The sequence below is a fragment of the Musca autumnalis genome, unplaced genomic scaffold, assembly GCF_047663935.1.
Source record: "Musca autumnalis isolate F117 unplaced genomic scaffold, ASM4766393v1 scaffold_5, whole genome shotgun sequence".
In the NCBI taxonomy this organism is placed as follows: domain Eukaryota; kingdom Metazoa; phylum Arthropoda; class Insecta; order Diptera; family Muscidae; genus Musca; species Musca autumnalis.
In genome coordinates this window covers 104769182-104841270 of record NW_027412088.1, presented here as the reverse complement: position 1 = coordinate 104841270, position 72089 = coordinate 104769182, and the positions used below count along the sequence as shown (strand labels likewise).

General features: G+C 34.7%; 2 protein-coding genes across 2 annotated transcripts in view; both read right to left on the bottom strand.

The window, feature by feature from the left end:
- Cpr49Ag (Cuticular protein 49Ag) overlaps window positions 1-990 on the bottom strand; it is a 4649-nt gene extending 3659 nt beyond the window's left edge. The window contains exon 1 of the mRNA XM_073992189.1: window positions 623-990. Coding sequence (XP_073848290.1) covers window positions 623-786 — 164 coding nt within the window. The 5' untranslated portion in view covers window positions 787-990. The remainder of the gene's footprint in view (window positions 1-622) is intronic.
- Window positions 991-31062: 30072 nt separating this feature from the next.
- On the bottom strand, window positions 31063-39350 carry Cpr49Af (Cuticular protein 49Af). Its single transcript, XM_073954957.1, has 2 exons — window positions 39191-39350; window positions 31063-31510 (listed from the first exon to the last, which is right to left on the bottom strand). The coding sequence occupies exons 1-2, from the start codon at window positions 39304-39306 to the stop codon at window positions 31234-31236; spliced, it is 393 nt and encodes a 130-aa protein (XP_073811058.1). The 5' UTR covers window positions 39307-39350; the 3' UTR covers window positions 31063-31233.
- Between the last annotated feature and the right edge of the window lie 32739 nt (window positions 39351-72089).

The following is a 72089-nucleotide window of genomic DNA, read 5'->3' as shown; positions in this document are numbered from 1 at the left end:
ACATTGGTTATATTTAAATTTGTTTATGTTTAAATTTTGTTTGACATCCTGAGAACGGGCTTTTCTAAGAGCCTGAGAACGGAATTTTCACTTCATATGTTCTGAATATAAGGGATGCCTCCATTTATTAAGTAGATACCAATTGTAGATTATTGGCCATTTAGTAGATACTATAATTAATTTTGGAGGATTTTATTTTTTCTGATGTAGAAATATCTATATATTGATAATTTTTTTTAATTCGCTATTTAAAACTATATTTTTTAATGTTTCCAAATAATGAGGAACTAGTCCTAATTAAATTCTTTTTTTGTTTCAGATTTTTATAACATTGTACTTATAAAAAGTCTCTATATCAGAGGAATTGATTTCTTTTAAATCCTACGTCGGAACTTTCAATTAACACTTTTAGAATTTTTCTTTGAATCCCCAGAATGTTTCCCGTTTGAAGTTTTTAGAAACTGAGATGGGTAATTCCCTAAAGTACATCTAAAAAAATCAGCCCCAAAATTGTGAATTTGCAAATTAACTCAAATTTTTAAAAACACATATCTAAACACTTTATAAAAATAACTGACTTATTTTATATATGGTCCTTCGATCAAGAGATCTATGCACATACCTGCTGTTGAAACTTCCATCGGGATTATTGACATCGACTTGTTTGATAATTGTCGCTGGAGTTGTTGATGTGGTGCCGATTTCAGCCTGTTGTTCTTGAGCGGGACGGGCCAAGACAATGGCGAACAATAAAGCGGAAAGAACAACAACGGTGAACTTGTACATTTTGAAATATATTTTTTGTTTATATTTTGCGTTTAATTATCACTTTAATTAAAACAGAAATGAATTAAATTCAATCCTTAATTGGCGTTTAAAGCAGTTAATAAAATCACTTGTTAATCCAGATATGTTTTTGTAGGTCTAGGTTAATCCTTTTGAAAACGCTTAGGCAAGTGGAATTCTTAGTGGCTTGTTAAATGTGCTGTGTTGACAATGTGATACTGATGATGTTCCGTTGGCGGACAACACATTTTATACTGAAACGCACTACTCGGAAGCCCAAAATACTGAAACTCGTGTAAATGGAGAATCACAAATTTTACTACAACAAAAAAGTACATGAAAGCGAGCAAAACTACAAAGTAGAAACAGAATAAGAAAGAGTAAAGTTTTGTGATTATGATTCGCTCAAATAGAAGTTAAGTCAGATGGTACCTAAGTACATGCGCACATACATATGTATGTACATGTATAATGTACCAATGAAGCATACTCACTTTACACTACTGTCTCTATCTCGGCCATCAGCCAACCAACACCAAGAGCAGTAAGCGATCAGCACAAAGACGCCCGCATACCTCCGTCATAGCTACCCACCCTATTGCTACCCCACGATTATTCATCCGAACACCATTCATTCATTCAAGGGAAGACACTTGATGGGCGCACTAGATAGCACGCAAAAACCAACAGCAAACGTTACCAAAGTTTAACATTAACAACCATAATAATAATTCTCTTGTTGTTGTCGTACTGTTGTTGTTTCCTTTGAGGTCTAAATTGAGAAAAGTTACTCGAAACATGTGCAAAACTCCAAATTTTTTATCATTTCATATTGGAGGACGATTTACTGGCGTTGTGGTGAATGTTGTTGTTGCTGCTGCTGATCTCTTCTGTTGGTGGCTGTGATACTCAAGTGTTGCGCTTTTGTTGCTGTTGTTGTTACACTTGTTGTTGATGACTAAAACGCCACTATCGACGGAGGCCAGCAACCATCATTTGCCAGTGTCACAAGTGAAGCGTGCTTTGCCGGCACTAAATGTGAAATATTTATGATGCCGGTTTGGGAAAAAGAGTCAACATCGTCATCTCATCTCCGAATTAGGACGTGTCGGTTGCACAGAGGTTGTTGGTTGGATTGCCGCTTCTTAGAATTTGATTTGGTTGACGGATATTTGAGATTGTGTTTCGAGTTTTTTGTTTGTTTCATTTGAAGTCATCAAAATTTGTATCGTATTCAGGGGTTTTTAGTTAATATTATTGGTAACCAGAAATTTTAAGAAATGACAATAAAAAACTTTTTTAATACAAAATCAACACACCTGATTTTGGTAACAAAATATAACTTTTAGAGATATTTGGGATAATTTCGACGAAATTGAAATTATGATACTTAAAGAATCCATTAACACTGTTGCCTTTACTTTTCAAGGAGGTACTAAGAAAGGGGCCTGATCTACGGTTACATGACAAAGTTATGAATTTATCATATTTCCACTTTAATGTTAAGTGTATTCTGATCCCAGGAGACATCACCTGGAAAGCAAAAATTAAGCTCCGCTGTAAGTATTTAGCTAACATTTGCTATGCAAAACATTAATCTATAAGAGTTATAAGAAATTTAAGTTGAGACTTAGGGTGAAGTGGGTTACTCCCTTGGATAAACTTACCTACTTACTTAGGTGTCCCTCTACAGAACATTTGTCCTATAAGCCGAACTAAAAAAAAACACTTCCACTCCTCTCTGCTTGTTGCTTTTCGTTCCTAGAGTGGAATGTAGTGATTTCATACCCTGCACCATAGGAGGTATATTACGTTTGTTTTTCCATTTGTAACGCATTGAAATAATCATTAGCGAATATATACATAAATATTATTGATTAGGATAAAATTCTGAGTTGATCTAGCCATGTTTGTCACTCTATCATACACAATTTTTGAGCTAGAACGCTATATTTTGGCACCCGAGTATCTTTTTTCCATAGTAAGGTCAAGTTCGAAGTTGGCCTATATCGACCCATGTTTTGCTTTAGCCCCCCATATAACGGTACCTCCAGATTTTCGGTATTGTGAGGATTTTAGCTAATATTTTTAACCGAACTAGCCGTAATTTGCCATTTGGGATTCATTGTAGTCACTTCTCCACTAAAAATTGTCAACATAAGATACATGCGCCCCCAACGATACCTCCCGTTTTTCCGTATTTTGAGAATTTTGCCGAACCAGCTATAATTTGACAATTAAGATTATCAGTGGTTACAAAACTTCTCTACCCGATCTTCGGTAGTTTCAGGATGTTAGTTAACATTTTTAACCGAACTAGCTGTAATTTGAGGTTTCCTGTAGTCACGAAACCTCTCCACCTCCTCTTCCCAGCGTCAGAAATAGCTATCCAGTTGCCGATCAACAGCATGGGTTCCGTAAGCAGCATAGCACGACAACAGCACCGCACACCATCTCCACACATATTAGTCGAGGACTCAACAAGAGCAAGCCGTGTGATAGAACAGTGGTGGTGGACTTATAAAAAGCCTTCGATACTGTCAAACACTCTACGCTGTTTGAGGACATCAAGCAGACAACCCTCCGGCCGAGTTTTAAACGTTGGATACTCAATTAAATGTGTGGATGAAAGGCGTACGTGGACAAGAAGTCCAATCTCTGTAGAGTAAAACGGGGATTTCCCCAAAGTGGGATGATATCTACGGAACTGTTTACGCTCTACTGCTCCTATATTCCACCCTCTCCAGACGGCATTGGGATCGTAATGTATGCGGATGATTATACGATCTTGGTGTTAGGTACCTTCCCTGATGTCATTTGTGAAATGCTTAACTCCTATTTGACAAATCTTACCACATTTATCCAAGCGAGAATTTGCAAGTATCCGCCACAAAATCTACGGTCACTTTTCACCACATGGACGGCAGAGAATTCCGACCACAAACTTCCCCAAAATTCTAGGGGTCACATTCGACAGTATGTTCATGTCATCCGCGCATGTCACATCTATCTGCGACAAGTTAGCCGGCAGTACTTGGAGTGCAGATAAAGAAACCTTGTTGAGCACATATAGCGCGATTGGTCGGCCAATATGGTCCACGAATATAAGTGTAACGCATAGGAAAAATTCAAATGTGTCAGAATGCCGCCCTGAGAACTGTCATCTACATGATGAGACAAAGATGCTTTCGTTGCAGTACTTTCTCGGATGTTACCGTGAGAGCCAACCTGATCACTATATGGTGGATATGACCCCCCACCCTAAATCAACAAGCCTATCATCCAGGATTAAATAGCCTTCACACAGATGCAGTCGCAGATGTCATAAACAATGAATGAATGCGGTCCTCTGAGAAACCAGCATGCGGTACAGGCCCGCACGACACACTGTACCTTTTCAAGTGCCCTGCCAAACCTACTCGACGAACTCCAGTAGATCTGTGGTTACATCCTATCGAAGCAGCCATATTCCTAGATATAGGCCTAGAGCCAGATTAAGCAGAAAATGAAAGTAACATAAATAAAAACACAGTTACAACAACAACATAAATTCATGTATAGCCCCATGTAACAGTATCTCCTGATTTTAGGTGTTTTGAAAAGTTTAGGTACATTTGTTGTTTAGGTACATCAGTGGACACAAAACTTCTCCAACAAAAATTGATATAGGCTCGATGTAGAGGTACCGCCGATTGAAGACATTTTTAAGTACATTTTCTGACCTAATTTAGGCATTTGGTCATAAAATATTTCCACCTTAAAAGAAATAATAAATAATAAAATTTCGGCCCGGCCGATCTTAACGATTTTTTACTTTTAGGATTTCGTCATTGTATAGCCGATACTGCTTGTGGTTCATACGACGTCGATATTCACCGACCATACATATTGCCCCGTAGATGTTTCGAAGAATTTTTCTCTCAACCCTGCCAGCAATTGGAAGTGAGTTTCGCACTCCCTCGCCTAAGAGGTCACTCCAGAGACACGCCAAGGAAGATCATTGGCGAATTGCACAAACAATTTCTATAACCTTATTGTGATTACGTTTTATCGCGTATGCCGACACTTCAGAGTGACTTCTGAGTGATTTCCAAGGCGATTGTTTACATTTATTTAATGATTCAACACATTTGAACAAATATAGAACATTTTCTATCTGATGATTATATGAGGCGGTGGTGCAGTTGTAAGCATACTCGCTTTGCACTCTGTTCGCTTCCCAAGTAAGGCAAAAAAAAAAACAACATCACATTTTTAAAATGACAAAATTAATGTAGAATAATTTCTCTAAAAGAGAAGAAAAATAAAAAAATAAATAAAAATAAAAAAATAAATAAAAATTAAATAAAAATAAAAATCAATTGCAAAAAATAATTTCTAGAACTATCGCGGAAATGATCTTCTTGAAGTGTCGCTGGAGTGACTTCCAAGACGACACGCCGGCGTGGTTCATTTCTTCACAACGGAGGTCACTTCAGGGTGACTTCTGCGACAATCGCCGCGAATGTTTTCATCGCCCTGGGCGACACGCCTATGTCACTTCCGCGATAGTTTTTGCTCGCAGGGAAGTACACAAAGCCTGCGTTATCAGCTTGCGGTACCAGGCTTTAGAACCATACATTAAGACTGATAGTATCAGTGCTTTGTAAAGTGTTATTTTTGTTTGACCATATGTGGCTTTGTTTTTAAACTGCTTACATAATATAAAGTAGCATATGTTGGCCAATACAATTCTTCTTATTTTACAACTGATATTTGTTGAGTTTATGGCAGTGACTCAAAATATAGTTAACATCTTCCATTGTTGATCCGAGCTCTGTGGATGCATTGAGCGTCGATACCATCAACATAGTCTTTTCGCGGTTTACTGCCAGACTCATTTCAGCAGATTAGTTCTAGGTTTTTTAAGGTATGAGTTACTCCTTTTTATACCCTCAGCATTTATGCTAACGAGGGTATATCCACTTTCACACGGGCAAAATGTGCCTCATCGAAATAACGGTTTTAGACCCCATGTATGTTTGGACGAAATCCGTTTCAGACAATTTGGAGTCGATTTAGCAATGTCCGTCCGTCTGGCTGGCTGGCTGGTGCGCACGATAACTCTCGAACAGATGAGCCATTTTGGTCCAAAATTTGGCTTTGGTAATATTTTGTCCAAACTCAGTTTAAGTTCGTAGATGGGCCATATCGGTCCACTTCTTTAGCTACCACCCCCACAAAAGTTCGAAAATGTTCGGAAAATTTGTGCGCACGACAACTCTTGAAGGGAACAACCTATTTGGTCCATAACTTGCACATCGTGATAATTCTACCAGGCATAGATAAGGTTTCAATATGGACTCCGAAGAAGTGGACCGTTACACTTCTTCGGGTACCTCCCACACAAAATTTGGGAAAAGTTCAGCTTAGGTCCTGCTCTCTTATAGTTTTGATTTTTGTTGTTACAACTTGTATTCGCATTACGAAGGTACAAGTTTCATCAGGGGCAAGTCCATACTTCCTGAGAAAATAGCCAGAAAGTTGTAAAAATTCCCTATAGCACAATGTGTAGTGGATGGAGCGCACGATAACTCTCGAACGGATGTGCCAATTCGGTCTAAAATTTGGCCATCGTAATATTTTGTCTGAACTTAGTTTAAGTCCGAAGATGAGCCATATCGGTCCATTCCTTTGGGTACCTCTCCCACAAAAGTTCGTAAATAACTCCTAAAGGCAGTAACGGATTTGTTCCATACATTGCACATCGTAATATTTCTACGAGACATCGATCGTGCTTAAATATGGACTATAAACTCCTTCAGGTACCTTCCGCACAAAATTTCGAAAAATGCAGTTTAAAGCCTGCTTTCAAATCGCTTTTATCTTTGATGTAACAACTTGTACTCGCTGCCCCCATGACGGCGGTGCAAGTTTTTTAAGGGCAAGTCCATATTTCCTGACAAAATAGCCCGAAAGCTGTAAAAATCCCTACATCACTATGTGTACGATAAACGAACGGATCAGCCGATTCCGTCCAAAATTTGGGCTTCGTAATATTTAGTCCAAACTAAGTTTAAGTTTGAAGATTGGCACTGGTGGTGCGCACTTTCCGATACCTCTCCCCAAAAATGTCACCAAAGTAGAATGCGCTATATCTGCTGAACGGAGCAACTGTCCAAACCTTGGATATCCTAATATTTTGTCCCAATGTAGTTTTACTTCAGAAATCGGTCTTCTCCTTAGGGTACCTCCCCCACAAAAGTTTAAAATTTTTTTGTTTAAGCGCGGTTTAGTATATGTTCAACGAACCTTTGGAAAATTATACCGATGTTATTCTTTGTGGTCCTGTTTAAGCGATTTTATGTTTTTCGTGGGCAAGTTCATGCTTCCTGACATCGTGACCCAAATCCTCTAAGTTATACACTGACCAACTGAAATGACTGGTGGGCACAATATCTATCAAGAGGAATGAATATCAAAATAAGGTCCACTTCCAAAATAGAGCGACATAGATACCTTAAAGTACATCCTCCTCAACACCAAATATATTTTTTATCGCAAATTTCAAAAAGTGCTACAAAATCCGTAATCCGTAGATTCAATAGATGGGTGTTTCAATTCACACAGGCTGAGGGCATATCTCTGTCGGCAAAGCCGACTGATACTTTTTTACTTGTTTACGTATGGACGCATGATGCCCATGTCGTCAGCTTAAACAAGCAACATGTGGAATCTCCTCATAATGTTTTGCATCTCGCATAACCTTTTCAAGCACAATCTTTGAGATATAGATATAGCTTTCATATATACACGGAGGAGAAAAGACCTCTCTAACATATGTCCCAAAACATATTTTACAGCAAACATATTTTTTGTTTGCAATTAGTCCCAAGAATAAGATAGAGTCCTGCAAACAAATATATGTTTGGGTGCAAACAAATTATATTTTTGGGTGCAAACAAATTATATGTTTGGGTGTAAACAAATTATGGTAACATGGGGCGGCTGTGCCACTGATGCGGCTTTGCCTTGAAAACTACAAATGCTACAAAAAACCCGTTAAAAGGAATATTGTGAGTTTAGCGAAGTTCTATCATATCCCAAGATATGATTGAGGATGCAAGCAGTTTTGTGTTTTTCAGGGTATTGCGAAAAATGTTCATGGAAGGTATATTTTGTTATATCTTATTTGTATGTGGTGATATCCAAAATACATTTTATACCGTTAAAAGACAACTTCTAAAGAAGTTGGGGGTGGGGTGGGTCAAAGTGAGAAATTTGTCGGGTTTAACTTATATTGTTTATGTTATAGATATACCACACTATAATGTGAAGTCAAATTTAAATATTATGCTAAACGTATCGTATTGATGTAATATTATATCTTTTGTATCTATATTCAACATACCAACTTCAATTGAATGCTAGGATCTGTTTCTTTTTGTCGATTTTAGTACAATTTTTGATTATTGAATAGATAAAACGTCCCTTTATTGTAAAATTTTGATATTTAAGGAAGAAGTGTGGTAAATGAAGTTTTAGAGTCCCTTGGCGTAGGCATCCAACAAAAACGTGGCACACCCTCCCCATGTTACCATATATGTTCGGGTGCAAACAAATTATAGTTTGGGTGTAAACAAATATTTGTTTGGGTACAAACAAATACAAACCCAAAACCACAAAAAACCAAACACATGCAACACATGCAAAAACTGAATGAAATAATTTATAAAAAGTCACACTGTTAAAAAAAATATATAGAAACATCCTTAAACGCTTCTCCTTAGTTGTGAAATAAAACACATTTTTTTCAAAGTTGAAATCATCAGCGGGAAATCAGCATCTGGCATCGTCTCTCCAACCATAAATATGTTCTAACATAAAAAATACATATGTTACATAATGTTGCCAACATATATTTGCTTGGACACAAACAAATTATGTTTCCGTTCCGTTGATGCGTGAGTGCAAATAAAGCTAATGTTGAAGAATTTTGCTTTTATCTGTATTGTAGCAAGTCATTTATTCACTGGCGTGAAGCTGGAGACAAGATGTTTTAATCTCTGACCAACTACAAATTCCCATCCAAACTCCTGCTTTGTGTCATGACAGCTATAATACAGTGCGTCACCTTTAGGTGTTGTTTGTGACGCCTTTCCCAATCCATCGTATTTCCTGTATGGCAGTTATATCGGTCCAGTACTTTTCAAATACATCTGGGAGTGCGTAAACCGCACCTTCTCTATAAAGACTGATTCGTCAACTTTAGAGGGGTTTGATTTTATTTTCCTTTGTTTTTTTCATTGTAGGATGCTTTTTTCTAGGGTTGGATGAATAACCCGACGCCCAAACCCAAGCTTTTATCGTTGTTATGGGTGAACGAGCGGCACATGTAAGCTCATTATCTATAACGGGTGTTAAAAGCAGCTTCCCAGATAACACCACGGGCGGTCAGTGTCCACTTGTAATGTAAGGGTGGGATAAAATAAGTCCTGGTATTTTCCATGTTAAAGCCGGTCAGGACCTTTGCGTGGTATCTTTTATCCCCGGCGGTCCTGGGCTTTTCCATTTTAAAGCCGGCCAGGGCCATTGCGTGGTAACTTTTATCACCTAAGGTATACATATATAGAAATAAACTTTAGGGGAGTGACATAGAATTTGATTTTACTAAACTTTTATAAATAGATGGCATTAGGATAAAGGCAGGGAACGGGAACAATTATCAATCCTAAACATCATCAATTGTGGAAAAATCCGACAAATTGCGTTAGAGAAAGGACATATTACAGTCGACTCCGCTTTACTGAAATGACAAAAAAGCATGTTCGTTTCAGTTATCCGAAGTTTGCGCTTAAGCGGAGTTCGGATAACCGAATTTTTTTTTTGGATAAGTGAAAATAAATAAAAAGGTAAATATATAAATTAAAGGAATCAAAATGATAACAAATTTAATTCGTTATGAAAATAGTATTATTCGATCTTTCGCAGAATATTCGAATCCTTTGCTATATACTTGGAAGAGTTTTGTCTAGGAACTCTTTAGCTTCGCCTGTATCAGCAGAACTTTTCCACCATCAAAATTTATGAAATAAATATTGTCTCCCATCTACCACCTTTTGAGCCAACCATTCGATGGTTTAAAATCCACATTGGTCTTCTTTTTCAACATCATTGGCTTACTGCAACAAAAAAGGCCCAGTTTCTGTTTTAATTGAAGCTTTGTCAACACATTTCGGTTTTCATCCTCTACATTGGTGATCATTTATTTGTTCTAATTAGACATAATGCCGCGGGAAAACACTTAAAATATTTATAAATTTATTTTCTAGGAAACCCCGACCTTGTTCTATAATTTGCTTCTATATTAACCTGACGCATTTCAATTTATTGAAATAATTTGAACAATGCATTCTTTTGATTTGTTTCTTTATATTGAAATATTGGTGTGTTTGTTTACTCAACAATTTGTACAATTCCAGCAACTTCTTATAATCGACTAATGTCTTTTGCATTGTACTGTAGAGTAAACGAACAACATCCAGTAACAATTCGTAAAATTTGTGAGTAAAAGAACGCTAGATTACATTATCAATTTGTTGAAAAATATTTTTTTTATTTCAGTAAAGCGGAGTGATTTCAATGGCAAGTGCATTAATTGACTTTAATGGCATTCAAGTTATCCGATATTTGCAGTTATGCGGATTTCACTAATGCGGAGTAAATAGTGAGAAAATGACCTAAAAATCTAACGGTTCTGGAACTCGATTTCATTTATCCGATATTTAACAGTAAAAGCGGAGTCGACTGTACATAAATCTACTAATAAATTGGTTCGACAGTGGACCCGCAGAAATGAGGAAGAAAAATACATATTTTTGAAATGTAAACAATAAAGCCCATAAAATTTTGCTATTAAAACCAAAACGACGAGCCAGCAAAGTTGACCCGGGTCTGCTAAAACAGTAATTGAATACAGACTATTTTCACCCATTGTTCATTAAATCTATTCAATAAGATAATTTTTTGTTTGCATATCTTTTTAAAAATTTTAAATATCAAGTTTTTTAACATCCATTTTTAATTTTTTATAATTTGCATGATATATGTTGCCACATGCTGAGCGTAACGACGAGTCTGCTAATATAAACACTTTCGATTTTAAATAGTTATCATTGAAATTTATTTTCCATACTAGAATATACCGAAATTAACTCAAAAGCTTTGCAATTGTGCTGAAAATCCAATGTCATATCAGAACATTTCACAAGAACCTCAACACATGCTAAAAAACAGAGTTTTCAAATATTTATTTATGATTTGCATTTCATAACAATTATCATCATTAGTTGGTAGTAACGAATGTGTGTTTTGCTCGACAAACACACGACAGGGGCAGACCAAAAGGTACCATCCCAAGCATGACTTGTTGCCTTCTGGCGAAATCAATCTAAATTAGAATCTTTACTCATCGCAGCATCCAATTAGCACTTCGGACCATCATTAGTAGAGTTTGGTAGCAACACATGATGTTAACAACAAAAGTATCAATGGTCGAATTTGTGGAATGTTTTTTCTTTGGTGATGAACTATAAGTTCAATAACAAAACCTTAATTTGATAAACATATGATAATGAAAATGCATTTAGAAAATACATGTTGTTTGAATGCTGTTTCGGTTGTGTCAGTGAATGTTAATAAAATTACATAATCCAGAGCATACGCATGAAGTGAATATGGATCGACAATTTGCAGAGGTGTTTGAGTGAAGTGTCCCACGTCCACTACATGAAATGGGTTTTCGGGGGTTTCAAGACTTATTTCTGGGATTTTTTGGGGATTTTTAGCTTTTCTGGAAGGAAAGATTATATTTGAATTGTACATTTTTGGGTACCTGGACATAACTCCCAAAATGATTTTGGGCATTATATCCGCATTGTTTCACGGACATAACTACAAAAAAGGAAAAACAAACGCGGACATAATTTCCAACTATTTTTCGGTATTTTCGAGGTTAATCACATTGTTTAACGAACTTGCTGAAATTTGGCATTTAGTCTTATTCATAAACGAAAGGAAACTAATTGTTCCATTTTACTTCAATACAACTCGTCGTGGAGGGTATAACGTAACGCCGCGCCGTTCTTACTTGTTTTGCTTCATTTCGAAATTTTTTTATTGTTTTCTTTTGATCTGGAAAAGAACTATTATAAATTTAACAAAGAACCATTTTAAATTGTACATTTGAGTTTTTCCAGACTACGGTATTCGACGCAAACGTTTCTTATTAAAAGTTCTCAATATATGCCCGTAATTTCTACGCGTAGTTATCTATGTGTTCATAGATATCCCCCGTGTAAGCAAAATTTCAATCCATAGGTAACGTTACCGGGTCGTTAACGGCCGTGTTACTTACACTAATAGCCCGTTTCCACGGTACGTCGTTCGTTCTCTATTCGTTGTTCGACCCATAACTACGAATAAATTACTTATTTCCCCACACAAAATTCTATGAACGAACGACGATTTTTCTACGTTGTTCGATTAGAAATACTCTCTGAACGACGAATAGGTATGTCCCATCCCTAACAAATGAGAGAATTTATCGAAAAAAATAATTATGACATGTCTAAATTCAAAATTGAAAAATTTGTTGAAAACACAAAAATTTTTAGAAAAAAGGAAAAAGATTAATGGAAATTAATGGACTAAACATTTTATATAGATGCAGAAGAAAGATGGTTGTGTTTCCTTCTTAATTCCACACACATTTCTTGTACATTAGTTCAAAATCGCGTAAAAAATCAGAAACAAACAGGAAACAAATACCTGAAAGTCTGTATACACAAATATTGTTTTGACATGTCTCTCTCTCTTCAATTTTAGAAATAGAAACATATAAAAATATATTGAAAATACAAAATTATTCAGAATTTATGAAAAAATGAATGAAATGTGTGTAGTTAAATATAGAAGATATATTTGAAGGAAAGTCTATTGATTTTCCTATTCATTTAATGTATATTTTATGTGTTTTCGGTTCAAATTTTCGTGAAAACAAGGAAACAAAAATTAAGGAAATTTTGTATGTGTTTCTGTTAATTACGAATGGTGTCGTGGAAACGGGTTAATTCGTGTACGTCGTTCGACAGGCGAACAACGTAATTGAAACGCTCGTGTGAACATGACATAAGGATTTTGCCTGGTTGATCGTTGCCAATGTGTTAAAATTTGTAAAACACTTATATGTGACAATGTTTTTACGAAATCATGAATGAAAATCACCAATTTTACCACATGTTTTCAAAATTTACACGAAATCCAAACACGTAGGTAAAGATAGCTACCTACCCGGATACCTAGGGCTAGAAATTACGGGCAATAGACGTGTGAATTTAATTTGTTTGTTAACTTAAGAGAAATAATTGAACAAAATTAAAAGAGCCATTTTTAAATCGTTTGCATATTTTTACAAAAAAAAAATGTGATTTCATAAATAGTGAAAATATTTTTGGTAAAAAATTGCGCGATTTTTTTCAAAAATATTTTCGCCTTCGGCGCTTTTCGCATCTTCTGGCTATGAAAACCTTTGGCCACACTTTTTTCTTCTAAAAAGAAGTAATTGGGTGCCAAGTCAGGGATGGATAACCCATCAATTCCTCGAATTTCTCCGAAGACTTCAGGCAAACGAATTGGGGCGTACCACTTAGAATTGAACGTGCTATGTTGCTCAAGCGGAATAGTCGCCACATGGCCAGTGTTGACTAAGACACAGGCGACCATTTGCTTTGAAGTGTTTCTTCAACAAACAACTTTCGTTGGATTTGGCTCGTCTTCGCAAACCCACACACCTAAATAATGAATTTAACTAAAACAAGTAAAAAAGTAAGTCCGACCGAGCTAACTATTTTTTTCTGTTACGAAAGTACCAATGCCAATAACGTTGGGCGGAGAAGTATTTTGATCCCAAATACCTAATTTTAGCTAATTCGGTCAGATAAAAATTTGAACAGTTATATCTATACCACAACGTGGTTGTATGTCCACAATTGTTGATTGAGAACTTTTTAACCACTGGGAACCATAAATGCCAAATGACGTCCAAATATCTTAAATCGGTCGTAGGCCTATGTTCACAACTTTTGGCGGAGACGTTTTTGGATCACTACAAATCCTTAATGTTAAATTATACACAATTAATCAGATAAAATCTGAACAATGCCTGTAATCGGGCTATACGAAAACGTGAACCTATGTCCACAATTCTTAATGGTGAAGTTTGTTGGCACTGGGAACGCTGAATTAAAATTACACCCCATTTAGGCCGATAATGTAGATAACAACTTACAAATACCTGAAATCGTGGACATATGTCTAAAATTTTTGACGGATAAGTTTTTATACCCTATACCACAATGTGGAAAAGGGTATTATAAGTTTGTTTTGGTAAAAATTCATGTAACACCGCGAAATATTCGTCGGAGACCCCCAATGTGGTATACCAATCTTCATATCTCGACGAGATAAAGCGATTTTGAGATGTGTGTCTGTCCGTCCGTCCGTCCGTCCGTCCGTCCGTCTGTCCATTATAAATTGTAAACACGCTCCAGGCCGTAATTATGGACCGATCGTCACGAAATTTTGTATGGAGGTCGGGTTCAGATCAGAATAGATCCCTATTCTTATTGGCGATAATCGAGAAATATTAAGCGGGTGAAATGGGCCAAAAACTAAATTTTTATCCGATTTTGTAGCGGCTCTGTATGTCGCAATTATAGTCCGATCGCCTCGAAATTTTAAATAATGTAAGATTATATGACAAAGAAGAAGCTTGCAATTTGAGATGGTGATCGGATGATGTTTAGAGGGTTAAATGGACCACAACTTTTGTGTGAAAATTGTGAAAATTTTTAATATACCGGTAATATCTTTATTCCTGGACCACACATTCCGCCCATATAAATAATATTTGGAAGGACAACTCTTGCCCTTTCAATTAATGCCAATAATGTTGATTTATGTAGTCAGATAACAGAGTTACAGCCTAATATATCGAGTGCTTTGCTTGTAATGTAATCAAAATCATACTAGAGGTCGCAATTATAGATCAATAGTCACGAAATTTTGCACGAGGTAGGGGCTTAAGTCGAAGAAGATGCCTACAATTTTTGATGATGTCCTGATATTATTTAGCGGGTGCAATGGACCATTACTTTTGTATGCTAAATAAAAACATTTTATTTTTGGTCCATATTTGAATCCCTGGAGGCCATATACCGGCAAAGTCGCCTATATATGAACAATTAACTACCGATCTTTCCTCTGATGAAAATTGCAATAATATGTGTGCTTGGTAACGGACCTACTACCTAAGATATAATGAGTTTTGTGAAGATAACCACATCTTCCTCCCTACAAATTTCCTCTATCATGACAGACAAATTCCCAGTTCTTACAAATTGCGTGGAACCTGTCCAATTGTTCAAAATTTAAAGATGTAGCAGAAATTGCTAAACAACGCCAATTTTCAAATTTAAGAATATTTCTTAAAATGTACTGTATATAATTGTTCCACAAACATCCCAGTAGGGACAAGGGAGCCTTCTCTCATATCAATCAGAGCACCCCTATTAATATCAGCTCAATGATATGTCGACAGCGGAATTTTATGCAACACCTATTTTTGTAAAACTTGCATATTTTTGGCTTCTAATTAAATTCCAATCGAAATATATCTATCACATATGCAAAAATATGCGAAATGTATAAATTATGCATATGCAAATATTATTTTTGCATATGGAAAATTTCTGTATTTCACATATTTTCGTGTGCTACATATATTTCAATAATATCTTCTAAAATATTTATGTGTACATTTTTCTGTTTGAAATTCACTTCAGAAAAGTCAATAAAATAGAGAAATCTCTAACCAGAGCCACAATCCTCAAAATGTCGAAAATGGTGAGCTTTCGTTGTATGGGAGCTATATGAACGCTTAGACCTATACCGACAAATTTCAGATGGAAAGTTGAATACCCCCAATGAAGACTTAATACCAAATTTTAGCCAATTCGGAGGGATATTGAGACCATAACCTTCAAAGTACAGAAAATCGGTAGGTTCTGGTTATGGGAGCTATATGAAGACGTGGACATATAACGACAAATTTCAGGTGGAAAGTTTTTTTACTTCCAACGAAGACTGAATACAAAATGTCAGCCACTTCAGTTTGATATTGAGGCCACAACCTTCAAAATACCGGGTATCGGGAGATACGGTTCTATGGGAGCTATATGAAGACCTGGACCTATACCGATCAATTTCAGGTCGAAAATTGTGATGAACGAATACTTAATACAAACTTTCAGCCAATTCGATGGGATACTTATGGCACAAAGTCTTGCATATGGTTTAGCATATATGTCAAAATATGCAAAAAATTAGGTCCAGTCCGTTCTAAAATTACTTATTGGTGCCACCATAGTACAATTGTTTCCACACCCGCCTTGCACGCTGAAGGTCGGGCGTTTGATTCCCGGCCAGCAAACATCAAATTTCCAACGATGGCAAAATACCCCTCAGTAAAGTTGGCGACATTTTCTGAGTATTTCAACCATGTACTCAACTACAGGTGGTGTTTTAAGACATGCCTTTCGGACTCGGCGATAAACAGTAGGCCCCATACTATTGCTGTAATATGAATCGTGGTACACGCCCTGTCCCTTCTGTGATGTTTGTGGAACAATTATTATATTGTTATTTAAACTTAATGTGATAAGGTTGCAGACTCCAAAAATGTATTTCTTACAATGAGCTTATTTGTCCAAAAGAAACTTTGATTTGCTGAAAGCTAACACGCAGGGTAGTGGTGTAGGGTATCGTATGGTCGGCCCTGTCCGACTATAGCCTTTGCTTACTTGTTTTGACTACTTTGAATCCTGTATTCCAAATTAAGCTAATTCTGATGGACAATGTAGATAAAATCTTCCGAATTGCTGAACTTGGGTGGTGCCGTTAAATGAGGGCTATACCAAAATATGGGTAAATGAAGGCTGCACGATAACTATCTGGCCTAACACTATCTGGCTTATTGCGAATATTTACTATCAAAAATAGTTTTTTTGTTTTCCTAAGTAGTCTCCAGCATGATTTATACAGTTTTTCATGAGCTCAAACCAATTGTTGAAACACTTTTTCCACTCTGATTGAGACACCTCCAAAACATGATTTTTGAATGCTTTTACAACATCTTATGGCGAAGAAATTCGTTGACTACGCCTTTTTTGATATGCTGAAATCAAATGAAGTCATGAAGGCTGTACGGCTGACGACCCATCAATTCCACGTTTTGTCCGGACAAACGGGCGCAGGTTTGAATCGATGTGTGAGAGCTTGGATTGTCGTGCTTCTACATGCACAATGTCCGTCGGATTTGGTTTGCTTTCGCTTTCGAAGACCGAAACGGTCGATTCCTATTTTGTTTCGGGTTCCTAAGATTCCAAGATTCATTGTCTGTGATGATCATATAAACGTTGGTTGAAGCACCGCGATCGTATTTATTCACAAGAGTCTTTTCGAGCAACTTTCAAATTGTGCGGTATCTAACGAGAAAAAAACATTTTTGCGCTATGTGTTCATGCAATATCAAATGTTAGTTGGTGGAAGAAATGCCCATGGATGCCTCTATTTCACGGTATATAGCATGGCGATCTTGCATTATCCGTTCACGCACGGCTTAATTTTTTTTCTGACACAACGGCCGATATTGAGCGGCCTTCACAACCATTGTTTTTTGGGGACTGTCGGCCCCGATTTAAATCATTAAAACTGTTTTTCATAGTGCTATAGGATGACCCTTTACCGACATAGAAAGATTTAAATTGATCGATGCATTCTTTCCGTGATTATCCACAAGTATTTTTTTGCAAAGTGATTTTTTCAAGCCACTGTAAACAACACAACACTTGATCGTATGACGTGTAGGCTAAAAACTGTCAAACTTTCCAAAAATATTTCAAATGGCGCCTGGGAACAGGCGGTGTTGCCTAGGCCAGAAAGATTTCTTGCAGCCCTCGTATGTCAACAATTTTTGGTAGACAAGTTTTTTGATCACTAGGAACCCTAATAGTAGTTATTTTAAATTCAGTTTTGGAACAGAAAGAAACAGCGGGGGCCAAACCTGGTAATTACGGTGCTTGAGGTTTGTTTTTGGCATATGCGTGTGCGTTATCATGGTGTTAAGCCCATGATTGTTTTTTTTTTTTTTCAAAATTAAGTGCGTTTTTGCGAATTGTCAAACGGCGCATAACTTCAAGATCGTTTTCCTTACTGACCGTACGAACTTGTGGCAAGAATTCACGATGCACCACGCTATTGCAGTGGAAGAAAACAGTGAGCGAAACCGGCTCCGCAAAAAATGGCCCTAGGAAATATGGACCCAAAACGCATTGTGAAAAATGGCCCAAAATTTACGGTAAAACTGTATAATGAATTTTGACCCCAATATAAGTCGAACAATTTTACCCCAAAATAATGCAATATTTCCCCAACAATAAACTGAAAATTTGCCCCAACTTTGGGGTAATTTTGCCTGGGAAGGTAACATAAAGAGAAGATCGATATCGACCATTTTAGAAGTTAAACTAAATTTGGACAAAATATTAGGATAAATTTGGTTGCCCCGTTCAAGGGATATCGTGCATACCATTTTACTGAAATTTTTTAAATATTGGAGGGAAGTACAGGAATTTGCTGCCAATCTTCGAACTGAAACTCAGTTTAGACATTTTTTGGGCTGTTTTCTCAAGAAGTATGGACATGCCCCTGAAAAAGCATTTACCGTCGTAATTGAGGCAGCGAATGCAAGTTGCTTCAACAGAAATCAAAGTGATTCGGGAGCAGGTCTTAAAGTGAATTTATCCGAATTTTGAGTGAGAGGTACCCGAATGAGTGGCCAAAAATATACTCCGTATTGAAACCTGATATACATTTGGCAGATGTATTAGGATGTGTAAAGTATGGACCAAATCGGTCACTCCCTTCAAGAGTTATCGTGCGCACAATTTTTGCGAACATTTTTGAACTTTTGTGAGGGAGGTATCGGAAGGAGTGGACCGATATAACCCATATTCGAACTAAACTACAAAACTAACTACATTGGGACAAAATATTAGGAGATCCTAGGTTTGGACAGTTGCTCCGTTCAGCAGATATAGCGCATACTACTTTAGTGACATTTTTGGGGAGAGGTACCGGAACGTGCGCACCGACAGTGCCAATCTTCAAACTTAAATTTAGTTTGGACAAAATATTACGAAAGCCAAATTTTGAACCGAATCGGTTGATCCGTTCGAGAGTTATTGTGCGCTCCAGCCAGCCAGACAGACAGACGGACGGACATTGCTAAATCCACTTCAAATTGTCTAAAACGCATTTCGTCCAAACATACTTGGGGTTTAAACCAGTAAAAATAATAAAATTTTTAGCGTGAAATTCCTTCATTTTATTAAAAGTACAATTTTTCCTTCGCCTTATTATTTTATTTTAAAGCAGATATTATGAATTGTTTGATATCGATTTTTATTTTTAATACCTGTAAAAGAGCATTGGTGAGATTGTTTTAAAAATAGCGCGATTTTTAAAACAATCTCAACAGTGCTCCATTAAGAACTCCAAATGTCAAGTTAAAGCCAATTCGGGCCAAAATGAAAATAAAATCCTCAAAATACTTGAAAGCGGGTGGTAGCACTATATGGACCCTTATTGGATTTGGATTCATAGCAGACACCAAAGCAAGTTAAAAAATAAATAAAAAACATTGTAAAAATCGAAGAGCATACCAAAATACAATTAACCTTTTTATCTGCGAAATGCAAAATGACAAATCAAAATGGCTGATATTACAAACATGTATAACAGACATGTGTACCAACATAACAGAAATAAATGCGAAAATCGAACTCAAATTTCATCAAAATTGGACATACATAGCGAGATTGGTGTACCAAAAGCCTAAAATCTGGCGGAATGTAAATCGCGCTATATCCAAATCTGATATAATTTGGGTAACTTACTTCTAGTTTGATTCGGTGAGATTGTCCAAATTGCATCAAATTGGGACAGAATTTGGGTGCACCAAATACATGAAATCAGGCGAACATACTTGTGTAAGAGGGAGCAATATCCAGATTTATCCTAATATTGTACAGGCTAATATTTTTTTCAAAACTCAGATCAAGTTCAACAATTAAACAGAAGATCAACGTTTTTTGCTGGCAGACATTCTCGTTTAAATGGAAGGTGCTTACGCCTGCGAAGTTTTTGCGGATTCTGAAACTACAACGTTCATAGATGAGAAAAAACACAAAACAAAAAAAAAAAAAAATTGCCGGGACGCTTTTGACCTTTTTGCCCTCTTTAAGGGTTTTTTAGGTTTTCACGATTTTGCTTGGAAACCGCAATTCCTATCGAAAATTTCCTACAAGAGTGACTTTTATAATATCTTCGTAGATTTCACCGTTATTGAGATATAGAAGTTCCAATTAGAACAATGGATTGACTGTATCGCCTCCTTATATTACAATGTTATACGCAGTGCACCTTATCTAACTTTCAATGAAACCGCTTACACCAGGGAAGTTTCTGCGGATTCTGAAATAGCAATGTTTATAGATGAGAAAAATCCAAAAACATGAAAAAATCGCCTGATGGATTTTTTAATAAATCGCGATCAAAGTTCACATTTTTAGTTTTTTTTAGGTTTTCACGATTTTGATTGGAAACCGCAAGTCCTTTTGAAATGGGACTAAAGAAAATGTTGTTTTTGTACAAGATTGGTTGATTGATATTTTCCTAGATATACCATTTTTGAAATATAGAGGTTCAGATCAAACTTTCGGATTTTTTTCTTATGTCTTCAGGATTTAGCTTTAAAACTGCATATCCTTTCGAAATGTGACTGAAGAATATGTTGTAGCTGTAAAAATTCTCTACGAGATTGGCTTTCGTAATTTTTTCTAGGTTGTACCATTTTTGAGATATACACCTTTAAGTTGGGAAATTTCAGTCATGACATTGTTTTATAAGGATGCGATGCAGTCAATCCATTGTCCTAATTTGAACTTCTATATCTCAATAACGGTAAAAACTACGAAGATATCATAAAGGTCAATCCTGTAGAGAATTTGCATAATTACAATATTTTCTTTAGTCCCATTTCGATAGGACTTGCGGTTTCCAAGCAAAATCGTGAAAACCTAAAAAAACTCTAAAAATGTCAACCTGAATCGCGATTTATTTAAAAAGCGCTCCGGCGATTTGTTTTGTTTTTGATTTTTCTCATCTATGAACATTGTAGTTTCAGAATCCGCAAAAACTTCCCAGGTGTAAGCACCTTCCATTTAAATTTGGTTCAAGAGCACCGTGCAAAACGTTGATTTTGTATAAACAAATATTAAGAGATAGGAAATTTTGTTCCTTTTCCAAGTCTTCGCTCTGTTAAGAGGTGGGAGTCAGAAACTTGTGACAGCATTCTTTGATTTCACAAAATTCAGGATCGACAAACTCATTAGTTAGTAAATTACTTCATTTTATATTAATGATCGTTCATATATTCAAAAACTAGTCGTATTAAAAAGTGCAATCTTTCAATTTATTTTCTTTATATGAAGATGACGTGATACATATGTAGAGATGGTATTTACCCAACTGTTGGGTAAAAACTCTTTAACTGTCGAACCACTTGACGCAGGTTGACGAAATTTGGCTCAAAACTTTCTTATATCAATAGTATTACAGGTTTAAAAAATGGAGTCCCTGGGTCCATGTTTTGATATAGCCCCCATATAGTCGTACCTCCCGATTTGAGGTATTTTTCACCTATTAGCCCCATTTTACAACAAAATTGGCTGTAAATTGGCAGAATGAGTCCTCAATGAGTATAAAAAGTCTTCGCAAACATTTTTCAACGTAGGTCCACGTTTTCCTATAGCCCCCATATAAGGGTACCCCCATTTCGAGTATTTACCCAAATATTGGGTAAAAACTCTTTATCTGCCGAACCACTTGACGTATGCTGACAAATTTTGGCTCAAAACTTTCTTATATCAATAGCATTAAAAGTATTGAAAATGGAGTCCCTGGGTTTATGTTTTGGTATAGCCCCCATATAGCCGTACCTCCCGATTTAATGTAATTTTCAGCTATTAGCCACATTTTACAACCAAATTGGCTGTAATTTGGCACAGTGAGTCCTCAATGAGTATAAAATATCTTTGCAAAATTTTGTCAACGTAGGTCCACGATTTCTTATAGCCCCCATATAAGGGTACCCCGATTTCGAGTATTTACCCAAATATTGGGTAAAAACTCTTTAACTGCCGAACCACTTGACGTAGGCTGACGAAATTTGGCTGAAATCTTACTTATATCATTATTGTATTGAAAATGGGTTCTCTGGGCCCACGTTTTGATATAGCCCCCATATAGCCGTAACTCCAGTTTTCAGAAACCCATATTCGGGTTACAAGAAAACATAGTCCTACGTTGACTATTTTTTGCAAGGATATTTTATACATAAGGGGAACTCACTGTACCAAATTACAGTCAGTATGATTGTAAAATGAGGCTAATAGGTTAAAAATACCTTAAATCGGGAGGTACGGCTATATGGGGGCTATACCAAAACATGGACCCAGGGACTCCATTTTCAACACCTTTAATACTATTGATATAAGCAAGTTTTGAGCCAAATTTTGTCAGCTTACGTCAAGTGGTTCGGCAGATGAAGAGTTTTTACCCAATATTTTGGTAAATACTCGAAATCGGGGTACCCTTATATGGGGGCTATAAGAAATCGTGGACCTATGTTGACAAAATTTTGCAAAGATATTTTATACTCATTGAGGACTCACTGTGCCAAATTACAGCCAATTTAGTTGTAAAATGTGGCTAATAGGTGAAAAATACCTGAAATCGGGAGGTATGACTATATGGAGGCTATATCAAAACATGGACCCAGGGACTCCATTTTCAATACCTTTAATACTATAGATATAAGAATGTTTTGAGCCAAATTTTGTCAGCATACGTCAAGTGGTTCGGCGGATAAAGAGTTTTTACCCAATATTTGGGTAAATACTCGAAATCGGGGTACCCTTATATGGGGGATATAAGAAAACGTGGACCTACGTTGAGAAATGTTTGCGAGGATATTTTATACTCATTGAGGACTCATTCTGCCAAATTACAGCCAATTTAGTTGTAAAATGTGGCTAATAGGTGAAAAATATGGGGGCTATATCAAAACATGAACCCAGGGACTCCATTTTCAACACCTGTAATACTATTGATATAAGAAAGTTTTGAGCCAAATTTCGTCAACCTACGTCAAGTGGTTCGACAGTTAAAGAGTTTTTACCCAACACTTGGGTAAATACTCGGGTATTTACCCAAGTATTTACCCACTGGTTTAAAGTATTTTAAAACTATCCGTTTTGAAACGATTTCATAACCTAAACCCAGAAATAGGCTCTAAGATGTTGTATTGGCGACTCAATATAGTAAATACCCAAATAAATACCCACAAATGGGTATTTACCCGGTATTTACCCAATTTACCGGGTATTTACCCATTGGGTATTTACCCACTGTCCATCTCTATACATATGTATCTAGGAAAATGAATACTCTAGAAAATTAAAAAAATATATTAAAATTTCTTAGCAACAAAAATTACTTTCGAAACTATCTCCTGTTATCTATCTGACACATCTCCTTCAGTACAAAAACAGTACAATTGATCTGAAATTCGGTACACGCTTATTATAAATAAAATTAGTCATAAATTGTTCTTCATTTCGATTGGCCTGACACAAACATCTTGTGAAACATGGCTATATACCATTTCAGCTTCGTAACTGCTCGGCATTTCCCACTGCTGTCACTTTGCAACGAGATGATGATAAATTTAATGCCATTTATTTTTGTTTTATTCTGATTCTGCCCTTATTTTTTCGCAATCCCAAATCAAAATTTGAATAAAAATCCTATTTGAATGATAGCAAAACATGTTATAATCCGTTACATTGACAACATACAAAGTTCTTTTAATGGCTAATTGTCGTATGGTTGGTTCGTTTGCGTATGCGCGCACCGCAACACGAACGGAATTCCAAAATTCAATTGAACCACACATTATATAATTTATTCATGGCGATCGCATTTTTCGGCACAGTTAAATATTTCTTTCTGAACTATGATAAGATGTACCGCACCGCACAGTATTGAAAATGGACAGAACACTCACTCTCCACTCCCACTGTGTGTTACTACTATCAGCACCATCATCATTATCGTGGTTTAATTTTTTTGTCTGATGAAACCTAATTGTATTGAGCATTCATGCCGAACACGTTCTAATAATAAAGGTAATAAAAATAGTGACGGGAATTTAGTTTTCTGTGACAACTAATTAAAATTTCTTGAGAAATTTTGTACGCTACATTCGTGGGATATCTTCTTTGGTTTTTTATTATATTTTCGAACTATAGCGATAAAATAATATTATATATTATTATAATATATATATTTTGAATATGTTTTTTAATATATAATGAATGTTTACAATTGATTGTTTGAGGTTTTTCTGATTTTGTTTCTTTTCTGTTCTTTATTATTATTTAGTGTTGGAGACAAAACTTCACCGATTCTTAAATTATCTCAGTACGGTCAATTCTTAATGAACAACAAAATACGTAAGTATTACTGAATACGAGATTATAAAGCCAATGTCCCGAAAAACGCCTTTGGGCAAAAATGAAGTCCATTTTCCTTCCTATATCATAAATTTTTGGGAATGAAAAGAAATGTCATTTACATTTTGTTCTCATTTAAGATAATTCAAGGGACTGACATAATGAGGTTTTGGAGCCATCTGGGTACAGATGACTACTTGGTGATTAACTCGACTCCTTGCTCTGCTATGCCGTTCACAACTTTCAAGTTGTTTACCATCATTTACCCCTTCTGGTAGTCGATGTTCTGTGGCCAAGATAGCTACAAAACCACACGATGTCAGACACTTGATTACATTTAAATAAGAATTAAATGTAAACGACATTTGTTTTCATTCCAAAAATTTATAAAAATGAAAATGTTTTTTTTTATACAACATACTCCATTTTCGCCCTAAGGCGTACATAGTCACGTTTTTTGGGATATTGGCTTTGTTATCTCGAATTCAATATTACTTACGTTGTTCTGCATGAAATGTTAAGAACAGAATGACCTTTTATTTAACGCATTTTAACGCGGCACCCCCGCCTAAAAAAATCCGACATCGATTTGTTCCTTTGAGATAAAACCCGTCCAATGCTACATATTAAGACAAAGAAAATATTGAATTCTACATAAAATGTTTGATATTTGATCAAATTTTATATTTTTGCATATTTTAATAATAAAAAATAATTGTATTAAAATTCCATATGTTTACACCCTACACCACACTGTCGTAAGAGGTCTCAATAACATAATAATCTACTAAAAAATCGACGTAATACATATTTTTTGGATATTTTGCATATTTTGTGCATATTTTTATACCCTCAGCATTTATGCTAACGAGGGTATATACACTTTTATACGGGCAAAATGTGTCTCATCGAAATAATGGTTTTAGACTACAAGTATGTTTGGACGAAATGTGTTTCAGACAATTTGGAGTCGATTTAGCAATGTCCGTCCGTCTGTCTGGCTGGAGCGCACGATAACTCTCGAACGGATCAACCGATTATGTCCCAATTTTGTCCAAACTTAGTTTAATTTCGAAGATGGGTTATATCGGTCCTTCCCTTCCGGTACCTCCCCCACAAAAGTTCGAAAATGTTCGGAAAATTGTTACGTTCGATAACTCTTGATGGGAGCAACCGATTTGGTCCATACTTTGCAAATCGTGAAATGTCTACCAGACTTAGATGGTTCCAATGTGGACTCAATCGGTCCACTCCCTCGGGTACCTCCCACAAAATATTGCGGAAAAGTTCAGTTTAGGACCAGCTCTCGAATCGCTTTGATTTTTGTTGTAGCAACTTCTATTCACTGGCCTCTATACGATAGTACAAGTTTCATCAGGGGCAAGTCCATACTTCCTGAGAAAACAGCCTGAAAGGTGTTACACCGTGTGTAGAGGTTGGAGCGCAAGATAAAAAATTTGGCCTTCGTAATATTTTGTCCAGACTTAGTATAAGTTCGAAGATAAGCCATATCAGTCGATTCCTTCAGGTACCTCCCCCCAAGAGTTCAAAAATTTTCGGAAAAATTGTACGCATGATAACTCTTGATGGTAGTGACCGATTTGGTCCATACTTTACACATCCCAATATATCTACCAAATATATATCAGGTTCGAATATGGACTATATTTGTCCACTCATTCGGGTACCTCCCACACAAAATTTTGGACAAGTTCACTTTAAAAACTGCTCTGGAATCTCTTTGATTTTTGTTGAAGCCACTTTCATTCGCTGTCTCAATTATGACGGTAAAAGTTTTTTCAGGGGCAAGTCCATACTTCTTGTGAAAACAGCCCGAAAAGTGTAAAAAACCTCTATGGGACCATGTAGTGGCTATGTTGATCCCCACTTTGCATATCGTAATATTTCTTCGAATATTATATGAAATTCGAAGATGGTGTGTAGATCCACTCCAGGGACGTACGCAGGATTTCATTTCGGGGGAGGCCCAACTTGACCAAAAATTATGAAATTAAAAAATGTTGTGTAGCATTACGTAAAGCTATTTTAAAGGGGTTTTAGTTGATTTTAAATGAAATATTTATACAAAGTATAGAGTTTACAATATTTTAGATATATAGAGTATAATAAATTAGTCTTTGGATGTTTAGAATTGAAATTAACCATATCAGAGCATGTTCATATATAACTTATTGCACTTTTTTGCAAATATCAAAAATACCACCACATAGCCGTGTAGAGCATGAAAAACTATTAAGAAATAAGGTGTAATTTTTTCTCTATCGCGAAAAAAGTTTCCGCACCAAATGCATTGAAGTTCGATAATACATTTTTCAATTTTATCTGTTATAACAACATATTTGCTTTTCATTAAAATTTTTAATTTCTTGTAATCTAATTTGAAATCATTATCAAACCGTTCTTGACCAATTTGGTCTCAAATCGCGCTATTTCGGAGCATATTAGGAACTTTTGACACTATTGCAATTTTGGGTTTTTCTTTATAAACTCATGCAAGCCAACTAAAAAATTCAGAAAATTACATTTATGGTCTGTTCCAGTACTGCAAGAATCTACTTATTTTTAGTAGCAAAAATGAGTAGATTCCTGAAGGTTCTGGAACAGGCATTTAGAAAAAAGAGAAAACATTTTTATCAGGAGTCGGGCGATACCAACTACTACTCATAGACTCCGAATTCTACTCGCAGTACTGTTTGAGACTACGAAATCCACATTCTGCTCGGCAAAATTTTAGCTAAGTCCTGACAAAATAGGTTAAGTCGAAAAACTTCATCAGATGTGCGATTGTCTAACACATTTTTTGAGTTACCGACAAAAATCGGTAAAATTTAAACCCAAAATTATATATGAAAAGTTCAATAAAAATTTAAAACAGTCTTACTATCGGTATAGCTTTACACTGCTTTTTATTCGTCGCTAACTTACCGAAAAAATCGGTAATTACCGAAATTATAAGTATTTTAATTTTACCGACAATTGTCGGTAACTCAAAAATTGAGTTAGAGAATCGCTCTACTGATATCCCAATGGTTGTTGTTCCGCCTTATTTCTATCTTAATTGTACGATTAGATGTTTATGAACTCGATGACATTTAAAACCTTCCAAGGACTATGACTTTTGTCGGCACAGCGGAGGAAAACTTATGAAAATTCATAACTTTTGTTTTCTCGAAAACAAGTCGGGTTTGCCGACAGCCTGTGTAAGTTGGGACTTTTATCTGTAGACAGATCGAATACGGGCTTCGTAACCAAAATCTTTGTCCTATAAATTGTGTAGTCAGGGAGTTTCAGAATTTCGTGGCTTTTTTTGGACGTATAAAAACTCCGACAAAAATATCGAAATATTTGGGTATTGTGGGTGTTGCGACTATATGCTTATGCTGAGCTCATAAGTTTGACTTCGATAAGAGCGCAAAAGTTTTGCACTTTTGTGGAGAACATAATGGTCCATTTTGTAAGTGGACCTAATTTTGGAAGTCATTCCTTTTTATAGTTTTGGTATCAAGCCGTTATTTTAGTTGATCATGGTAAGATTTAGAGCTTTTGAACCGTTATGTCAGGAAGCATGGACTTACCACGAAAAATAGAATATCGCTGTAACCAAGACCGCAAGCAGTAGCATTGGTCAAAATGTCCAAAGGATTCTCGAACAGCCCATAAATTGCACTTATGTTGAAATGTTGTGAGGGAGGTATCCGAAGATGTTGTCGCATATAGACCCTCTTGGTACTTGATATACATATCGCTCAATTACTCAAAGAGTGGCATAACTCAAAAAAATGCACTTTCTGAGCTAGCAATTGCTATTTTTTTCTACGACTTCTACTTTATCTTGTGTCAAATTTTCATGCTGATATCTCTAAAACTCGACGAGTTACAGCTGATTTACTACGAGTTTCGCATAGTTAAACACAAAAGTTTTTGGAGTTTATGAAGCAATAAAACACTTCAAATCATGCTTGATCTTGCACAGAAATTTAACACTGATATCTGGCTAGGTGTTTGAAAAATATGGTCCACGTAGTTATTTTGTTTTTTATGTAATATTCTTTTTAATTTGGGAAGTCAAATTTCAATCGCCAACTTAAAACGAATATTTCTCGAAACTCGATTTTTTGAAATGTGTCACTCTTTAAGTAAATGAGCGATATGTACTTCCGGAAGTAATTTTAGGATGTTCAAAGTTTTGGTGAAATCGGATATTGAACTTTTGTGTGCGAGGTACCTGAAGGAGTGAACCGATATAATCCATATTCGAACCTAATTGTGCGCACCATTTTAGTGAAATATTTTGTATATTTTTGCTAAATCGACGCCAAGCGGCTTTGGTCGAAAGATATGAGAAGTCGAAGGTCATTATTTCGATGAGGTAAATTTTTATCGTTAGCCTAAAGACCGAAATTACAGCAGATTTTAATACCATTTAACCAATGTTTGAGCATTCATTTCGTTTACGGTTGTTTTCAGCTACAACTTTTTTAATGGTAGGAAAAAAATCTGGTGGGTATGCTACTTATAGCAGATATTAGCACTTTATGACGCACAACAATAAATTTTTCTCCATTAAATAAATAATAAAAAAAAATTAAGGTAGTAAAACAATTTTCTAATTGGTTTTAGAGATATACTCCACGGAAAACACTTGATATATCGTGCATTTTGTCCAGTAAACATGTATTTTCATGCACTTCCAATCCGTACAATAATAAACTCGTAATTTTTTGAATACAGAATGAGTTTAAAGCCTCAAGACCTTTATATTCATTATAGAATTCCTCGACCCTTTATTATTTGATAATGAAATTACATGAGATAAAGAAGTAATTCAGATTTTACTGGATATTTCTTAGACAACTTGTTCATACAGTACATTTTTAGAACAATCAAACTTTACACAATCTAACTTTACTTTTCAAAATTCCAAAAATAGAAATTATTTTAGAGAAAAAACGTAATAGTTTGTTAAAGTAGCTCAAAAAATTTTAGTCGACCAAATCATTTCGGCGGGCCCGGGCCCCCAGTGCCCCCCCCCCCTGCGTACGTCCCTGATCTACTCCTTCCGGCACCTCCTCCACAAAAATTCGAAAATATTAGCTAAAATAGTAAGCGCGATATCTCATAAACAGAGCAACCCGGTTAAGGGTCTGTGCCAGGATCCCTTGAAAATTTTTTCCTAGTGGTCCTGTTTACAGCGATATCATATTTTTCGTAGGCAAGTACATGCTTCCAGATATAATGGTCCAAAACCTCTGAATTATATGGTGACCAATTGAAACGATATCTATTGAGGGGGATGACACCCAAAATAAGACCCACTTTCAAAAAGTGCAGTTTAAAAATGAAAAGTATGTAACAAAAACCAAGCGGTGCCGTTATATGTCACATCTTGGCCTTCGTCTACATTTATAATTCTTAACCTCTGAGAATCATAAATGCAAAATTACAACCAATTTACACCGAAAATGTTAATAAGCGCGGGCCTATGTCAATCACAGTCAATTTGGGACGAACATGTAGATAAAAACTTCAAAATGCCTAAACCTGAACCACTGGGAACCACAAGTGACAATTGACAGATAATTTCGTTAGGCCTAAATCAAAAATTTTTATGCAGAAGCCAATTTGAACTGAACATATAGATAAATTCTTCAAATTATTTAAATTGGGGGTTGGCACCAATATTTTGTTGTGCCGATGCACCGGCAAGATCTTAGCATCCTCATGTTAGAGTTACACTGGCGCCGAATAGGTTACAACAGACCGACATATACCGTCGTATCGCATCGTTACATGCTTTCCAGGTGCTGTCGGCCAGGGTAATATTGATGTTGTTTACTTTTTTTCAATGTTTATTTCAATCATTTAAGGCTGGGCGTTTCTGCATCGATACCATCAACATGCTCTTTTCCTCTTTCTTGCATTAACCCCAAAATGATAACTCTAATTTACAATTTACTACAACCGATCTTAAGTTACTTTTTTAATGGTTTATACCCAATAACATAGGGTATTGCAAAGTTGTCTTCGCTCAATGATATGGTTTTGGTGTTTTAGTTTTCTCCTAATTACTTTTTATTTTCTGTAGAGCACATAACGGTTAACAAAAAAGTGAAATAATAATAACTTAATATATCGAATGATATCAAATTATGACACGAATAACAAATTCATTCAAGTATCCATAGAAACAATGGACACACAAACATACATAGAAACATTTACAAAAAAAACCTATTGACGAAGATTTAAAGATATGGTTTATTGGCGGAAAAAACTGCCGGCAGGTGAATAAACTTTTTTGGTCACTTCTTCTCTACCATAACTCTATTAGTTGTGCACGAAGCATAACATGAATGATTCTTTTGTTCTAGCGCTCGCTCAAGCAACCCACTAACCGAAAAACCAACCCAACCAAATGACGCATAATTAAGAATAAATTTTTAAGAATTTATTTTTTTAATTTTTGTTTATTATAAGTCGAATATTTCTATAGATTAATGTAGTAGATATGTATGTACGTAAATATAGTATAGTATGTGGAATATATATGCATTGGTATGTATTTATGTGGTTATATGATTTTCACCGCTCTAACGACAATACTATCATTTCGTTTAACGTTTTAGATCACAATTTTTGTTATTGACTAAGAAAAAAATACATTTGCTGGTTTCTTCATTGGATCCGGTATTTAACGATGTCTCTTTTGTTCATTTTCTGGATTGTATGGATGTTCTTCAAGGTATTTTAATGTTTTCAATACTGATTCTGGAATTGGTGGTGGTGTGGGTAAATGAGCACCAACTGGACGATAACCATTCTCATCGGCGGTATATGAAACGGAATATTCTTCGCCATCATCGGATATGAAAGCAAATCTTCCCTGGATGGCTTCGCCTTCATGGGTATCATCAACTTGTTTCAAGATGCCATCTTGTGTGGCCTTTGATCCATCTGCCAATTCGTAGCTGCAAATACACAAGAAGAAGAAGAAGAGAGTGAATGCGGTGAAAAGTTGCATTGAATTAATATTCAATTTTGTTTGTTAGTTAACAAATTAGACGAATTGCTAATGACATTATTTGTTTATGCCAATTAGGAAATCGTTCTATTGTTATACATATTCAAGATTGTAATTTATTCTAAACTAGATTTTATCAGTAAAAATCTAGTTAGTGCTAATGTTGGCATTTAAAGAACTTTTTATTTAGAATTTTTTGATATTTGCATTTTAAATTACTTTTCTGTTTGCTAGTGCAGTGAATTTTTTTTCCTAATCATAATTGATTGCTCTGTTCCAGAACCTACATGCGCTTTTAAGATGTTTTGCTTTAAAATGTTCAAAGCTTTACATGCTGTTTTCTTTACGGGAAGAAATATGCTATGGACGCGTCCATTGGTAATGGATGGTAAATATACTGAACATTCGCGAATTAAAAAAACAGTCGCAGACTATTCTGTGTGAGAACTTTAAAAGTCTTAGGGTCATATTTTACGTTTTCTATACTATTGGATGGATTTGAAAACGCAAAATTAACCAATTTGGAGGACTTTTATATTTAAATTTTCTTACAAAACCTATTTTTTGCGTATCAAATTTACAAGTGTCATTCAGTTTCCTTTGAACCCCGCGTGAATTTAGTTTTTTACGCTACTGATCCAATGAGCCCTTCCGCGTTTGAATGCATCCACTTAAAAGTGGATGTAGATATCTTAAAAATTAGAAAGTCTGCAAAAATACATTTTGACTAATCCGCGTCCTAAACCGAGATTTTCTTCAAAAAATTTACATAAATGGAATCCTTTATACGCGATTATAATATTTGCGAAAAGGTACGCCAAAAATTATAGAGACTACTAAAACCCTAGCCGGCTTTTGCGTTCTTAGATCGGGTTTGGATTTTACAGCACCATCTAAATCGGTCTAAAACTATCCCTTTTGCTATTGTTCGAGGCTTTATCTCAAAAACTAATAAGACTTTTGCTTTGTAGGCTTCAGCAATATTATAGCCCTAAAGTCGTAGAACTTAAGCGAACTAGGTAAAACTGCATCTATCGGGTGAAAATCGATAAAATATATGAATGTCTAATTTTTGGAAATCTGGTCAGTAGCAACTAAACTATTGGGAATCAAACGAAGTAACCTTTCGCCAAAATTTTCCAAATAATTTGCTCAGCAATTCTTCAGAACATTCTGAAACTCTAAAATATTTATTTCATGTTATACTAAAAAATATATTTAAAACAATGTTCACACTGCCTGTTAATTTTAATATTTGGGATTTCAATGCATTGTTGATATATTTATAAAATTGTGTTTGAAAAATATGCTAGAAACAACTTGATAGAGGCATTTTAAAAGAATGGAGTGTTCTGAAGACTTATGAATAACATTCCAGCGGCTTATTTTTCCAAAGATAAATCAACGAATAATGTAACTGTTTCAGAGATATGGGGCAAAATATACAAAATAATGGAGTTTTCCAATATATCATGCATTTTGAGGCAATAAGTGCAGTTTTTCGAGTTGATTATTTCTCTAAATACTTTCGTCGTGCTCTTATCTAAAAGTTTGCTTCAGAGGTTTAAACAAGATTCGAATTAGTTTTAGAGATATTACCTTGATTTTCTGTAAAAAGTCAATATTTAGCCATGTTTAGACGAGGCTATGAAATCTAAACCCGATCTAACAACACAAAACACAAATATTGTTTTTGTCGACTGGGTATGTACTTTCATAAAATCCGCAGTAGGATTTGTTTGCACACAATTACCTTGAAAATGTTGCACAGTGTAATCGATAATAAGTTTTTATATCCTCCACCATAATATGGAGGGTATAATTAAATTTGTCATTCCGTTTGTAACACATCGAAATATTCATCAGAGACCCTATAACGTATATATATTCTTGATCAGGATAAAATTCTAAGTCGATATAACCATGCCCGTCTGTCCGTCCGTCTGTTGAAATTAAGATACAGCTCGCAATTTTTAAAATAGAGCTTTGTAATATGGTATAGAAGTTTCTATTACTCCTAGGATGTTTGGTATGACAATAGCCCATTTGTCAGTCCACGGCTATATAGCCCCCATAGAACGGTACCTCCCTATTTTTGGCATTTTGAAGGTTGTGGCCACAACAACCCACCGAAATGGCTGAAATTTGTCGAACGGTTCCTCCCAATTTTCGTAATTCTGAATGTTGTGACGTCAATATCCCACCGAAAGACTGAGATTGTTTGTTTTACCGAAATTGCTGAAATTTGGTATTTAGTCTTCTTCGTAAACGAAAGGAAACTAATTGTCCCATTTTACTTCCATACAACTCGTGGTGGAGGGTGTAACAAGTTCGGCCCGGCCCGGCCGAACTTAAAGCCGTTCTTACTTGTTTTTTTTTGTTGTTGTTGGTATAATATGCAATTTAAATCTCTATAATTTCGGTTTCATACTTTTCTATGCATTGTCTAGATTCTGTAGATGTTTTTAATTTATTTTTTAGAGGTCTGTACGGACTGTGGGACAGAATAATTTGGATTTATTTCAAATTTTTTTTTTAATATTTAAATATTTAAATTTACCAAATATTTAAACATCTACAATGCTGTTTGCGATAAATTTTCTCATAAAAATAAATAAGACATTTTTAAATATTTTTTCTTTCAATGAGAATAAACACCGCTATAATTTTTGCTATGCATCGACCCATTTTGAAAACGCGAACGGATTTGAAACTAAATTTTTTTTCCTTAGCCTCTATACCAAAATTTAGAGTGGGGCGATTTGAACACCATCACGGGCGCCGCCTGGAGTTTCTGATTCTTGGGATTGTACTGAGCAAAAAAGTCAACTAGACCATATGTCTACGGTGAAAATCGAGCCCCCGGATTTTGACTTGAAGTGTTTTTTCAAGGATGTTTGGATATTTTGGAATATAACAACCAAACCACTGAGATTTTTGATGCAATACAAAGACAACAATTGTAGCCAAGACAATAATAAATAACTCTCTAGTACATCGCAAAAGCATTGGAACGCTCCTTCAGGTAGTTATGGCCTCGAGAAGGTGCACATTTTTCGGAAAATATCGATAAACGACACTGTGCTACAAAATGGGACTCAAATTCAGTGTGTGGAAAATCCCTTTTGGAGATGAATGTACTAAGAACCCAAAAGGAAATTTTCACCATAGGTCAAGTTTCCGAGATATCGCGTGATTAATGGTTTAATTTTGGCCCCTTAATTTGCGAGAAAATAGCTTTATATCTCTGTTAAGCGTTAATGTAGCTTCATTTTGAGATTACATGTCTTCAGTCAAATCGAATAGTGAATCTTTTTGTAGAATATTTCATCCCTCTAACTCAATTCCTTTCATGTCCTTTTCGTCCTTTATTTTTTGAACCGTAGTAAAAGTACCACAAGGCGAGATTTTACTGCATCCAAATATTCTACAAAAATGTTGTTCAGAAGATTTTAGGTACGGTTCTCATTGATGACCAATCGATATTTCCCCGTTTTCATGGTCCTTTTTGACATTTTACCGGTTTTTGTTCAGAAAACTATGTTTTGTTTTTATGTATATTCGTTATTGGTCTGTGGTGCTTCTGAAATACTTACCATAAATAGCTCTTGTAATAACGAACACGTTAATAACAAATTTTATTGGAGGAAAGATCCGGTTATCTAAATTTTTGAACCGGATATTCTGATATTAAAACCGATTTTGGAACCGATTTTAAGTAACCGATAAACCGAATTTGTTTATCATTAGATAGCTAATAAAATGGTCAATCAAATGACAGCAAGTAGCTGATTACAACTTTGTTGGTTACGTCTTGGCTAGAATTGTTGTCTTTGTATTGGATCGAAAATCTCAGTGGTTTGGTTGTTATATGCCAAAATATCCAAAAATCCTTGAAAAACAACTTCAAGTCAAAATCCGGGGGCTCGTTTTTCACCGTAGACATATGGTCTAGTTGACTTTTTTGCTCAGTACAATCCCAAAAATCAGAATCTCCAGGCGCCCGATAACACTTTTTTCCTTCCATGCAAATCGCCCCGGCCTAACCAAAATATGTAGATGTGTTCGCAAAACATTAATTAAATTTGTCATTCCGTTTGTAACACATCGAAATATTCATCGGAGACCCTATAACGTATATATATTCTTGATCAGGGTAAAATTCTAAATCGAAATAACCATGTCCGTCTGTCTGTCCATCCGTCTGTACTCTCTGTAATAGAGGGTAATAAATGAAGTTGATCCAATGGGGGAATACTCCACTCAAGCAATCGAAAATGAGATTGAATCTTCAACAATAAACAAAACAAACAAAAAACAGCCGAGGTACGGGCGAATGGAGCTTTGTTAAAAACAAAAAAACAAAATTCCAATAACAACCTCACAGGCAACTGTGTTGGTGTCCTTTTCAACTCACAGAATTCGAAGAATTCTTAGTTGATGCGTGCTGACATGTTGCAAAATATTTTGATTTTGGTGTTTCTTTGGAAAAGCCGAAAAGTGAGTGTGATTCTCATTCATATGAGAATACTAGACACTTAAAGAGTTCGGTTTTTCGCTAAAAAGGCATCATTTCAAAAACTGAGAAGCCAATTGATAATTCCCTTCGCCGGGATGAAATCATGATATTGGTAGCGATCAGTAAAATTTTGCAACACTGTCAGTTCGTTTTGAAAAACATTACTCTCTGTAATAGTGGGTGATAAATGAAGTAGAGCCATTGGGGGAATACTCCACTCAAGCAATCGAAAGTAGAAAATATCACCTTTACTACGATCTGAAGAAGGTTGTCGAATGTGTTCAAGCAACGAAGATATCGCAATAGTCGGTACTAGAACTCAACTTTTAATTTTTGCGATTTTAATTATAATGACGAATATCACAGCTTTGGTTGGGGACCTTCCAAAACAAATCCTGACTATGAAAGTAGAAAATCCCATCTTTACAATGATGCAAAGTAAGTTGGGGTAGGTCTCAAATGACGGAGATATCGCAATAGTCGGTAATACATCCCACTTTTCAATTTTTTTGAAATAGCGCTACAGTTGCTAATTCTGATCGGATCGTCACGACATTTTGGGGGTTAATGGGGGTCCCACAGAGGAAGAAGCCTATCGATTTTGGTGAATGGTCGGATAATATTCAAGGGTCAGTATGGGCAAAAACTTTTTTTGGAGTTAAGGTCAACGTTTTATTTCAAAGCGAATATCGTAGCTTCTGTAAGAAGTATATCTGGCAAGAAAATTTTTATTCTTGTGCGAATATCTCCGTACGTAGGGGTATTCCAACGATAAAGCATGTCAATGAAAGAAGAAAATATCACATTTATAATGATGCAACATTTATAATGATGCAACAACATTTCAACAAAATTGACCTGTATTAATGAAGACCTATTGAGCTTTAAATTAACACAAAGTGTGAAATTGACGCTAATATATCAAATTTATTGCAAAAGCCGCTAAGCTATCCCAATTTTAATATATTGAATTTTACCAGTCAAAAGTTTATGGGTAGTGGCGTAGGGTATCACATAGTCGACCCCGTCCCGACTATAGCCCTTGCTCACTTGTGGGGTTTACGACGAATATTTTTTGGACAAAACAAAATTATAATACCCTTTCCACTGCAACAGAAAACGTGTATTCAATCGGTGCGGGAACTTTTTTAACGACTGGGGGAAAACCTACGTTTGTTTTTAATATTTTTCCATGATCTACACGACTACTTAAAACTATTAAAAAAGGTATAACCCTTAGCAGATTTGCAGACACAGATTTCTCACAATTCACGTATAGCCTGAATGTTAAAGTTAGAATTGTGATTAATTACACTAGTCAACACGACTTTTGTTTCAACCGAAGTTGCGGTTGTGTCTAGATGAAATCGACGAGTTATTTTCAAATCCGGTCTCGGTTTTTCTCCATCAGCTCTTGTTTTTGAGATATAGCTCAAAATCGGCTTTTACGAGTTTAACCCAGACTTTCGTTATTTTCGGATACAAACAAATATTTTTTGTGGGTTTTTCGACATTAATATATTAAGGAGATGTTGTACGCTCGATACAAATCGTTTTTGAAATAGTTATGGTGAGTATATATCAAAAAATATAGAAAATATACGACGGACCTTGTAAAAATTGCATATTTTGAGTACTTTAAACTGTAATTACGTCATCGGGGGAAGTCATAGGATCTTCATATGGCAACGCGGATATGCTTAGGGTGTCTACTATATAGTCCAGTATTCAAATATATAATATAAAGTTCATAGCGCCCATGATTCGGCCATAACCTAGCTATAATTTGAATACTGGACTATATAGTAGACACCCTAAGCATATCCGCGTTGCCATATGAAGATCCTATGACTTCCCCTGATGACGTAATTACAGCTTAAAGTACTCAAAATATGCAATTTTTACAAGGTCCGTCGTATATTTTCTGTATTTTTTGATATATACTCACCATAACTATTTCAAAAACGATTTGTATCGAGCGTACAACATCTCCTTAATATATTAATGTCGAAAAACCCACAAAAAATATTTGTTTGTATCCGAAAATAACGAAAGTCTGGGTTAAACTCGTAAAAACCGATTTTGAGCTATATCTCAAAAACAAGAGTTGATGGAGAAAACCCGGGACCGGATTTGAAAATAACTCGCCTATTTCATCTAGGAACATCTGCAACTTCGTCTGAAACATTCAACTTGTTCAATTTTGTTGAGCAGTGTTATTGAACCCTGTTGTGCTCCTTAATTATACGTTGCAATGTATGCGCTACGGTTGTGTATAGCAAAATTTAAAGGTACTATTTTTATAACCACCAACCAAGCTCTGTCAAGTATTGGCTTTTATTATTATTAAGAAAACTATAAACACTGTGATTACATAATTTTATTACATCCACATTGAATGTACGCACATTTTTAGCACACACGACCCAAGAAGGTGTCTGAAATTATCCTATTTGTTGGTAAAAATTGACAACATTTAAAGAGAACATTCATCTTTGCAAACATATATTAATATAGGTAGTATTCGAATTACACATGGAATACTGCCGATATGGCTAAATGACCATATAGGTCCCATCTTAAGATTTGTTTTCAGAACAATAGTTTCAGCACTTTTTTTAATTATTCGAAACTAGTCAAATATATTAGGGAAATTAGCATGACCCTTACGGTTGTTAGATATTGTATCAACGTTCCAGTTAATATTTTCACTTGAAATATGATTTGTATTGTTTTGCTAATCATTGCCAAAAAAAAAAAATATACTTCCTGCTAATTTTTTTTAAACGTCTTATAATTTATAACGGCTGTTCTATATATTCTTTATTTATGCGACCGGTGGCCTCCATTCTCAATTTTGTTAATTGAATTCATCACTCTTTATGGCACGATCATCACAATCACATCAATTCATTGTTTAATTTCCTTTTTATGGAAAAGAAGATTGTTGCTGATATGTTTTTAGCACTTTATCGTTTGTGGGAGTAATTTATAGTTTATTCTTTTTTTGTATTTATGGTTCACTGTTTTGTTTATATGTCTTTTTATATTATTTTATGTTCGTTTTAGATATTTTAAATTTATTTAGAAACACTTTTAAATGCTTACTGGTAGTGATATTTGCCATCATGTTCCACAATGGCTTCATTTGAAATCACTTCGACATCCTTGGCCGATACAATACCGACCAACATTAAACCGACCACACACAAGACGAGTTTCATGTTTGCAACACTCTGCAGAGGATAAAAGAACCACACAGCAAATATTTAAATTAATCGAATCAAGTCAAATGCACGAATGATACGATTTTAGTCAGTCAGGCACGCTTTTATACTAAAATGTTTTTAACTAAAAACTACACGCAAATACAAAAACAATAACCAAATAAAAATTCCTGAACCGTAAACAGAAATTTCATTTTTATAGAATCGAAAAATATTTATCTTCGTTTATAATAAATGTCTGAACTTGTTTTAAGTTAAAAGATTTACTCTTGATAGAACTCTCCATAATGAGGTTTGTGCTAAAATGTGAATTTGGTGGTGGCTGTCTTAGTTGTGGTTGTTTTTGGAAAACAGAATCTTCATCTAACATCGCTTTCTTCTCTTTCTATCTCTATCGCTCTCGGTTCTAGTGTGAATTTTAACACAAACCATAACAACTAAAAATCAATATTCAATAAATATTATATATAGGCCAACCCATATCTGTTGACCAGTTTGTAAAGCTAAGTAGCACATTTAGAATGTCATAACACCATAAAAAGGCAAAATAATAAATCTCAGAAGATTTTCTTTTTGAAATGGCATAAAATTTCTAAAGCAAATCATTTTAATCATATATTAACTATGCAGAAATTCTTATATATTCTTATATATTAATTCTATAGGTTTGAGTTATATTGCCGCATAAATTTATGGGACGAGACTCCCTTAGCGTTCAATGAAAGCTACAACAATCGTAATCAATTTTAAGAATTTATGAAGCTATATTGGATTATTTATTTCTGACGGAATCCTAATGATGCAATCCTAATATTGGGCAGAAGTTTAGCACACGTCAAATTTGCTTAATAGGCATTAAGGCAATTTTGTTTAAACTGTCCAATTACTTTTTCTGAAATATGATGTGGATGAGGTCACTATAGTTGTTAATAACGTGACCGATTGCATCAGTGGGAATTTTCTACATTCTGGCCGCTTTCTCTTATATCGGGATCATGAAGATCATTCCTGACACAAAGGTGTCCTTGGTGGTTCAGAATCGTGTTTTCCCGGTCAAAACTCTGTAACTTTTGAACGGATTAAGATATTTTCATATTTTCATATTTTACATCAAAATATTAGTGTTTTTGAGTTTTTCATATCGCTCATTTACTCAAAGAGTGTCATAACTCAAAAAATGCGTTTTCTGAGTTAGCAATTTCTATTTTCTCTACGACTTCTACTTTATCTTGTGTCAAATTTTCATGCTGATATCTCTAAAACTCGACGAGTTACAGCTCATTTACTACGAGTTGCCAATAATTCAACACACAAGTTTTTTCGAGGTTATGAAGCACTAAAACATTTCAAATCATGATTGATCTTGCACAGAAATTTAGCACTGATATCTAGCTAGCTGTCTGCAAAATATGATCCAAGTAGTGATTTTAGTTTTTGTGTAATATTGTTTTTAAGTTGGGAAGTCAAATTTCAATCGCCAACTTAAAACGCGTTTTTCTCGAAACTTGCTTTTTTGAAATGTGTCACTCTTTGAGTAAATGAGCGATATGCTCTAACTCTTTAAAAAAGATCAAACACCAATAAACAAACCATAAAAATACAAAAAATAATAAGTAAAAAAAGGTTAATTTCTGCCGTGCCGAACTTTTTATACCTTCCACCATAAAATAGTGTTCATTAAAATGGAATACTTAGTTTCCTCTCACAATTCTAGGTGGACAAATTTGTCGACCAAGGATACCCCAAATGCATAAATTATCTAATATAATCTAAAAAACGTGTTCAGCCGGGTGAAAGGTACCGCCTATGGGGCTATATGAAAGTGTCTACCTATCTTTACAATTTTTGGTGGAAAAATTTTATAAGTGAACCTCAAAAGCAAATTAAGGGTAGTTCCGTCAAACAAGGTAGCTAAGACCATAAAAATAACGAAAATCGGGAGGTACCGTTATATGGGAGCTATACCAAAACATGAACCTATGTTGACGATTTTTAGTGAAGAAGTTTCGTGACCACTAAAAATTCAAATGTCAAATTACAGCTATTTCGTTTTTTGGTGCTAAGTTACATGACACAGAGAACCTCAAATGTCAAATTACAGCTAGGTCGGTTAAAATTGTGTGGATCGGCATAGTCCATTTTGGAAGTAGATCTTATTTTACCCAGCAAAAATTCGGATCCGTTAGTCATTATGTAACCCATTACAAATTTAAAAACAGTTGGTGGTGCACACGTAATCGTTTAAACAACCCTTAATGTTCGCACGCGTGGCATAATATGTAGAATGTTCAGAAGTTAGTATGATCAAATCCAGCAGAGAGCAAAATAAAATAAGAATATATAGCGAGATATCAGTGTTAAATTTCTGTGCAAGATCAATCATGGTTTGGAGCGTTTTAGGGCTTCACAAACTCAAAAACTTTTTTTGTCGAATTATGCAAAACCCGTAGTAAATGAGTTGTGACTCGTTTAGTTTCAGAAATTTGATCATGAATATTTGACACAAGATAAAATAAAGAAGACAGTTGTAGAAAACAAGTAAGAAAGGCGTTAAATTCGGCCGGGCCCTCCACCACAAGTTGTATTGAAGTGAAATGGAATAATTAGTTTCCTTTCGTGTATGAAGAAGACTTAATACTAAATTTCAGCAATTTCGGTAAAATAATGTGAGGCACCGTTCTGTGGGGGCTATTTCAAAACATCGATCTATACCGACAAATTTCTGACCGAAAGTTTTTAGACTCAAAGAAGACTAAATACCAAATGTCCTATATTTCGGTAAAAGAATGTGGCAAAAACTTAAAAAACACCGAAGTATGTTTCTATGGGGATATAGGAAGACGTGGTCTATTGAAACCACAAGCTTCAAAATACGGAAAATCGGGAGGTACCTTTCCATGGGGGCTATATTAGGGCGTGGACCTATACCGACAAATTTAAAGGGGAAGTTTGAGTACCCCCAGCGAATTCTAAATACCAAATATCAGGCATTTCTGTGGAATATTGAGGCCACAACGTTCAAAATACCGAAAATCGGGCGGTACCGTTCTATGGGTGCTATATGAAGGCATGGACCGATACCGACAAAGTTCTGGGGGAAAGTTTTATACCACCAACGTAGACTAAGTACCAAATTACAACCATTTCGGTATGATAATGAAGCTAAAACCTTCGAAATACCGAAAATCGGGAGGTTCCGTTCTATGGGGGCTATATGAAGGCGTGGGGGAAAGTTTTATACCCCTAAAGAAGACTACGTACCAAATTTCAGCCATTAGGATAGGATAATGAAGCTAAAACCTTAAAAATATCAAAAATCGGGAGGTACCGTTCGGCGTTACGAAATAAGTCCCCAATGAAATAAGTCCCCAAACTGAAAATGAAATAAGTCCCCAAATTTGGGGCGTTATTTCATAATGAAATAAGTCCCCAAAAATTTAAATGAAATAACTCCCCAACGAAGTGAAATAACTCCCCAAAATAAAATGAAATAACTCCCAAATTTGGGGACATATTTCATTATGAAACAAGTACCCAATTTTAAAAATGAAATAATTCCCCAAAAACTTTCATCGATAGTTATGTTTTTTGCTCGTATGCAGCAAAAATAGTAATTGATAACATATACAGTTATACAACATCAATTTATTTTGTTCTGCAATTTTTATTTTCAAAGATTTTATTTTCATCTGAAAAACAAACTTTTCGAATTTCCTCTTGGAAAATATCTACTTTTGGTACCACATTTGCACACATGCCGTTTCTCTCTTATATTATCTATGTTAAAAAGATTTTCACCGTTATCTTACCGTTTTCCAATAACTCTGTTGACTTATCTATTTCACTGTCTTTCATAGGAATATTTTTTTCTTTTTAAATGGTTTTATTTAGCTCACCCCGTTTGTTTTATTATTTATTCTTGGGTCAAATTTAGTAATTCAAATTTCACCCTCTTCCTGTCAACCGATTAATCTGAAATTTTGTATACACTTTGGATTTTGGTGACAATACAATTATGTTTATTCATTATCATTATAAATTCAAGATGGCCGCCGCTACAAAATGGCGGATAACGTAGGTTTTATCAATCCCATCAATATGGCTATCAAATGAAAGGGCTCAACAAGCAGAATACAATATACTATAAAAAATTAAATCCAAGATGGCGGCCGCTAAAAAATGGCGGATAACGTAGGTTTTATCAATCCCATAAATTTAAATCCAAGATGGTCGCTACAAAATGGCGGATAACGTAGGTTTATCAATCCCATCAATATGGCTATCAAATGAAAGGGCTCAACAAGCAGAATACAATGTACTATAAAAAATTGAAATCCAAGATGGCGGCCGTTTTATCAATCCCATCAATATGGGTATCAAATGAAAGTGCTCAACCAGTAGAATACAATATACTATATAAAATTAAAGTCCAAGATGGCGGCCTCTACAAAATGGCGGATAACTTAGGTTTTATCAATCCCATCAACATGGGTATCAAATGAAAGGTCTCAACAAGTAGAATACAATTTACTATGCAAAATTGAAATATAAGATGGCCACCGACCAATACGGGTATCAAATAAAAGGGCTTGACAAGAAGAATACAGTGCACTATACAACCTCAATATTTAAGATGGGCGCAGCCACTATATGGCGTAAAATTAAGATTTAAATTTAGAAATTGAATCTGTAATTTAGGTATCTGATTAATCCAGCCTGAATCCACCACCCAAGTCAAGATTTTTTATCGTGTTGAGGACTGTGTGGCGTTAGGGTGGCTAAGACCATAAAAATAACGAAAATCGGGAGGTACCGTTATATGGGAGCTATACCAAAAGATGAACCTATGTTGACGATTTTTAGTGAAGAAGTTTCGTGACCACTAAAAATTCAAATGTCAAATTACAGCTATTTCGTTTTTTGGTGCTAAGTTACATGACAGAGAGAACCTCAAATGTCAAATTACAGCTAGGTCGGTTAAAATTGTGTGGATCGGCATAGTCCATTTTGGAAGTAGATCTTATTTTACCCAGCAAAAATTCGGATCCGTTAGTCATTATGTAACCCATTACAAATTTAAAAACAGTTGGTGGTGCACACGTAATCGTTTAAACAACCCTTAATGTTCGCACGCGTGGCACAATATGTAGAGTGTTCAGAAGTTAGTATGATCAAATCCAGCAGAGAGCAAAATAAAATAAGAATATATAGCGAGATATCAGTGTTAAATTTCTGTGCAAGATCAATCATGGTTTGGAGTGTTTTAGGGCTTCACAAACTCAAAAACTTTTTTTGTCGAATTATGCAAAACCCGTAGTAAATGAGTTGTGACTCGTTGAGTTTCAGAAATTTGATCATGAACATTTGACACAAGATAAAATAAAGAAGAAAGTTGTAGAAAACAAGTAAGAACAGCGTTAAATTCGGCCGGGCCCTCCACCACAAGTTGTATTGAAGTGAAATGGAATAATTAGTTTCTTTCGTGTATGAAGAAGACTTAATACTAAATTTCAGCAATTTCGGTAAAACAATGTGAGGCACCGTTCTGTGGGGGCTATTTCAAAACGTCGATCTATACCGACAAATTTCTGACCAAAAGTTTTTAGACTCAAAGAAGACTAAATACCAAATGTCCTACATTTCGGTAAAAGAATGTGGCTAAAACTTAAAAAACACCGAAGTACGTTTCTATGGGGATATAGGAAGACGTGGACTATTGAAACCACAAGCTTCAAAATACGGAAAATCGGGAGGTACCTTTCCATTGGGGCTATATGAAGGCGTGGACCTATACCGACAAATGTTAATGGGAATTTTGAGTACCCCCAACGAATTCTAAATACCAAATTTCAGGCATTTCTTTGGAATATTGAGGCCACAACGTTCAAGATACCGAAAATCGGGAGGTACCGTTCTATGGGTGCTATACGAAGGCATGGACCGATACCGACAAAGTTCTGGGGGAAAGTTTTATATCACCAACGTAGACTAAGTACCAAATTTCAGTCATTTCGGTGTCATAATGAAGCTAAAACCTTCAAACTACCGAAAATCGGGAGGTACCGTTCTGTGGGGGCTATATGAAGGTGTGGACCGATACCGACAAAATTCTGGGGGAAAGTTTTATACCCCTAAAGAAGACTACGTACCAAATTTCAGCCATTTTGGTAGGATAATGAAGCTAAAACCTTAAAAATACCGAAAATCGGGAGGTACCGTTCTATGGGGGCTATATCAAAACGTGGACCGATATATCCCATTTTCAATACCAACCATCCTGTAAGTAATAAAAACTTCTGTACCAAATTTTGTATCTTGCTGTATCTTGATTTCAACAGACAGACGGACGGACATGGTCAAATCGTCTCCGACGAATATTTCGATGTGTTACAAACAGAATGACAAATTTAATTATACCCTCCATATGGTGGAGGGTATAAAAACTAAAATAACTACTTGGACCATATTTTGCAAACAGCTAGACAGATATCAGTGTTAAATTTCTGTGCAAGATCAAGCATGATTTGGAGTGTTTAAGGGCTTCACAAACTCAAAAACTTTTTTGTTGAATTATGCCAAACCCATAGTAAATGAGTTGTAACTCGTTGAATTTCAGAGATTTGAGCATGAAAATTTGACACAAGATAAAATAAAGATGAAAGTTGTAGAAAAAAATAGAAATTGCTATCTCAGAAAAGCGATATCTTTATTTAGCTAATTTTTCAGCTTCTAGTGGCCATTAGGGTTATGACTTTTTGACATTTTTCCTCAAAAATGATTTCCTGTAGCAGAGATGAAGGAACTTTTGCCTATTAATCACTATGCTATCGTTTATTCCCTTGAAATATAAAAAGTTCACGCACAAAGCGATTATAAAAAAAATAATTTTTTGAAAAAATATATGAAACGAAAAAAAAATTTTTTCAAAAATTTATTTTTTGTTGCTCGAATGAATAAATATAAGCCTACTAATAACTATAATAACGTTTATTTCATTCAAATATTAAAAAAGTCGCGAAAAAGTCACTTTGAAAAAATTTTAAATTTTTTGTTTTTTGTTAAAATATTATATTTTTGAATAAAAGCGTTTACGACATTTTTACGATTCTCAGAACTGAAGAAAAATAGTGAGCAATAAATTGTATGTCATTTTAATTATCTCATGTGGCTCTAAAGTTTATTTTCAATTATATATCTGTTTTCAGTGACTTCAAAAATTTTTCCATAATTTTGATAAATTCAAATTTTAAAATCATTTTGTGCGTGAGGTTTTTTCACCGAATCACCTTATAATTAAGATTTTATGTAATCTTATGGCAAAACTCATCACGCTATGATACATGGATATGAGGTTGTAAAAAAATCATAACCCTAGTGGCCATAGTCTAGCCTACAATCGCTAGACTATGGCCACTAGGGTTATGTTAACAAGTGATTCAGTATAAAAACAAGTGATTCAGTACGGCAAGTCCTTGTTAAAATAATGGGTAAGTAGGGGGTTTTGTAAGTAGTTACGACTACCAAAAAATACTAAGAACTTGTACACGAAAAACATAATATCGCTGTAAACAGGACCACAAGGAGTAGCATCGGTATAATTTTCCAAAGGATCTTCGAACAGATCTTAAACTGCACTTAAACAAAAGCGTTGAATTTTTGTTGGGTAGGTACCCTAAGGAGAGGACCGATATGGACCATTTTCGAAGTAATCTACATTTAGAGAAAATATTAGGAGTTCTAAAGTTGTACATTTTAGCGAAAAGTTGGGAACTTCTGTGGGGAGGAATGAACCCATATGACTATATACCTATTTTTGACATCTAACATGATTTTCGTTTAAGTGTTGGTTTTATGGCCAAAGCTTCCTCACCTTATCTCAAATATTCAAATATTTTTATAATACTGACTTAATATATGTATTTCTTTTTTAATAAAAACATTATTATGTTGAAAATATGAATAAAAAATATAAACATAAATGTCGTTTTGGTGAAACCAAGAATTTTTAATATGTATATTCGCTGTTTAACAAGCTATTCAGATGATAATATTTCTACCACAAACATTCATACATACATATTTATATACTTTTGATTTTCTTAAGCAATTGGTAAACAAACTATTATCTAAAGTTTGAGGATTTTAAGAGAATTTGAATTACATTTTTATTCTGGTGGTTATCTATAGATCTTAATATAAGCGTTTTATTTTTTCCAACCAGCTTCTGTGAAATATTTTTAATCATGCAAAATATGCCATTTTGATCAGTATGTTGACGCTAATCTTAAAGTCGTTATCTTTTTATATAAGCAAAAGTAAATAAATTGAATCAAAAATGTTGATGGACCAAATTAATTATTTTGTTATAAAAATCAATTTAAAATATAGTTTTATATTTAGAACACCCTACAGAATTTAAAGCATCTCACTGCATATATTCTAACATAATAATGGGGAATTTCTTGAACCGTTTTAAAGTGATCAGGAAATCGATGATTCGGTTTTCGTGTTGTAGTAGTTCAACTCAGTGTTCGTTGCAGTTTTTCGGTATGTTCTACTAGTTATTCGTGCGCCCAGTCTTTGTGTTGTAGTTTTTTGGGAACTCGTTCATTCGGTTTTTTGTTGTAGTTCTTCGTTAGTGCTAATGCTACGAGCTACCCTCTAAAATATGGAATAACGCCCGAAAGTGATGTTGAAGAACGGTCGAAGGTGGAGTGGAGTAACACATGAAGATGGAGTGCAACAACACCAGAAGTTAGAGTGTTAATTTATTAGTCAACACAACTAAATGGATAGATTCTAACAATAATTACTAACATACATTGGCGGAACAAAAATACTCTTCTTATTCAGATACAAGTCTCCCGTCATAATCATATGTACTTCCTAGAGTTGGGCAAATCTAGTTCCAAACATTTCCGACACACAGTGATTCAGAATCGTTTTTCCTGGTCAAAAATCTGTAGCTTTTGAACGGGTAGAAATATTTCCATATGTTTTTTCGACAGATAACACAATCAGCTTTACGGTGAGTTTTCTACCATTTCCCATCAATAAGTGAGTATATTCGTGCTTTTTATATTTTCGCAGCTATTACGAATGGTCAGACCCCAAAAATAAACTATAAAAATAAAAAATTATTATATATGGGCTTAAGAGGACCGAAAGGTTGTTCCATGTTCCATTAATGTGGGAATGTCACAAAAAGGATACTACCTGAGGAAAAATAAAATTGCTCACTATGTGTGAACATAGACAAAAATCCTACCTATCTGAAAAAAACAATGAAGAGAATATCTGTTAATATTCGGGCCTGCAAAAGTTATTGCTTTTTCCAGAAATTCGGAAAAATACGTATTTTCCAAAATGGTGAAAAATTGTCGTCTTTAGAACCCTCCAATATTTTTACCTAATTTTTTTATTTCCTTAATTACAATATGATTACTATCGAATCTCATATAGAAATTAACAATCAGTGACGACCAAAATTTTATAGTGTCTTAGAAAGTACGCACACTTTGGATCCCTACATTAGCACGGATAGTATCGGTGGCTGGTAGTATAGGTAAAGTTTAATTTTTGTTTTTGTGCTGTAAAAAAACAAAAAAAAATTCATGATTTTTCATACTCTCCACCATAGTGTGGAGTTTTCCGTTTGTAACTGTGACTAGACAGCGGAATCCTATGCAAATGCATATATGGTTAAGATGGTCGTAGAGAAAATCTGATTAGACAGAAACTCGTTTTATCACAAAATAAAACGAATTAGGCCCAGAAATGTTTGCATATTTTGCATATCGTGCATATTTTGACATATTTTTACATATTTGCATAAAATTAGCATGTGCCAAACCATATGCAAAAATATATGCAAGGATTTGTGGTCTAAAAATCCCACCGAAATGGCTGAAATGTGGTATTTAGTCTTCGTTAGGGGTATGGAACTTTACACCTGAAATTTGTCCGCATGGGTCCACGTCTTCATATAGCCCCCATAGAACGGTAACTCCGGACTTCCGATATTTTGAAGGTTGTGGCCTCAACATCACACTTAAATGGCTGACATTTTGTATAAAGTCTTCGTTAGGAGTATAAAACTTTCCACCTGAAATTTGTCAGTATAGGTCAACGTCTTCATATAGCCACCATACAACTGTACCTCCCGATTTTCGGTATTTTGAAAGTTGTAGCCTCAATGTTCCACCGAAATGACTGAAATTTGGTATGTAGTTTTCGTTGCGGGTATGCAACTTTCCACCTGAAATTTCTCGGTATAGGTTCACGTCTTCATATAGCCCCATAGAACGATACCTCCGGATTACTAGTATGTTGAAGGTTGTGGCCTCAATATCTCTCCGAAATGGCTGAAATTTGGTATTATGTCTTCCTTGCAGGTATAAAACTTTCCACCTGAAATTTGTTGGTATAGGTCCACGTCTTCATATGCCCCCATGGGTATAGCACCATATGTTGTGGCCTCAATATCCCTCCGAAATGGGTGAAATTTGGTATTAGGGGTTCCTTTAGGTTCAGGCCTTCATATAGCCCCCATAGAACGATACCTCCTGATTTTCGGTATTTTGAAGGTTGAGGCTGTGGTTATATATTTCTCTATTTTATTGACTTGTATGAAAAGAATTTTAAACAGAAAAATTTTACATACAGATATTTGTTGTACCTATTATTGAAATATTTGTTGCATAACAAAATATGTAAAATGCATAAATTTTGCATATGCAAAAATTTATGCATTTTGCATAATTTTGCATATGTCATATGTTTCGATTGCAATTTAATCAGAAGCCAAAAATATGCCCAGTCCCAAAATTTGACATGAATCGGACCAAAAATAGAGGTTGCATAAAATTCCGCTGTCTAGTGATGACCCTATAAAGTATATTTCACACCTTTTCAATAAAAGGATAATAATTGTTCCACAAACATCCCAGGCGGGACAAGGGTGACTTCTCCCTTGTCAATAAAAGGGTAGTAACTCAAAATTTCTTGTTTTTTGGTAGATACAAAAAAACTGTTGATAGTAGACAAAATAATGGAAGATTCTTACAGTGGGTCGACTTGAGCCCCAAGTATCGTTTTTTAATAAAAAGTGAAAAATTCAAAATTTTGGGTTACACCCTCTTGTTGATAAGTTGCAGTGTGTATATTAGGGTTATGACTTTTTGAATTTTTTTTCAATAATGATTTCCTGTAGTGAGTATGAATGAATTTTTGCCGACAAATGCCTTAAATAAAAGTCATTCCATTTTATTATAAAAAAAGGTTCCGAAAAAACAATTTTGACATTTTTTTCGAAAAAAAATTTTTATTTTTATTTTTATTCCATTTAATTATTGAAAAAGGTCACGCACAAACCACTTTTAATTTATATGATATATGAAATAATATTATACATGATATAAAATGATATATATGTAGTGATATGATGAAAAAATTAGAGAGAAACAAAAGGTTATGTCATGTTGGTTATGTAGTGTGCCCCTAAACCTTGTTTTCAGTTTAATATCTGCTTAAAGTGACTTTATAATTAAGATTTTATGTAATCTTAGTTAAAAACTCATCAAAATATCATACAGGGATACCAAATTGTAAAAAAGTCATAACCCTAATATATATTCTTCTGTCTGTCTGTGGTAATCACTATAGCATCCAAAGAAATTGTGATATGACGCTGAAATTCTTCCCAATCTTTTGTTTGCAGACAGGCCAAGTTCGAAGATGTTCTATATCGGTCTACGTTTAGGTATAGTCCCCATATTACGGTACAATCCGATTTCACGTATTTTTACATTTGCAGCTAACACATTTCCAGACTGCATTAGCTATAATTTGGCATTGAAGGTTCGAAGTGACCAGAAAACGTATCTACCAGAAATTGTGCACATATGTAGGTCCATGTTTTGGTATAGCCGTCATGTAAGGGTACCACTCTTTACCACCAAAAATTGTGATCATAGGTCCCCGTTTTGAATAGCCCGCATATAACCGTACCGCCCGATTTTTTGACGTATTTAGCTACATTTTCAGAGCGAATTTGCTATAATTTGGCACTTAGAGTTCCTAGTGATCAAAAACTTTTCTAACAAAAATTGTTAACATAGGTCCATTTTTTTATAGCTCTCATATAATGGTACCGAACGATTTCAGGTATTTTGGCATATTTGTACCTAAAATTGTGGACATACATAATTCCATGTTTTGGTAAAGCCCTCATAGCATTAAGGGATCGTAGTGATAAAATAACGAAAGTTTGGGATATAGGTCCACGTTTTGGAATAGCCCCCATAAAAACACGACTACTTATTATCAACAAATAGGTTTATTGTCTTGTAGAGTAGTCTTCAGGCTGCTTTGTACACTCTTGTATGCGCTCAAACCACTTGTTGAAGAGCTTTTCCACTCCCAGCTTCTTCTAGCGATTGCTGGTATTTTTATGCGTATAAGCCCGAAATTCGTCACCTCGATCACACTTTAAACGTCTTCTGAAGCGCAGCGATCGTAATTTTAGAAATTTTTGCAGCCAGTTTTTCATGAAATATCAAATGTTAGTTGGTGGCGAGTGTCGGTCACGTTTGTATTCATTAAACCAGTTTTTCACAGTGCTATAGGATGGTGCTTCATCGCCATACAAAGATTTAATTTCATCGATGCACTTTTGCCGTGATAATCCACTTCGAGGGTTGTGAAAAATTATCGGACAAAAATGTTCAAAGGTAAATGCCATTTTTGTAAAGCGTTTTTTTCAGGTAACTGTAAACAACACATTACATGGTCGTATGTCAAATTGTCCTGAGTACGTTTATGCTGAAAATGTCAAACTTTTCCATGGTCAAATGGCACCTGACAACATGCAGTGTTGCTTAGGCCAGAAAGTTATCGAGCAACTCTCGTGAGGTGAAAATTTAATTCATGGTACACTTCTAAAGTCGCATTGGTATGAACAATTAGTTGAAAATTGACGTTTGCTACCCAAAGATGTAGAAAGGTGGACGGCACAGAGCGACAGCTACCTATGAAAAACGTTGGACATTTTTTGAAAATTTTGTTTCAACAAGAATAACTGGTCTTGACTATCTTGGCAATCATCTTCACTTCGATTACCGGTAATCTTCACATCAATCTGGCACGGAGGCTTGAGGCATGATCGTCAAAGGGACTACTAAATATTGAAAGCTTTCAAAACTTATATCTATATAACATGAACACGGTATTATCTGTCACCAAAGTAAATGTTGGTATCTTTTTGCGATAAAGATTTATATGCATATATCGCAGACATATTTGAGTTTGCTATACTGAAGGGTGTTTTGAGTTCGGCCCAACCAAACTTAATGTCAATTTAAATTTCTTTCTTCAGATGTCAACAAAAATCATAAAATGCGTTAATCAAAAGCATTGTTAGACGACAATATATTTGGCAATAAAAACTGTACAGATTTAGTTAATTTCAATACCAAATTATAATCAATAAAATTCGTGTACTCAAAAAAACCAGCAGTCCTGGAGTTCTTCACAAACCAATAACCTGTCTGATGTTCAGTGGTAATAACAAATTTAATTGTACATAAACATTAAAGACAAAAAATAAATAATAATTTTTTATCTGAAATTTAATTTGGCAAGGACGAATTTTTTGCAATTAAAATATATGTTTATGTGGCGTATCATTTTTATTAACCTTGAATTCCAATACTAAAAATATAAATAAAAAGTTTAAAAAAATACTAACTTGATTTTAGTTCACATAAACATTTCTCATAGCGTTTTATGTAGCAGTGTTTTGTTATTTTTATTCGTATTCTTTGAATGCGAAGAAATATTATCTGGTAACGTACTAAATATTTTTATCTTGACTGAAGAGCAATATCTTTAATTTATTTGGGTAAAAATGTTGAAAAACAGGATTGTTTAGCAGTGCTGGTTTTGAGAATTACCGTACGCGTGGAACTTTCGCTATTTATCATAACTTTTTATAATTCATTTAATGTTAATAAAAAGAAAAATAAATTGATTAAAAAATTGCATGCCATTAGCAAGAACGCTACCACATTTGTTTTTTTTCGTATTATTTCTACTAATCATAATAAATAATTTTAATAATTAGCATGGATTGCGATGGTATTGCAATGGAAATAGATATACATTTTAGACTAAAGCCACTCCGTTAAAATAGTAAGCATAACTGTGCAGTACAGTTAGAATATTATGGGCTGAAACTGTAGAACTTTGGCAAATGGAATTTGAAGTGAAAGGCAATTTTTATTCCTTACTCCATAATGTGGGAAGTGTATTAGAAGTTAGTTTTGGCTCAAAAGTTTGTAACACGTCGAAAAAATGGTCGTGGACGTTACGGGTGGCAATTTTGATCGAATCGACATGAAATTTTGGATATTGATGGGGCTCCCAGAGAGAAAGAAACATATTGATTTTGGTGATGGGTAGACTATGTTCAGAGTTCGGAATGGGCAAAAATGTATGTGGAGGAAAAGTCAACTTTTTATTCTTATGCGAATATTTCTGCTTCTAGCAGGGGTATAGCAAAAGCAGAGGCATTTAGAAAATCTGACCCTTAAAAAAATGTAATGTAGGAGATGTAGCAATAGTCAATAATGGTTTGATTATTTCAACAAATGTGACCATTATTAAAGAAGACCTTCTGAGTTTTTAATTGGCTCCAATTGCCTTACCAAAATTGGTCAAATGTTAGTGATACAGAAAAGGATGCTCTGGCGGATATCACTGATTCTGTTGGATGTATTCCAAGTGAAGAACCTTATAATGAAAGTGAAGCGTCTGAGCTTTAAATCAGTATCAAATGTGTTGGTGTTGTGATTCAAATATCAGAGTTATTGCAAATGGCACTTAACTATACCAAATTGAATATTTCAAATTTTTTATTTATTTATTAACAATTACACGGACAGAAAAATATATGTTAGAAATATGTTTGGATCCAAACACATTGTACAAGTTCCAATACAGTCGAAAGGACTTGTAGTGGCTCAAATTCTACAGAGTAGATTTTGAACCGAAATTATTGTTGCACAAAGACGAACAACAATATTACCTTTTGCAAACTACAACAAATACAACAAGTATTCTGACGATACTTACGTTTTGTTGTCTGTAAACAAAAGAAAAACACTTTAAACTGATGTTAAATTCAATTTTATTGACACAGTCGGTCACTTTAAAATTATTTTATTCAAAATATCAATTTAAATATGTTTTGCACAAATTATTTTGATCTGACGATCCACACTCAAAAACTTCAAGAAGAAGAGTGACATTTTATTGGCGGTGATGGGACCTCTTAGGGATATCGAATTATCGATTATATTTCCTTATCGAGATTGATAAGGTCTAGATCGATATCATCATCAATAGGGTTGGGGCGATCTCCAACATGCCGGGCCCCTTGCACTGGTGCAAAAATTAAAATATTGGCAATCTTCTCCAAAGCATCACAAAGTCTGTGCATGATTTCTGGCTGCATTGTTGGTTGGGTTAATTGAATTTGCTTTTCTGCAGTAGGCTTATTTGGGTTTGGCTGGCGTTTACTTTTCTCAGAACTCTCAGGTTGTTGTTGTTGCTGATTTGGTGATGACTCTTCATTTGATGATGATTGTTGTTTGTTTCCTTGTTTCTTCTTTTTTTGGGTTTTTTGTTGTTTTACGTTAGAGTTTGTATTGTTGTTATTCGACGCCCCAAGTCCACTGAGAAGTTGTTGTTGCTGTTGTTTTTGTAGCGTTCTTTGGTTTTCATAGGGATGAAATCTACGCCCACCCATGTTACCGCTAGTAACTTCACCGACCGATAGTACCGTACGATGCAGCATTGTATTGTGACGACAACCACACATACGACAACGTCCTGTCCAAGGACAAGATCTCGCAAAATGATTGCGTCCCAGACAGTTTATGCAGTATTTATGCATTAGCACCACACTTTCTCTCTGTTCACAAGACATCGCTTTAAATGCCGGACAAAACCTTAAATGGTGGAAATCAAAGCAGATCATGCATTGTTCGCTTTGCCTCATACTCATATTGATAGAACTGTAATGAATTCATAAAAGAAGGAAAACAAAAAAAATGGAGCCATTTAAGGCATGGCCTATTAGACAGAGCCATATTATTTTTCACATATATACATCTATTACTTTTCTACGGACATAACTTCACAATGGGACGAGAAATTATACCTGCTGCGGTTTTTACATCAACCACTCTTACGTGCTCATCGTGCCCTTCGTACACTTTTACCACACGTCCCATTTTCCAGTCATTCGACGGCAGCAATTCATCCTTGACCAACACCAAGTCATTCTCTTGAATATTTCGATTAGGATACTGCCATTTGTATCTTTTATGTAGTTCTTGTATATATTCGGTTTTCCACCTCTTGCTGAACGCGTGATGTAGAGCTTTGACTTTTTCCCACCGATTTATCAACGATAAATCCTCCAATGGCATTTCCGGAGCAAATATCAGTGTTCCTCCTCTTAGAAAGTGCGCTGGGGTTAAAGCCTCTAAATCCTCTGGATCTTCCGACAATGGTGTTAGGGGTCTGCAGTTTAAAACACTCTCTATCCTAACCAATATTGTTGAAAATTCTTCATAATTAAACTTTCTATCTCTCATCACCTTCTTGAAATGTGACTTAAAACTTTTTACTCCTGCTTCCCATAATCCCCCCATATGTGGAGCACTAGGAGGAATAAATTTCCATTCAAATCCATTCACTATGTATTTTTCCGAAATTTCTTTAGAAGTCTTTTTTAGAAATTCTTGGTACTCTCTCATGAGCGCACGATTGGCACCTACAAAATTGGTTCCATTATCCGACATAAGACATCTTGGCAACCCTCTTCTGCCTATGAATCTTGTAAAAGTGGCAAGAAATGCTTCAGTAGATAGCGCTGAACATGCCTCAAGATGGATTGCTTTGGTCGCAAAACACACAAATATACATACATAAGCTTTCTGATATGGGGAATTTCTCAAAGTGCCAGATTTTATCTGGAAAGGTCCCGCAAAATCTGCTCCAACATATGTAAATGGAAGCGAAAGGGAAGTTCTCTCTAAGGGCAATGCTGCCATTATTTGCGACTTAACTTTTTTCTTGTACCTCGTACAAACCACACAGTTATGTATAACTTTCTTTATTGTTCTTCTCAATCTTGGAATATAAAATTGCCTTTGAACTATGGACATCATAAGTGTTATATCTGCATGCAGCAGTGTCTCATGAATGAAATCCAAAAATATATTACACAAATGAGACATATTGGGCAATATTATTGGAAATCGCTCATCATATGTAAGGTTAGCATTAGCTAGACGCCCATTCACTCTTATTACTCCATTCTTGTCTAAAAAGGGATTCAATGCCCGCAGTGGGCTTTGTCGCGATACTGGTTTTGAATTTCCTAAATCACTGTATTCTTGCGGATAATGAAACCTTTGTGCCATTCGGACAAGAACCATTTTTGCATTATTCAACTCACTTTGCGACAGCAGTTTACCATTTTCTAAATCTGAACTCTCATCTTTCCTTCGTTTATTCTTCATTCTATACATATATCCAACTATCCATAACGTTTTATTGTAAGAAGAAAACTTTTTTATAATTTCTTTATACCCATCTTCTTCCACAATTGGTGCACAATTTACCTCAATGTTTCGTTTTTCAGGTGGATCTTTTGAAACAATATTAGATTCTGGCCAATTGTTGCCAGGACTTAGTAGCCACATTGGGCCATTCCACCATAATGAACAGTTTGATAAATCTGCAGTATTAGAACCTCTAGTTCCAAGATCTGCAGGATTGCATTTGGTAGAAACATGTCTCCATGTTGCATTTTCAACATTTTGAAATATCATAGCGGTTCTATTCGCAACATACGTATTCCAAGTGGATGGATGTTTTTGCAACCATGCCAATACAATTGTAGAATCTGTCCACAAATGAACAGAATAATTATCAACATTCAATTTAGAGACGACATATTTTACCAAAGATGAGAGCAATACGGCACCACAAAGCTCTAATCTTGGTAAACTTACTTTCTTCAACGGAGCAACTTTACTTTTCGCTATTAACAATCTTACTGAAGAATGTGTTTCTGTGTTCGTACGAATGTATAAAGCGGCACAATATGCTTTCTCAGAAGCATCACAAAATCCATGTAATTGTACAGAGCCCTCTAGGCAATAATTGGTCCATCTTGGGATTTGAATCGAATCAATACTTGAAAATTGATCCACGAAATTTTTCCATTTCATATAAGTGGATGATGAAACTTTATCATCCCAATTAATACCTTCTAACCAAAGGTCTTGCAACAAAATTTTTGCCTGTATAATTATAGGCGTTAACCACCCTGCTGGGTCAAATAGTTTTGAAACTGCTGACAAGATTTTTCTTTTGGTTATTGGGCTAGTCACCTCTAGTGACTGCATACTATAAGAAAACGAGTCCGTAATGGCATTCCAACGAATACCTAAAGTTTTTGTTGAACTCATTTCTTCGATTCTTAAAAATTCTCCATTCAATAAATCTTCTGATCGGACATTTGAAAGCAGACTCGGATGATTTGCCGTAATCTTTTTCAACGGAAATCCAGCCGAACTCAAAGTACTCATTAATTGTTTTTGTGCCTCCAAAGCCGAGGCAAGTGTATGACCTCCAGTCAATACATCATCAACATATATTTCTTTATTTATTATTTTCGCTGCAATTGGATATTTTTGTTTTGACTCTTCTGCCAATTGCAACAATGTGCGAATCGCCAAATAAGGTGCACAGTTAATACCAAATGTTACTGTACTCAATTCATAATCTTTAATTTCACTTTGACAATCTTTTCTAAACAATATTCTCTGGTATTGCCGATCAGAAGGATGAACAAATATTTGTCGGTACATTTTCTCAATGTCACCGTTAAACACATACTTATACAAGCGCCAATTAAGTATTACAGCAACTAAATCATTTTGTAATATTGGCCCTGTATGTAAAACATCATTTAATGAATACGAGCTTTTTGTCTTACTCGATCCATTAAACACCACTCTCACTTTTGTGCTAGTACTTTCTGGCCGAAAGACAGCATGATGCGGTAAGTAATAAGAAAAATATTTTCCATCATTACAAATTTCTTTGGAGTTTGTGGGTTTCATATGTCCCAATGACAAATACTCATTTAACACATCATTATAGGATTTCTCGAGGTCAACATTTTTTCGCAACTTAACTTCCATATGTTCATATTGCTTCTTTGCTTTGAATCTAGACGAATCTAAATGTTTTTTATGTGGAAAATCACCTCTGAATGGCAATTTTACAACGAATCTTCCATCTGCTCGACGGTAAGTCGTATTGGCGTAAAATTCCTCACAATAATCGTCCGATTCTGCTGAAATAGGAACTTGACTTATTTCTTCTTGTTCCCAAAACTTTTTTAATAATGAGCTTATGTCATCCTCAGTATTAGTTTCTACTTGTAATGACGCTAAACATATCTCATTTGCCGTTACTGGCCCATAGATATACCATCCATATATCGAATTCTGAGCAATCATATTACCCAAACTATTCTTTTTAACTCCCTCTAATATTATGTATGGGATAACATCACTTCCAATTAGCATATCCACTTGTGCTGAAATCATGAAACCTGGGTCTGCTAACTTCAAATCTTTAATGCTTTCAATGTTAGTTATTTGAATTGTCTGAGATGGGAGTAGACTTGTTAAATTCTTCACTATTAATGCTTCCGTCTCGAATTCTGACTCATTTATTTCTGAACACATCGTCAGAATACACTTTTTATTTGAATTAGCTACGACTGTTCCACTCAGCCCGCTAATCTTGAAACTTGCATTCTCAGTTCTAATGCCAATTCTTTTAACTATCTTTTGAGTTATAAATGTTCTCTTTGAGGCGGAGTCAATGAGTGCTCTAATTGTAAATATTTCCCCAGAATACTTTACTTTAACTAGAGCTGTAGGCAGCATAATGTCATCGTGACTCACTGACACATGTGTTTCCACATTAGAAGGTTGAGCTGCCGAACCAGACGAACATGGCATTTCTTCAACAATATTATCTCTAGTAACAAGAGTATTTGTTTGACGTCCATTTGCTGAACGGAAAGAAGTTTGATTATCTCTTGCTACTGTTCTTGGCTGTGTATATCTCTCTTGAACATTATTTGCTAAATGCAGTTTGGTATGGTGCTTCTTCTTGCAAAACATACACCTATGTACACTAACACATTCTTGAGAGATATGTCCGCCTGTCAAACAATTATTACACAATCTCTTTTCTCTGACAAAATCAATTCTCTGATCCACATTCAAACTATTAAATCTTGAACAATTCTTTAAAATGTGATTTCTACTACACATGACACATCGATTGGAAGATGTCGATTGCGCATTTTGATGCGCTGGATAACCACTATTGAAGGAAGTGGAAGCTGCTTCATTCCTAAGACAATCTATTCGCTCTAGAACTCGATGTCTGTTTTTTAGAAATTCTTCCATTTGTGACCATTTGGGTAGCTCTGAATGTGATTCGAGCGATTGTTCCCAAAGGGTCAATGTTTCAACTGGAAGCTTAGTTGAACATAGGTATATCAAAATTGGGTCCCACTGATCTACTTTAATATTGTGGGCTTTCAAAATAGATAAACAGTCGCTAACTGTCGATTGTATTCTTTTAATGTCTCTACTCGATTCAACCTTTGCTGCCGAAAGATTGAATAAAATCTTTAATTGATTGTCTACGAGAACTCTCACATTCTCATATCGCACAGACAATGCTTCCCATGCCAAAGAAAAATTCTGATCAGATAATGGATACCGATCAACAATTCTCCCAGCTTCACCCTTTGTTTTGTTCCGCAAATGGTAAAGTTTTTGCGCTGGCGTAAGTCTGGGATGATTACCATATATGGCCGTAAACATATCTCTAAATGTTGGCCATTCTTCATAACTTCCGTAGAAGTCTTGAGTGTCACAAGGTGGCACTTTAATGCAGATCTCCGACATATCAAATGTTGTATTCGGAGGATAGACAGCTGAGCTGTGAAACAATGATGGATTTGTAGCATCGCCTCTAGCGGTGTTACCTTGACTTTCAAGTTTTCTTTTCTTCATAATTTCCATTAAATTAGCTTTTGTTATTTCATATTTATCTTTAACTGTCTCAAACAGTTTTCTAGCTTTCCTTTTATACTTTTCTTCTTCTTCATCTTCTGCTTCTACTAAATAGACACTTTCAAATGCACTGCGTACATTGTGCCAATCTTCATCTAGGGAATCTAACTTTGTTTCTATTAAAGAAACCGAAAAATCATTTTCAGGAGTCTTTCCCAACTTCTCACACGTTTTCGTAAGGCTATCGGTTTCGTATTCGAACCTAGCACAAATTATTGAATCCATTTTTAGTAATATTAATTTATTTTTGTATTATTTTATTTGTTATGAAATGTATTTTATTATATTTATTATTAATTATGCAATTATTTATTTATTTTATTATGTTATTTATTAGTGTTATTATTTATATTACGCTTGTCAAACTATAATTATCGCTTTATTTATTTTTAATTAAATAAAGTGTAATTATTTCGTAATGATTTTAGGTGTTTGCAAGGTAATTTATGCGTTTTCTCAATAAATAGTTTAAATTATAAACTTTTATGAGAATAAATTCAATATTTTTTATTATTTGTATTTTTTTTATTTTGTTTGTTAATTAATTTATTATATTTTATTGAATTAAAATTTATTTGTATTCAATTTATTATTTTTTATTATTATTATTATTACGAATTTAATAATTTGTGTTACGTTCTATACGTTACGTTATACAACCTTACGTTACGTTACGCTAATTCCACAATTTTTCAATTCACGCTTTATGAGCAGTAGTCGATATGGCAACAATTGACTACTGACAGATCGATCAACCACAACAATAAACAGATGGCAATATTCGTTTATGTTGTGAATGACAGATGGAAAGAAATGAAAACAAATATAAAAAAAATACCAAATAAAATGATGGAAAAAAATGAAAAAAGTGAGAGTGATGCTTTTAATGGTGTTAATGTATGTTTTATTATTTTTTTTAAATTGTTAAACCCAATAAACGCACATATACTTCAGTCTTTGAAACCAAACAAATGATTTTTTTCTTTTTGGAAATGACTGTGTTGGTTTGTTATGTGTGTCAATCACAGCAACAAATAACAAAAAAGCCGCCAAATACGAACACAGACAAGCAAACACAAATTCTACTTTTTTTTTTTGACAATTTCTAAGCAATTTTTATGCTTTTTTTGGAAAAAATTTTGGCAAATCAGCCGATTCTTTATTTTAGGACTCGAAGGACCATGTACAAGTTCCAATACAGTCGAAAGGACTTGTAGTGGCTCAAATTCTACAGAGTAGATTTTGAACCGAAATTATTGTTGCACAAAGACGAACAACAATATTACCTTTTGCAAACTACAACAAATACAACAAGTATTCTGACGATACTTACGTTTTGTTGTCTGTAAACAAAAGAAAAACACTTTAAACTGATGTTAAATTCAATTTTATTGACACAGTCGGTCACTTTAAAATTATTTTATTCAAAATATCAATTTAAATATGTTTTGCACAAATTATTTTGATCTGACGATCCACACTCAAAAACTTCAAGAAGAAGAGTGACATTTTATTGGCGGTGATGGGACCTCTTAGGGATATCGAATTATCGATTATATTTCCTTATCGAGATTGATAAGGTCTAGATCGATATCATCATCAATAGGGTTGGGGCGATCTCCAACACACATATTTGGTTGGGACTGATTGCAAACAAATATATGTTTGGATCCAAACATAATTTGTTTGTGTCCTAACAAATATATGTTTCCAACATTGCGGAAAATATCTCAATCTTATTTGTTTGGGTACCAAAAATTTTTTATGTTAGAACACATTTTTTATGGATGGAGAGCGGATTTTTGTCAAAGAGAGTAAAAACAGGCTGCGGAATGCTGTTTTATAATAAAGTGTAATGGGAGACGCAGAAGCTTTGGTGTGTGTATGCGGCAAAACACTTGTGTTTCGTGCGAAGAGGAAAAGAAAAAATTGTATTAATTATGTTGTTCTTTTTTCTTCAGTTTTCTAAATACAATGGTTGAGTAAAGACGGTAAAGTGAGTGAATTAATGAGTTTTTTGTCTTTTCTTAAAGAAGTGGTGCTTCTTAGTAAATTAAATGCCCAATAAATTTTATAATTGAATCAAAAAGGTGAATTGAAATATTTTATTGGACAAGGAAGAAATCCCATTTAATATTGGTTATTACATTAATACATTTTTCATATACATACATATGGCTGCCAGCTAATTAGGGACTATAAATTCAGTTTAGTAGATTACTCGATTACATTTAAAAATGTGAAGATTTTGATGAAATAAATTTCGCATATAAGGTATGCGTATAAACTCTATCGAGTGATGTCAAAACGTACGGAAATTCTCCATATTTGGGGGAAGTACAACCCACTTTTCTAAAAATGGTCCATATTATCCTGGCCAGCTAATTAGGGACATTAGTAGTAAAATCAACTTTAAAGTAATTGATGCACATTTTTATATAAGAATAGCACGTATTAGTTAGTTTATAGTGTAGTCCACTGATTTCATGCTTTATCCCCACCGCAAGTCCTTAAAGGAGCCGAAGTATTACTATAATACCTAATAATATGCTTTAGACATTATTTTCCGTTAATGCACCAAAAATATACAAATTTATTTGGCCCTTTTTAACGAAAATTATATTTTAGTAAAATATAATTCCGAACCATACGCTTCAATAGCCGCTCCATACTGGGTGTACATTTATCCTTAAATTACTTATTCACCCATTTGGTTAAGTCATTGAGGTGAAAATCCTATTTGTATGCTTAGTTATGCTTAATTATGAAGTCAACAAAATGTGGTAATATGGTCATTGTTATGCCGACATAATGTAAAAAAATATTTTGCCGCTACCTATAAAATTGAGCAAAATTTAGATGAGGGATTAATTACATACACAATTTTTAAAAAGGCTGAAAAACACCCAACATTGATGGCAGCCCTAGGGATCCTTGAGTTAGCTTTTGTATGCACAGAGGGGAAACATAGGCCTAAAGTTGCTCAAAACTCAAAATATGAAAATCGTTTTTTTATGAAAAAAAGTTGATAAACGGCAACCAGACTCTTTTCTACATTTGCTATAACCGTCCTCGACTTTGTAAGATTAACCAATCCAATGCAGCAGTCGATTGAACTCAGCCATACTGAAAACAAAAAGTAAATTTTCGAAAACTAAGAAATTAGGTGAACATTAAAATGACATTATTTTCGCGAAAATTTATATTTTTCAAGATTTATTGTTTTTGTTCAGTCTCCGAACAAGATTAGCATTTAAATTTTTCATATTGATTTTATATCTTTGCTCTTTAATAATGGTGATACATATCCTCTTTATGAAAATTTCTTATGATAATTTTTAAGTTTACTACAATTTCAATAGAGAAAAAGTATATTTCCCCGTCGTTTCCCGACCATAGTTTCTTCTAATGTTTTATGCGCTTAAGTCTCAATTATCAGATTCGATCATAAAAAATTGCGCATATTTGCGCCATTCCGAAAAAATCTAATTTTTCTCAACTAAAATATGAAATATATTTATATGGAATTGCAAGGTTTACCCACACTAAATTTTGTTCCACCTTATAACCGGGACTCTTATTTATCAGACTAAACCAACACCTATCAAAAATGTTTGCATTATTCAGAAACATTCACGGATTTTCTCATGTGAATTGAGAAAAAAATGATTTAAGTAAGTTTCAAAAAAATAAAATTTGGAATGAAATATATCGTCTGCTCCGTCGGAAAAGGTCGTAAGTCCACTTTTTATGGAAATCGCGTTTTTGTTACAGGATGATAGTACAAGTCAAAACACGTCGTATGATACAAAAAAATTGGTAGTATGTCGCGTTTTTCTATATGTTTTGCCGTTGTCGGAAAAGGTCGTAAGTCCACAAAACGTACAAATTTGAGGACTTAAAGGTCGTAAGTCCACAGGAAAATGTATACTTTAAAAGAGTACTACAGCTAATGTAGTTCAGATATAATGTTTAATGTCATCCATGGTTGGGGTACAATATAAAGAACTAGCCTACACCTTTGGATGATAATCGGATGATATTTGGCGGAGCCTGTGGACCAAACTTTTGAACAAAAATGTGATAAATTCTATATTGCAACGAAAATTTACATTTGAAACTTATTTTCCCCTATAAGTCAACTGATTATGAAAGATGGACTTCTGGCCTTTTCATTGATACAAATTGGCATGCTGGATGTGTTCAAATACCTCATATATTGAAACATTTGTAAAAAAAATCAAAATTTTTACTGTTTTTACAGTCGTATATCTTTCTTAACTTTATCAACTGGTTATTTGTGGTTTCTCTAGGGACATTTATTCATATAACGAGATTAGTTTGTATTCTGAATTCAATAAATACCTTCTATCGGACGGTTAAGTGAAATGTTTATATTATTAAATGATTCTCAAATAATAATTGATTAAAATGTTATTAAACTAAGAAGACATCATGATTTTTGCTAAAAAAAAAGAGCAGTATGAATTTGGAATGGAATTAGACGATGGTGTCATGGGTCTAGTTCCCTATGCTTTTCACGGTGATTCTGAAAGCTCAGATGATAAACTTTCTAAACGCAGGAAGACATTACATGCTGAAGATTCTACATGGTTTGCAGACAAAAGCAAAAGATGCAGGAAGTTGGGGCAGAAATACTTGAGAAGACAAAAAAGAACATTATTTGGGATTACAATGTAGCTAAGAAACCACGTACATTAAGGGAATTAATCATGTAATTTAACTGAAGGAAAAGGTCATAAGGCAAAGATACAAGGTCGTAAGTACAACATGTCATGTTTTATATTAAATATTAGCCACATTGCTGGTCCTTGAAACAGTTTATGTTGCCTTTCCTTATGTCAACTATATTTTTTTGTGACTATCAATAAGAACGTCGTTAAATTCGGCCAAGCCGAACTTGTTATACCCTCCACCATAAGTTGTATTAAATTTTACTTCAATTAGTTTCCTTTCGTTTATGAAGTAGACTAAATACCAAATTTCAGCAATATCGGTAAAACAATGTGGCTAACCTTCAAAATACCGAAATTCGGGAGGCCAGTTTTATGGGGCTATATGAAGGCGTGGACCTACATATATAGAGAAATTTATGGGAGAAAGTTTTATACCCCAAACGAAGAATAAATACCAAATTTCAGCCATTTCGGAGGAATATTGAGGCCACGCCTTCAAAATACCGGAAATCGGGAGGTACCGTACTATAGGGGCTATATGAAGGCGTCAATACCAAACATCCTAGAAGTAATAGAAACTTCTATACCAAATCACGAAGATCTATCTTAAAAATTGCGAGCTGTATCTTAATTTCAAAAGACGGACAGACAGTCATCGTTATACCGATGTAGAATTTTACTCTGATCAAGAATATATATAATTTATAGGGTCTGCGCTGAATATATCGATATGCTACAAACTGCATGACAAATTTAATTATACCTTCCATATTATGGTGGAGGGTATAAAAATCTTCACAAATGTTGGTGTCGGTATGCAATTTTAACATACCGCCAAATAACTGATGACTTGAGGCATGCCGACTGTGCCCACCTTCTTATAATGTATATTATATACCTGATGAAACTATAGCTATCGATATGTTGCCTTCTAATCTAAAAACTTGCTTTCCAATAAGACCAAAGCATCGTTATGCATAACATCTGGTATTTCCATTGATTTGTAGCTTATTTAAGAAAGTGGGAGTGGACGGGTCTTATTGCTAAAATATGTACCCAGGATTGGGGAAACGCAATAGTTTGTAAGTTTTATATATATAGCGCATTTAAAAAATAGGGCTCAGGTGTAACCCGCCCCTCCGAAATTCAAAAAAATATAAAGCCTATTTTCACCTCGCTTGTTCCTTGTACATTCTCTGAAATTTTCAAAAAATCGGTTCAGCCGTTTTTGAGTCTATGCGGAACATACAAACATTCACACAAAAGTTTTGGTCCATTAAACCCGCTAATAATTATCTCATCACCATGTAAAATTGCATGCTTATTATCTGTCTTAAACTCAAATCATTCTTAAAATGTCGCTCCGATCGGAATATTACTGCGATTTACAGGACAGCTACAAAGTCGGGAAAAAATTGTGGATTTGGTCCATTTTACACCTTTCGATCATAACCAACATCTAATGGGGTCACTTCTGGTCGGAACCCGCCCTCTCCACAAAATTGCGTGACGATCGGTCCAAAATTGAGGCCTGGAGTTTTGTTACAATTGTTAGTGGATGGACGGACGCACATAGATAGATCGCTTTTTCTCGTCAAGATATAAAAAAATGGCAAGGGGAGGGGGTCTACGACGAATACTTCGCGATGTTACGCGAATATTGGACAAAACAAACTTATAATACCCTTTCCACATTGTTTTGTAAAGTATAAATATTTTTTTTTAAAAACGTCCGTAAATTGTAGGAAAAGGTCGTAAGTCCCTACAAAAATACAAAACTGTACAAGGAAAAGGTCGTAAGTCCAAATACAGCCAATTATCTCCCAAACTCGATGGAATTTTTTCAAACAAAGTACAGGTATTGAAGCGGAATAAATAAACGAAGAATTCTGCCTTTAGCACCATAGTAAAATCTTTGATACAGAAAGCGCTAGAATGTTTTTTCTTCCTCCTGAAAAATTTATTGAGGGGGACTTACGACCTTTTCCGACGGAGCAGACGATATGTATATGGGACTATATATACATCTGTACCGATTTGTTTGAAAATTGGCTCAATGTTTTTTAGGCTAGTTCAGGTTGCATGTGTCAAATTTCAGTGATTTTGGTGCATTTTTATCTCATATCAGATGCGAATATATATGGAAGCTGCATCCAAATCTGGACCGATTTTCATTATTTTCTATAGGATTAATCCTTGTACAGAAGATATGCTTTGTGCAAAATTTTATATCATGCCGACTATAAATGAGCTTTCTAGGGCTTTTGATCAACTTTTAACACAAATTTCCCCACTGTGGTATGGAACATTTTCACATCGAAATCAATCAATATCACTCATTTTTGGGGGAAAATAAGTTTAAATTGTTGCAAAAATTATCCGATGCATATAAAGAAACAGTTGGTGTTATTTGAATAATTTTAAAATGGTACACACAAATGTTCTTCCATTCCGAAAAGATCCAGTTGTTGAAATAAGTGCAAAATGATTTTAACACATTATGTCAGCATGCTGAGGCAGGGACGTAGCCAGGATTTCATTTAGGGGGGGGGGGGGGGGGGGTGTTTGGTACCAGACCCAAATTATTAACGTTAATGTTAGCGAAAATTTACCACTTATTTTACTGATGAAATAATTTTCATTACTATTTTTTAATTAAAATGGCGTAAGATTTCTTGGCCAATTTCCCCTTGTTTTAGGCTTTAATTTCCACGGTCAATTTTTCAATTTTGGAAGTTCAGGTGTCCAATCGCTTTTATTGTCATAAAGAAACCAACTATCGTTATTTCCCTAAAGATATTTTGGTGTCCAATCGTAGATCTTATCACAAAGAATTTCTTAAGGCCGATAGTGGTTTTCTTGATAAAAAAATATTCTGAGCAATAATCTATCAATCATGAAATTCTAGCACCTAAACGGGTATGACGAATGACGAATTCTATTGCCCAATCGTTCATGTAAATAGACTATTTTGGCGTCCAATCGTCGGACTTCTCTTATAGAAATTCTGGTTTCCGATCGTGGATCTTCTCATAAATTGATCAGGAACTAGGAAAACTCTGGCAACCAGTCTTGAATTCTTTTTAAATGAAATTCTGGCGTCCAATCCAAGATCAATACATGCATACATTCTTTTAGCAAAAATCCATGAACCAAATGTTTCCCAATCTACATTTTTTATACTCTCAGACTTTAGTCAAAATAAACCTCATCGAAATAATGGTTTTAGGGCCAAAGTGTGTTTGGAAGAAATCTGTTTCAGAAAACTTGAAGTCGACGTAGCTATGTTCGTCTGTCTTGCTGGAGGACACGATGATTCTCGAACAGATCGGTCCAAAATTTGGCTTTCGTTTTATTTTGTCCAAATTTTGATCAACTTCGAAGATGGACCATATCAATCCATTCTTTCGGTAACCTTCCACAGAGTATTTCAAAAATGTTCAGAGATGTGCAGTTTAAGACCTCTCTCGACAATAAATAAGTGGATAAGTGTAAGCTGAAGACCTAAGTAGTCATGGTTTCACTTCCTTTTTGCTAATAATTTAGTTATAAGTAAAAATATGATATAAATAAATTAATAAATATAAAGACCTCTCTGGAAACGCTTTCCTTTTTTGCAACAAGTGTTCTCGTGGCCACTATTACTACAGTACAAGTTTTTCAGGGGCAAGTCCATACTTTCAGAGAAAATGGCCCGAAAGCTGTAAAGAACACCTACGGCCGTCATGTGTAGTGACTGGTGCGCACGACAACTTTCGAACCTTATACTGCGGTACATCCTTCAAAAACCATCAAAATGGTTGTTAAATGCAGTTTAAGGTCTGTTCGAGGATCCTTAGAAATGTTTACTGAAGGTATTCCTTGTGTTTAGAATGGTATTGTGTTTTTCGTGGGCAAGTCCATATTTCCTGAAAAAAAAACTGAAAAATATTCTGTGACGAACTGAAATGACTGGTGGGAGCAAAATCTTTTAAAAGGAATGACTTCCAAAATAAAATCTACTTCCAAAATGAACTATGTCGGTCCGGTCCATTTCTTTAGGTACCTTATCCGCAACACTTGTGATCAATGATATAATCCACATTTTGTCGCCAAGTTCATACGTCCGAAAATGGCTACACAATTCTGAAAATCTCCTAATACATAGCTTTAGGTTAAAGGATTTTGGTTGTGTGGCCCCTATTCGATCTGTCCATAGATGAAAATTTCAGTTCACACAGACTCAGGGTATATTCCTGTCCGCAAAGCCGACTGATTCTTGTTGAGATTTTGACGAAGAAGAGAATCTGTTTCCGATCATTATTATTTTTTTTTATTTCGTTTGTCGTCACAAAGTCCTTTGTCAAAGCAGGAAAAAGGAACATTTCTACAAATGTGCATCCATAATTCCCAAAATTCAATTCAAAGAGTAACACTATGCAACACTGAAAATGCAAACAACTTCTAGTATGAATTTTTTGAAAATACATGTTTAGACTACAAAAACCCTAGTAGCGTTTTGTCCTGTCAGATCCAGTTCGGATTTTAAGGCGTCATCTAAATCGGGCTAAATCTACACGTTTTTGCATTTATCAGGCCTTTATCTCAGAAACGAATAGGAATTTGGCCTTGCAGTCTTTAGCAATATTGTAGCTCTGTACTAGTAGAACTTATCTTCTGAAAAACCCACATAAGAAAAACTCCTTATACGGCATTAAAATCTATAAAGTATAGAAAATTTTACATAACTGCTGACATTTTGGTCAGTATGGCCTAAAGCTCTCAACAACTCTTTAGAACATTCTGAAACTCTAAAATGCTTACTTCATGTTGTTTCAGCGGTATTTTGCATCATATCTTTTACAACACGTATTTCAAACACAGTTCACACCAACAGTTTATTCTCGCATTTCGGATTTCACTACATTATTGATATTTTTATTAAATCGTCGTTGAAAATGTACTGAAAACAACAGCATAGAGGCATTTTACAACAATGACATGTTCTGAAGAGTTGTGTATTATATTCCAGGGAATATTTTTCCAAAAGAAAATATTCAGAAAAAATTAACGGTTGTGGAGATACGGTGCGAAATGTATAAAAATTGTGGAATTTTTGCACATATATTGAAATTTGAGGCAATAAATGCAGTTTTTCGAGTTCATTATTTCTCCAAATATTTTATTCTTGTCCTTATCTACAAATTTGCTTCAGAGGTCAGAAGAAGATTCGCATTGGTTTCAGAGATATAGCGCCGAATATCTTTAAAAACTCAATATTAAACCATGTTTAGATGGGGCCATAAAATCCGAGCTGGATCTCGCACAACAAAACCCAACTAAGGTTTCTTGTCGTTTGGGTCTGTACTTTCAAAAGATCACATTAAAAATGTTGCACAGTGTAATCGACAGAAAAAAATCCCTGAAGTTGAAATTCAATGTAATTTCGAAATATTGGAAATAATATGCAATAAATAAAATATAAATATTGACCTCAAGCAAAAATGGTTGGTATAGTTCTTTTTTTGCAAATTTGAAACATAATAAAGAATAAGGACCACAAGAATGTTTTTTTTCTAGATATTGTTTACAAGGCAGTAAACATCTTGTTCTGAACTCAACAACACTTAGAGTCAGCCTAAAATTACTATTAAACGCTTAAACAGCACCTTAAAACTTACCAACAACTATGCAGAAAATTGCTCAAAAAACCTAACTTCCTTATTATTTCATACTTTCAATAAGTAAACCAATGTAGTTGACCCAAATACTTTACATATTTCTTTAAAAATCTAAAACATTTTAAAATTTTACTCAAAAATTAGAAAAAATGTGTAACATAAGCTAATATCCTATGGGAACAAAAATAATTTCGGGGGGGGGGGGGGGGGGGCCGGGGGGCCCGGCTACGTCGGTGTGCTGAGGAGCAGGTTACCATGTTTTATTGACTTAAAAATGCCGCATAACACATCCTTAAAATAGGATTTTCACCCTAATAACTTATCCAAACTGGTTAATAAGTAATTCAAGGATAATTGTACACTAGGGTTATGACTTTTTGACATTTTTCCTCAAAAATGATTTCCTGTAGCAGAGATGAATGAACTTTTGCCTATTAATCACTATGCTATCGTTTATTCCCTTGAAATATAAAAAAAGTTCACGCACAAATCGATTTTAAAAAAATAATTTTTTGAAATGAAAAATTTTTTTTTTAAAAAATTATTTTTTTTGCACGAATGAATAAATATAAGCCTACTAATAACTATAATAACGTTTATTTCATTCAAATATTAAAAAAGTCGCGAAAAAGGTCACTTTGAAAAAATTTTAAATATTTTGTTTTTTGTTAAAAAATTATATTTTTGAATAAAAGCGTTTACGACATTTTTACGATTCTCAGAATTGAAGAAAAATAGTGAGAAATAAATTTTATGTAATTTTAATTATCTCAAGTGGCTCTAAAGTTTATTTTCAATTATATATCTGTTTTCAGTGACTTCAAAAAATAGTCCATAATTTTGATAACTTCAAATTTTAAAATCATTTTGTGCGTGAGGCTTTTTCACCGAATCACCTTTTAATTAAAATTTTATGTAATCTTATGGCAAAACTCATCACGCTATGATACAGGGATATGAGGTTGTAAAAAAGTCATAACCCTATTGTACACCCAGTATGGGGCGGTAATTGTAGTGTGTGGTTCGGAATGATGTCTGGGGTTACTAAAACTATAGTTTTTGTTATAAATGTATATTTTTGAGGCATTAACGGATAATAAGGCCTAAAGCACATTATTAGGGATTATAGTAATATTTCGGCCCCTTAAAGGACTTTCGGCGGGGGTAAAGCATGAAAT

Coding starts and splice junctions, on each gene's coding strand:
- Cpr49Af (XM_073954957.1), bottom strand. CDS start 39,306: ATGAAACTCGTCTTGTGTGTGGTCGGTTTAATGTTGGTCGGTATTGTA. Junction 31,511..39,190: donor GATGGCAAATATCACTACCA/GTAAGCATTTAA, acceptor GTGTATTTGCAG/CTACGAATTGGCAGATGGAT.